Below are 70,043 nucleotides of genomic sequence, written 5' to 3'. Positions count from 1 at the left end.
AAGAACTAATTTTCCTTTACCATCGCGCTCTCAGAGCTTTCCCTGGAACCAGGTACTCGCTCTTGAGGGCCTAACCCTTTCCAGCTACTGAGCCTTCTAAAGACCTTATGTGAGATATGTTATCCGGTTCTGGCTATGAACACAATATACCTGTCTACTCACTATATGGTTTCTCTACAGCTCAGCTACCCTGGGATTGTGGTTCCAGTACCTGAGGGACTTCAGCCCTGCCGGGTGTAGCAACTCACTACTGCCACCTCTGGTGGTTCTACTACCTATCTAATAAAAGAATTCTGTGTCTGTCTCCATACTCAAGCCTAGCCGGTGGTCCCTCTCAGGATATCCTCCTGGGGGCGCAGTCATCTGCCATTGGCCCAAGGATTCACCTAACTACATTCCTCTACAGCTTAGTGTCCTCTCCAAGCACTCCACTGGTAACTGATGGCTATTCCTTTCCTACCAGGGGTCTTCAGCAACAGATTCATACCAGCATGCTAACTCCACCTCCTTCTGGAGCTAGTACATACAGATTGCTACTCCTAGCTCTATCAGAGCTTTCCTATCAAGATTGCTAACTCCTCTCTTCTTGAGGAGTAGATCACAACAGATTGCCAACTCCTCCCTTCTTGAGGAGTTGAGCATAACACTGGGTTCTATGGTATCAACATTGGAATTAATGCATTGGGCGTTCGTGCATATGCGGCCTCTGCAGGGGTTTTCTCCTGCTGGAATCTGTTATTGGAAGAGTTTCATCTTCCTCTTCCTTAGAGGGGAAGCCAGAAACAGTCCCGAGCATGGTGTGGAATTGGAGGCTCCAAATTGGATAATAGTCACCACTGATGCAAGTCTTTCCGGATGGAGGACGGTGTGGCAAGATTAGTTGGCACATTGCCAGTCGTCAAAACTGGAGGCCTCATGGTTTATTAATTGGTTAGAGATGAGAGAGATGCATTTTGCGTTGCTTGCCTGTCTGCCAAGGTTACGCGGCCATCTAGTATGGATCCTATCAGACAATGCAACGATGGTTGCCTACATCAACCATCAAGGCAGAACTGAGAATCGGGCAGTGGCTCAAGAAGCCTGGGAGTTCGTTCTCTGGGCAGAGCAACACCTGGAGAGGCTGGGAGCATCTCACATCAAAAAACCCGAACAACGTTCAGGTGGATTTTCTCAGTTGGAGAACGTTAGACCCCCAGGGAATGGAAGCTGTTGGAGGCAGCGATGTGTCTCATTCACAGAAGATGGGGGTGTCCCAACCAAAGAACACAGAGGTGTTGTGGTTTTACAGCTGCTGAACAGAGCACAGTATGGCGGGAATCGGAGCTCTGCTGCTGCCATGGACTCGGGGGATTCTTCTTTGTCTTCCCTCCGTGGCTTCTGGACAAAGGATTATGGTGGATAGAGAAAGATCCAAGCAAAGTGATCCTGGTACCTCCAGAGTGGCCACATCACCTATGCTTCTCAGATTTGATCAACATGGCCATAGATGGGCCCCTTAGTTTCAGACATCAGTCTACTTTTTTCCACCAGGGCCCAATATTTTCGGGTCAGGTGGCTCACTTCTGTTTTGTGGCTTTGCTTCTGAGAGGAGACAACTGACATGGAGGGGATATTCCAAAGTGGTTATTTTCACCTTATTGCAGGCTAGGTGACCACCTACATCCTTGACATATGTGCGAATTTGGAGGATCTTAGAATCCTGGTCTGCTGTTGACGGGAGTTCACCTTCAGCCAGTTCAGGCTGTGGTGTCGCATATTTTGGCTTTTCTACAGAGAGGTTCTGGTCAAGGAACTAACCTTTAACTCTCTGAGAGTCCAGGTAGCAACATTGGGCTGTCTCTGGGGTAAGGTACAAGGGTATCCTTTGTCCACACATCCGGATGTTATACAGTTACTTCAGGAAGATAAAAACTGGCGTCTTCAGGTGCGGAACATTTGTCAGTCTTGGAATCTGAATCTAGTCCTTAGAGGATTGGTGAGGTGGGCTCGGTTTGAACCACTAAAGAGAGCTACAGTTAAGGACTTGACTATTAAAGTAGTTTTCTTGGTGCCTATTTGTTCAGCCAGGAGAATTTTGAAGCTCCAGGCGCTGTCGTGTTGAGATCCCTTCCTACAGATGTCTGATTCGGGGATATATTTATGCATGGTGGCTTCTTTTCTGATGAGGTAGTCTCGGCGTTCCATCTTAGTTAGACAGTGGAGCTTCCAACTTTTCAGGATTTGGATTCCTCTCCGTCTCATGTGGGGGAGCTTAGGCTCTTAGATGGGAGGCATGTATTACTGAGGTAACTAAAGGTCACATGATTCTGTAGATCAGATCACCTCTTTGTACTGTGAAGTGGTCCAAAGAAGGGAAGTAAGGCGTCTAAAGCTTCAACTGTGTGGTGGCTGAAGGAAGCGATCAAGTCGACTTACATTTTTAAAGGGCGTCTGGTGCTGGGTGTTTTAGGGATGCACTTGATGCCTTCTCAGGCGACTTCCTTGGCTGAATCACAACAGGTGTCTCCACATGAAATTTGCAGGGCAGATACTGTAAAGACATTGCCCACTTTTGCTAGATATTATTGTTTGGATGTCGGGGCTCCGGCAAGTTAAGGGGAGCTTAGGTACATCCCAGGAGTCTGGACTGATCTGGTATGTACAGGGAAAGGAAAATTGGTTCTTACCTGATAATTTTCATTCCCTTAGTACTACAGATCAGTCCAGGGACCCGCCCATTTACTGGGGGGGGCAGAGTCCGCTTCAGCCTGTTACTTTGTATATAGTGCAGAGTGTTGGAGGTTTTCAGTGCTGATCGCTTATGTTAAATTTAGGTAACGTTTCCCATTGTTTTTGGGCAACTTCACCTTCTTCTGGCTCATTGGAGGGGAGGGAGTTTGCTTAGAAATATATGGTTGTTGCTGTCATCTTGTCTTGTGTACAAGTCAATACTGAGGGTCTGCAGGTGGCACACTGGGTTTTATACAGTGTCAGTGAAACTTTCTCTGTCTCCATCTGCTGGTGGGGAGGCAAAACCCAGGAGTCTGAACTGCTCTGTGGTACTACAGGAATGAAAATTAGCAGGTAAGAGCCAGTTTTCCTATAGTCTGTTGGAGGATGCTTTTATCCCCTGTAGGGTTTTGGCAATCTCGGAGATCCTTAAAAGTCCAGGAGAAACTTCCCATCCCTGCAGAATCTGACAGCTTCTTGTGGGGGGTGGGATATTTTTCCAGGTACAGCAGGAGCCTCCTGCATCCCTGCAAGGTCTCTGACGGTTTTGTGGGTGGATAACTTTTCCAGCAAATCTCCAGTATACCTGCAGGATCTTGGACAGTCTCTAAGGGGAATCCTTTTTCAGGGTGCAGCTGGAACCTATCCTCTCTGTAGGATCTCTGAGAGTCTCTTGGGGGAATCCTTTCAGGGTGCAGCAGGAGAAGATTGAGAAAGAGAAGAAGGAGCTGGAGGAGAAAACTGCGCTGGTGATGCGCCATGCCGATGAGCTGCGCCAGCAGGTGCGTGAGAACGAGCAGCGTCAACTCTTGGCCCAGATCGCCTTGTTTGAGGAGGGCAAGCGACTGCAGGAGGAGGCGCGCCAACGGCGAGCACGTTTGGATGAGCTGAAGAAGAAGAAACTGGAGGAGCTGCGGTGAGTGTGGTTACCCTTCTCAAGCCTGGCATTTAGCTGGCCACACAGGTCTGCCTTTAAAGGGGAAAGAGGGCATCATTAGCCCACCAAAAATATAATTGGTTGAAAGAAAACCAACCAAATAGTAGTACTAGCAAATAAATAAATAAATAGTTATATTATAGTATAGTATATTATATATTCTTAATCTGTTTTGCAATGTTAGCTGGCTATGAGAAGTGGCTTACTGCCTGAGAATGAAAGCTTGCTAGTCCCAAAACAGATTAAGAACTTCCATCATATTCAAGGATTTTATTTAATTAATATATTTTTTTTAACATTTTATAAGAGTTGGGCCGGCCTAATGTCTCAACGGCACACAGCCATGTGGGAGGTCTCTAGTGCGTTCCCAGAGTTGGGTCCTTCACTCTCTCTGGGGTTGTTGCGGAGGTAACATTCCCAGTGCCTGGGAGAAGTTGTAGCCATTATGCATTGACAGTAACCTGCAGTTACTGGCCCTGGATTCAGGGCCAGTAACTGCAGGTTGGGAACGAGTCCCAGTGCATGGCCCCCAGCTCTGCAGGAGCATCGCTGCGATCATCAGATTAGGTACATTGGGGACAGGGGGTGTATGCAGAAAATAGGGAGAGAAAAACTCTCTGGGTCGTTGTGACTGAAGGCTGATGGCTCCAGGACCCCAGAGCTGGTTCCTGATTTGAGCTGGAGACCCAGAGGAACATAAGCAAACTGTATGGTTAAAAAAGAAACATTTAATAGTCTAAAAAGTCCATGGATTGAAATTTGGAAGGGGGCCTGTTCATTTTGAGAGTCCAGAAGAAGGAGGTTAATAATCAAAGGGGTTGTCAAGTCATCCAGGAAAAAAACAGAGATTTGAATGTTTTCCTCCTGCTCCCTGGCTAAAATTGAATCCGGGTAACATGTTACCAGCAAGAAATGTACCTGATAAGAAGAGCCAGTGCTGATGATGTCCCCAGGGTGTGCTGGCACTTAGATTGGGTGGCACTGATATGCATTGCTATCCTGGCAAAGTTAGTTCAGTAAGTCTGATCAGAAAAATATCCAGGTAAGTCAGCAGAACACTCTGGGGGTGTTCCGCTGAATATCTGGATAACTCTTGCTCACCGGATTACTCAGGATTGATCTCAGAAGGAGATTTTGGAAGTTAACTCCCTTGTCCTCTGACTTTTGAAAATTCTGTGCTTGCAGGAAATTAAATTCTTCCAGATGAAAGGTCACTGCAGCAGCTGACTGAGAGGTGTCCTCATGGCTCGGCCAATCTGTAAACTTAAAATCTGGGCCTGCTGGTTTGATCCTCCTCTTTTGGGCTTCCAGCTCAATCAGAGCCGATCTTCCTCCTTCCCTGCTGGCACCAGATCCCTCTCCTTGACGGCCCCCTACATCAACCCCATAGAATCCCTCAAAGTTACCATAACTGAAACGGGCAGGAGGATTCACTCTTCTCTCCTGCCAGCTTGGCATCCCTGTTAGCTCTGACAACAATGCTAGCAACTCACAGCCCTAGACACTTTTCAAAGGAGCCAATTTAGGTGCTTAACTCCTAAATTTTCAAAGGAGCCAATTTAGGTGCTTAACTCCTCCAGGCCTTCCCCTAACTTTCTAAGCCATTAATTGTCAACCGGACAGGACTCTGCTTTACCGGCTAACGCCCCGCTATGTTTAGACATTATAATTAAGCCGCCGTTTCTTTTGTTTCATTGCCTTTTCTAGTTCTCTTCAGTTACACTGTCCTATACCTCGACTAGCCTAGCCTCCAAGTTAACTACCCTTGTTATATGTAACTTCCGCTTCTAGTGAATTGTTCTTGTTTAAGTTATACCCTTTGTTACATGTAAACCGATCTGATATGAAATTTTTTCATGAAGATCGGTATAGAAAAGTGTTAAATAAATAAAGTTAGACACCCAAATCTTTTGAAAATACATATATTTCATTATGTACCTCCAGGATCTTCTAGATTAAACTTGCTATCTCCCCATTGGCGAGCAAAAAAGACAACATGCAAGAAAGACTTTGATAGTTCAGCCCCTACAACCTTCCCTTCCCTCCCCCAACCTCTGCTTCCCTCCATCCAAAATATATGCATTCGTATATTCAGTTTTTAAAAGGCATCTTAGACCAATAGAGCTACCTCGGATATAAGTGGGTGGACAATAAGCGTAAAGATACTACATTGTCTGATCACCAGCAATCTACTTAGTTACACTGAATGGAAAGAAAAATTCCTAAATGGGAGTCAAATCTGTTGAACACTTGTCTTGCTGTTCCTTCTTATAGTAACATAGTAAATGACAGCAAAGAGCAATCTGTCCATCCAGTCTGCCCAGTTATTCTGTTCACACTGCTATAGATACATCTCAGCTGCCAGCCACAGAGTGTGACCACTTGCAAGATTTCTCCGTATTCCTCCTTTGTACTCTATCATCTTCGGTAGATGAGCATACAAGATCCCTGTTTAGTTCCCTGTAGCACCCACCTGTCCCCTGTGATGATCTAAATAGCCAGCAATACCAGTATGGCTGTTGCCTGAACATCTGGCCTCCTAGCTCTCCTGTGTAACCTGTCAGACAGACATGGCTACCTGAGTGCTTGCATGTCATCTAGGCCTTCTAGTTATGTGATCTTACATATTTGCAATTCCTGCAGTACTGAACATACTCTTATATGCAATTCCTTTTTACATCACACATTTTTAAACCCCTTTGCTCCAGATTCTCAAATGAAGCCCTGAACGCTTAACAAGCTCAATATAAAATCAATAGACTATCTGACTGTTTCTATCATATCTCTCCTTCTTTTCCCTAGTGAGTGCATTTTGAGTGTCTGAAGCCAGTCCTCCCCTCAGCCAGTCAGGTTTTCAGGATATCCACAATGAAAATGCATGCGATTTTATATCTGCATACACTGGAGACAGTGCATACAAATATCTCATGTTTCCCTGTACGTACCCGGATCAGTCCAGACAGTGGGTTAAGCCTCCTGTCCAGCAGAGGGAGACAGAGAAAAACTGAAAGGGTATCCTATATCAGTATTTCTCTGTCTCCCAGCAAAGGCAGGCAGTTGAACCTGTGGTTCCCTAGCTTTCTCTGTTTTCCACACTCACTGTGGTGATTTCTTTCTTTCTTCCTTCTGGTTGTTTCCAGGATCAAGCAAGTATTGATTGTTTTCTATTAAAAAAAAACAAAAAACAAAAAACAAAAACAGATAAGAATTTCAGAGGAAATCAAATTTTTGTCTAAGTGAGACAGTTCTGTCTCATTGCTCTTACGGGGTCCCGGGGGGATTTTCCCCTTGAGTACTCAGCCTGGGACCCTCCTTCTCGGTGACCACTTGCCTGGCTAAAGGGGTGATACTGGTGGTTCAGTCACCCCCTTTTCGTGCCTGCCTCAGGTCCTTTAGTAGAGAGGTTGTCGTTCCTCTGCTCATTTCTTTGTAGCCGCACTTGCAGGGGGAAGGAGCATAGCAGGGATTCTTCCGCTCTACCGCTCGTTTTCAGCCAGGCACAGCTGAGTCGGCTCCATTTTCCTAACGACAGCATGGTTTTCACCCCCCTCTCTACTGACGCTGCGGTCAGTGGCTTGTTTGGTCTGCGGGGAGCCGGCTTTGCGGCTCTCCTGCAATGGGCTGTGCGCTGTTTGTCTGCCCGGCGGGGAGGGTCCCTCCGCGGCAGCTGCGAAATCGACGACCCGAGGTCGGGCCGCTAAGCAGGTGGCAAAGCCGTCTCTCTCACGAAAAACCATGGGAACGGCGGCCATCTTGACCTCTGGTCTCGCTGCGGAGCCGGGCCCTGAGGGAGAGGGAGAGCCGGTTTTTAACCCTTCGCCGCCTGATTTGAGTCCTGCGAACTCCCCGGATGCAGCCCCGGACGTCTCCCACAATGCCCCTTTGCCTGGGAAAGTTCGACACCATTTTTCACCGAAATTTGTTCTTTTGTTACACAAATCTTTTCTGGCTAGTTTGCAGGAGCAGGATGATCCCTCCCTGGCCCCTCCCCGGCTAAGATTTCTCGGGTCACCACTGACCAGGGCCCTAGAGCCCCGGATTTACCTGGTTCCACTAGGGTCAGGACCGTGCCGGGCGCACCGGATCCCCCGGACCCTCCGCAGCCTCTCTCTGCCGGATCTGGACACCGATTTGTTGCTGTCAAACCCGCCAGTCGATGGGGATGACCCACGTGTCCTAAGACTGTTCCAACAGGAAGAGTTGGACCCCTCATTCCATTTGTCTTGGATGAACTAGGTGTAGCGGTCCTCCGGCCGGAGGAACCCACCAGCACCTCTACCTCACTCACTGTGGACCCGGTCCTGGCGGGGCTGAGGGCTCCACCATGTACTTTCCATTCCACCCCATGCTAATGCTGCTTCTGCTTTGGGAGTGGGAGTCCCCCGAATCTGGTCTTCGAGTAGGAAGGGCAATGCATAAGCTTTACCCTCTGCCAGACCAATGTCTCGAGATGCTCAAAGTTCCTAAGGTAGATGCCGCAGTGCCTTGCGTCACCAAACACACACTATTCCCGTGGTGGGGGCGACCGCATTAAAGGATCTTCAGGATCGGAAGTTGGAGCTCCATCTCAACGGATCTTTGAGGTTCTGGCCCTCTGAGTTCGGGCAACAGTCTGTAGCAGTCTCATGCAGCGGGCAAGCCTCAGGTGGGTTCAACAATTACTCAGCACTCAGGACCTCCCGTCTGCAGAGGCGGAACAGGCAGAAAGGCTGAAAGGCGCGATTGCGTATGGGGGGCTGATGCCCTGTATGATCTCCTCAGGGTGCAAGCCAGAGCTATGGTCTCAGTGGTGTCAGCCAGGCATCTCCTCTGGTTGAGGAATTGGGTTGCAGACTCCTCTTCTAAATCGCAGTTGGGCACTCTATCCTTCAGAGGTAAGTTGCTTTTTGGCGAGTACTGAGACCAGCTTATCAAATCCTTTGGTGACAACAAGGTTCATAAGCTGCCGGAGGACCGCCCCAAGCAGTCCAGATCTTTTTTTCCGTCTCGCTCTCGTTTCTGGGGGCAGCACAGGTACAATAAGCCGCTGGGAGCTTTTCAACAAAACACCTCCACTAGGTCTCCAGCATGGTCTCACTCCTTTCGTGGCAGACGGCCCTTCCTAGACAGTGCCCATCAAGTCACCGCTGCAAAGTCCACACAATGAGATACGGCCGGCCCATTCCTCCGTTCCAGACTTAGGTGGTCGGCTGTCCCTATTTCTCGAGGAATGGGCCAAAATTACTTCGGATCAGTGGGTCCTCGAAGTCATCGAAAGAGGCTACGCGTTAGTTTGCTCGGGATCTCCCAGACCTCTACTTGATCTCTCCCTGTGGAACTCGGAAGCGCCCAGCAGCGTGCCAGACTCTCGACAGGCTTCAAGCGCTTGGCGCCATAGACCCGGTCCCCCTCCAGGAACAGGGATCTGGCCAGTATTCCATCTACTTCGTCGTCCCCAAAAAGGACGGCTCCTTTCGACCGATCCTGGACCTCGAGAGTCAACAAGGCCCTCAAGGTGCCCCATTTCGGATGGAGACCTTGAGGGCGGTCATAGCAGCAGTTCGTACAGGGGGGGGAGTTCCTTGCCTCTCTCAACCTGACGGAGGCCTACCTTCACATCCCGATCCTCCAGGAAAACCAGAGATTTCTTTGATTCAACATCCTGGGATGGCATTTTCAGTTTTGAGCACTCCCATTCGGTCTCGCCACCGCGCCATGCACATTTTCCAAGATCATGGTGGTAGTGGCAGCCTTCCTCCGGCGGGAGGGAGTCTTAGTCCACCCATACCTGGACGACTGGCTCATTTGGGCAAAGTCGGAGGACCTGTGCGTGATAGCAGTCAACCAGGTCTTGTCAGTACTCACCTCCCTCGGTTGGATAGTCAGTTGCTCAAAGAGCAACCTCAAGCCCTCTCAGGTCCTCGAATTCTTAGGAGCACGCTTCGACACTCGTGTGGGCAAAGTTCTGTTACCCGAGGCCCGTGCATTCAAGCTCATGGGTCAAGTCCCACATCTATTATCCCTCATGGTCCCCACGGCCTGGAATTATCTCCAGGTTCTGTGCACTATGGCTTCAACTATAGATTTGGTGCCCTGGGCTTTTGCGTGTATGCGTCGTTTGCGGAAAGCTTTGCTGTCCCGCTGGAGCTGGTCTCTGAGGAGTTTCAAACACCCTTACCACTTTCCAATGTTACCATCGACAGCATGCAGTGGTGGCTCTCTCTCACCACCTGTTGAAAGGGATGCTCTTGCAGACACCTCAGTGGATAGTGGTTATGACGGATGCCAGCCTCTCCGGCTGGGGAGCAGTGTGTCAGAGTAAGTCTACCCAGGGATGATGGACCCCAAACCAATCCCAGTGGCACATCAATCGCCTGGAGACCCGAGCGGTCCGCCTGGCTCTCAAGATTTTTCTGCCTTTGATCCGTAGCAAAATTGTGCGCGTCCTCTCCGACAACTCCGCTACTGTGGCGTACATCAATCGCCAGGGGGACACCAGGAGTCGTCCGGTGGCCCTGGAAGCCAGCAAGCTGCTATCCTGGGTGGAGCGCCATCTGGAAGGCTGGTGGCCTCCCACATTGCGGGGAAGGAGAATACTCAAGCCAACTTCCTGAGTCGGCAGCGTCTAGACCCTGGAGAGTGGGAGTTGTCTGGAGGGCCGATGGATCTGATCGTGCACAAGTAGGGGGTCCCTCACTTAGACCTGATGACTACTCTGAGCAATGCAAAGGCCTCCAGATTCTTCAGCCGCAGAAGAGAGCATTGCTTGGAAGGAGTGGATGCTCTGGTCCTACCCTGGCCTCGCGATGTTCTCCTCTACATGTTCCCACCTTGGCCCCTGGTGGGAAAGGTACTCCGAAGAATAGAACTCCACAGGGGGCCGGTCATCCTCATAGCACCGGAGTGGCCTCTGGGATCGTGGTTCGCGGATCTGGTGAATCTCGCAACGGATGGTCCTCTTCGCCTCGGCCATCTGCCAAACCTGCTTCGACAGGGTCCAGTATTTTTCGATCAGGCGGATCGCTTTTGTCTTGCGGCCTGACTTTTAAGCGGCGGTGTCTAAGGAAGAAGGGTTATAAGATGGAGGTTATCTCCATCCTGCTGCGGGTCTGTAAGACATCTACCTCTCTAGCTTACATTCGAGTATGGAGAATGTTTGAGACTATGTATGCAGAGTCCGGAGTTCCGGCGCGTAAGGCTCCGGTGTCCCAGGTCCTCTCCTTCCTGCAGAATGGTCTTTCCAAAGGTTTGTCTTTCAATTCCTTGCGGGTACAGGTTTCGGCGCTCGGTTCTCTCCTTGGGCGGTTGATGGTTACACGTTGGTGACCCATCTGGATGTCATTCGGTTCCTCAAAGGGGCTAAACATTTGAACCCGCCTGTCCGGGCTACTTGTTAGTCATGGAACCTTAACTTGGTTTTTCGCATCCTTTGCGAGGCACCCTTCGAACTCCTTCAGCAGGCCACACTTAAGGATCTGACCCTTAAAACTGTTTTCTGGTCTCTATTTGCTCAGCCAGGAGAGTGTCCGAGCTCCAAGCCCTGTCTTGTAGGGAGCCATTCCTTCGCTTTTCTGATTCAGGTGTTTCCCTCCAAACAGTCCCAATCTCCCTGCCAAAGGTTGTGTCCTCCTTTCATGTAAATCAGTCAGTGGAGCTCCCTGCTTTTTCCCTAGAGAACATTGCAAACTCGCCTGTCGTGGATCTGCGGCCCCTTGATGTGAAGAGAGTCCTACTGCAATATTTGCAGGTTACGAACGATTTTCGAGTCTCTGATCATCTCTTTGTCTTATGGAGCGAGCCGAGTAAGGGAAATAAGGCTTCTGAAGCTACTATTGCTCGTTGGTTAAAGGAGGCGATTGCGTCGGCGTATCTTTGTCGGGGCCAATCTGTTCCGGAGGGCTTAAAGGCTCACTCCTTACGTTCTCAGGCTACTTCTTGAACGGAGAGTCAATCAGTCTTTCCGCAAGAAATCTGCAGAGCAGCTACTTGGAAATCCCTACACCTTTGCGCGTCATTATCGTCGATGTACAGGCGCCAGTTTTTGGCTTTTTCAGCAGACAAGTACTTCGAGCGGGACTGTCGCGGTCCCACCCTGTTTAGGGAAGCTTTGGTACATCCCACTGTCTGGACTGATCCGGGTACGTACAGGGAAAGGAAAATTGGTTCTTACCTGCTAATTTTCATTCCTGTAGTCCTCAGATCAGTTCAGACTCCCACCCTGACTACATCTACATTGCCACGTCCTCTCGAAGTCTCTCATTCACAGTTTTCTTTTTGGAAGTCTCTACTTACTATCTGAACTATAAGGCATTGGAAGTATATCTGAATTATAAGGCACCGGAGGTATCTGCTTTTTGATAGCTGTGCAAGGGCATTTTCATACTTTTGAATTTCCTGTTTCAATTTAAAAGTTAAGGTTGTTTACTTGCTTGATCTTATTCTGGTTCTCTATTCAATACTATTTTGGCTGCTTTGATATCGATTATACTGAAGGGACGCAGGGTGAGCACTTTCCTGATATAGGATACCCTTTCAGTTTTTCTCTGTCTCCCTCTGCTGGACAGGAGGCTCAACCCACTGTCTGGACTGATCCTTGGTAGCACAGGAACGAAAATTAGCAGGTAAGAACCAATGTTCCTATATTTATTAGGGATATCTTGAAAACCTGACCAGCCTGGGGGAGTGGGTGAAGATCAGTGTGAGTACCTTTGTTTTAAGCCTCTCTTTGTAGAGTTTGTGCTGCAGGCCTTGTATGCTTATAGTGGCTCTTTCCTGAACTGCCTCCATCCTCTCGGAATCCTTACGAAGGCGCGGCCTTCAGAACCGAACACGGATACTCATGGTGGCAACATCGCCTCTTTCTTCCTGCTGGTGAGCCCTCTGCTTGTAGCTTTCCCAGTTGCTTTATCACACGGCCTGGCTGCCCTGAGCTCATCTGAGATGATTACTCCTACAACTCTTTCTTCTCTGACAGTTCCCAGTTCTTGCCTTCCAGTTGCTTTGTAGCCAATGCATTTTTGCATCCCAAATCCACGATTTTACACTCATCACTGAAGCTCATTTTCCAAACCTTTTGACCATTCTTGCAAATTCTTCAAATTTTCTTTCATTTTTTTTCACCTCTTCACCTGCAGACAAATAGGATATTTCCCCAATGTTTCCCAGCAGTGTCGCTAATAAAGATATTGAAAAGAATCAGTCCAAGGGCCGAGCCCTCAAGAACCCCACTGGTCACTTTACTTTCACCACAGTGGGCACCATGCACCTCCGCTTTCTGTGTCAGCTGCTTCAGCCAGTTACACACCCTGTTTATGACTTTCTGGCCTACCCATGCTGTGCAGAGCAGTGGGAAAGCCTTACTGAAGTCCAGATAGACAACAACTACCACATCTCCCCGATCCACCACTTTTATCAGCTCTTCAAAGAATTTAATCATGTTTATCTGACAGGATCTTCCCTTTGTGAATTCATGGTGTTGCATTTATCTAATTTATATATCTCATGTTGTATTGAATGAGAGTGGTGGCATTTTGTTTTTGTTGTTTGTCTTAAAATACCATCCCACTAAATAATACATTTCTCGCTTTGAACTACTGATAACTGTGGAATATAAAAATAAATTGAAGTTGAACATAACTACTATAAAACAGAATCTGGTCACTGTTGTCACAGCAGTAATGCTGCGTAATGCCCCAGCAGGAATGCCGCTCCTGATGGAGCGCTGGAAGGCTCCCCCGGCAGGAATGCCGCTCCCAATGGGGCACTGCAAGGCTCCCCCAGCAGGAATGCCGCTCCCGATGGGGCGCTACACGACTCCCCCAGCAGGAACGCCACTCCCCATGGGGCGCTGCTCCCAATGGGGCACTGCAAGGCTCTCCCGGCAGGAATGCTGCTCCTGATTTGATGCTATAGGGCTGTCCCGGCAGGAACTGCAACAATGCAGTGACATTAGAAGCCCTGTTTCCATGATCACAGTGCCATATTAAAAGACAGAAAGCTGGACTGAGATAGTATTTCCAAAATCCCAGCCTCCTCCAGTGAGTGAGTACAGTAATGACCTTTAAAACAATATCTACGCTAGTTCCAATGTTATAGTGTATTTTGCATCTGTGTGTTTATAAGCATGTTATAGAAATAAATGAACTGTAAGCCATCCATGAATAGATTATAGCACCTGAGCGTAATTGATCTAACCAATGCCCCGATTATAATATATGCTCGGTATACAGATATAGTAGAAGAACCTGTACATCACTCACATGTCTTTTCTCTTTTGCTTTGCAGAGGTGCGGGCCTGCCAGACAAGTATTGCTCGATGGTGGAGCGGAAGGCGAACGTCACTCAAACTATGGTGCACTGAGCGAGGCAGCAGCCACAAGCCTGGTGTGCCTTTCCGGCCCAGCCCGTGCAGCCCTCCAAAATAATTAAAAGAGCCTTCTAAAAAAAAAACTCTATTTTACAAATATAGAATTTATTCTCAGACAGTGTCAGGTTTTTCAAAACTTCTTGTTTTGTGTGTATTGTTTCCTTCCTGTCAGGGACTGCACTTGCCTGTACACCGTCCACACTGTTAGCACCCTTTCCATATGCATCTCTCGGTTCCTGTTATAGAAAGAACTGGGCTGCCAATAGCAAGATCCTAAAGTAGAGGAGAAGCAGTAGGAAAAAGAAACCAGGTTAAAACATTTGGTTAACAGATCCCTGTTTTTACGTTCTGAATTGTATTTTTTTCGTAAGAAGACATTTAATGTTTCCTCTACTCAGCCACCCTTTCATAAATTGAGGGCGCTGCTGTGTTGTTGTCATCACACTGATACATGTAAAGCTTGAATATAGGACAGATAGCTGAAGAGTGGATTTTCATCAGAGCCCCCTGGAGGTGTCATTCTGATGCATATAAAGTACGAATACAACACCAATAGCTGAAGAGCAGATTTCCAGTAGAGCATCATTTAGGCATCACATCAGTACACTTAAAGCCTGATTCCTTATCATCCCACTAGACCAGTCCAGACCGATGGATTTTGTTCTCCTACTAGCAGATGGGGGTAGGGAAATATAAACTGTTTTGATGATATCATCCCTCAGGGGCATGTGCCACCACAGCTCCCTCGTATTTCTCTGTCTTCGGCAGATGATAGAGGTGCATTCTGCAACTGAAGTTTTCCTGGCTAAGTTGCTCCCAGGAGATTTAGAAGTTTGTCCTTCCTGCTCTGGTTGAGTAGGGATGAGCATGGCAGGGGTCGGTGGCCCTTTACTGGCTTGGTCCTGGGGATGAGGGGAGACTGATAGCCAGTGGCACTGGTTCCCTCTTTCTCCCTCTAGATGTCCTTTCTCCCTGCAGCACTCTTTGCTTAGGCTGAGGTATGGTGAATGTACCCTGAAGATTCAGGAGTTGGAAGCAAGATTTCCCTTCTATTCCCTTTTTTCATCTGTAGCTTGAAAAAAAAAAAAAAGAGCTTGCAGCTTGAGGGTTGTTTGGTAGCAGGATTCACTGCTGACTTTGTCTTGGTCCTTTTAGCAGAGTATGTTTGGCAGTATGAAAGGAAGTGAGATCTTTGCCTTTTGGTTTGAGCATGGACTTTTCCCGACTCAGTATGGCCGCTCCTGCAGAGTGAGGGACGCGCTGCCTCGTCTGTGGGGAAAATGCCGCAGGCCTCTTTCAGCGGTGAACCTGTGCTGGAGCTGTACCATGGGGATGGGGAGAGATAGAAATTCTCTCCCCAAAGATGGCAGTAGTGTAGAGGGATCCATGATTATTCCAGAAGCCCTCTTCGATCTCAAGCCTGAAGGAAGAGAACTAGTAAAGAAGGGCTCTGTGGCCATTTTAGGTCCCAGCATAATTTGCTCTAAGAAAGGAGACATGTTCCTGGATCCTCCAGGACTGTGTTCCATGGGAGAGGTCTTAGTCCCTCGCAGGAGACTAGCCATTCTGGATCAATTTCGGTGGGAGGGACTCAATTGTCCACAACGTCTTTCTCTCCTGAGTTTGTGGTGCTGATGCACTAAGCCTTTTTGATTGATTGATTGATTTATTTAATTTATATTCTTTTTTTCATCAACTTTCAAAGTGGACTACATTCAGGTACTGTAGGTATTTCCCTGTACCTAGAAGGCTCACAATCTAGGTTCGTACCTGAGGGAATGGAGAATGAAGTGACTTGCCCAAGGTCACAAGGCGTGGCAGTAGGATTTGAACCTTGGCTACCCTGCTTCACAGTGTACTCTTTTAACCACTAGGGGGCCATTCCTTCGGAATTCAGTTCTGGTCTTTTGGGGTCCTCTTCTCTTCCCAGAGTGCCTTCCCAGACTAAGCCTAAGGATAGAGGTGAATTTGGATGTCAAAGTAACTTCTGTTGCTTCGGGGACAGAATACCTTTGGGACCTAAAGTCTGCTGGAGGAGGGTGAAATCCCCAGCATGGAAGGTGATGATGCCAGAATGGTCAAACTGTTTGTTTGAGGGAAGAGTTGCCAACTCTGATAAATCAGGCCTTGGTGGAATTGGGGATAGCAGAGACACAGACTTTCCCCATCCCAGAAGACAAAGAGCCTATTTTGGAAGAGCTCAAAGGTCTTGCCAAGACTCTTCCCTTCCACAGGATTGGTATATTCCTAGTGTTGGCAGAGTGGGAGACTCTGAATGCAGGGCTTCAGGTGGGGAGAGTAATGGATACCCTCTCCCTGAAGAGAGAACGGAGTAGTAGTTAAAATTCCTTATGGTGAACATGATGGTCTCTGTTATCACAAAGAGAATTATGATCCCAGTAAAGGGGAGTATTGCTCTAAAGAATGCCCAGGATAGAAAGATGGAGACTCATCTCAACCAGTCCTTTGAGATGGCAGCCCTGGCCTTGCATGCAGCTATTTGTAGTAGTTTTATGGCGAGGGCATGTTTATGCTGGGCTCATCAGATCGCAATGGAAGTGAGGGCCTGACAGCGAGGGAGGTGGAGAGACTAGACGCTGGACTTGCTTTCATAGCTGATGTTCTCTATGGTTTGATTAGAACCTCAGCCAGGGGGATGGTGGCCTCAGGTTTGGCTTTGATTGCAAAATTGGTCTGAGAACATACCCTCTAAGCCCATGCAGACTAAACTGCCCTTCCAGGGAAAACTTCTTTTTGGAGAGTATTTAGAGTGAGAAGACACATAAGTTACCAGAAGGCAAGTCTAAAGGCTCCTATAGTGGTCTCCCCAGAAGATCCAAGTTCAGGGAGATGAGGCATTATAGGCCAGGAAAAAAAAATCCTTTACACAAGGGTAGGGTTGGTAGTAAGTCTCAGTCGTTTTGTACCAGCAGGAGGAACCTGAAAGATGGCAGCAAGTGAGGCTTGGCAGCCTCCAAGGGTGTGCAATGAGATCCAAAGGGTTCACTCCCTGGTTCAAAGAATCAACGGCTGGTTGTCCCGCCTTTACAGAGAGTAGACCCACAATACATCGGATCAGTGGATCTTTTCAATTGTAAGAGATAGCTCTGCGTTAAAATTGCAAGAAAGAAGGATGCTTTTATGGTTTTCCTTTGTCATTCCACAGTGAAGAAGGAGGCAGCAAAAGTAACACTGGAACAATTTCAAGCCTTTGAGGCTGTGGTCCTGGTTCCAAGACAAGAATGGGGCCAAGGCAGGTATTCCATTTGGTTTGTAGTCCCAAAGAAAGAGGGTACATTCCAGCCAATTCTTGATCTGAAACATATCAACAAAGCCTTAAAAGTTCCACAAAATTCTCCAGTCAGATGATCATGGCGATCAGAAAATGAGTTTCTTTTATTGCTAGATCTCTGAGACATATCTGCATATTCTCATCTGTAAGGACCTTCAGAGTTTCCCCAAGTTTGCAGTTCGGGGTCATTTTCAGTCCATGGTGCTTCCTTTCAGGTTGGCTACAGCACCAAGGACATTCGCCAACATAATCGTAGTGGTAGAGGCTGCTCTTCGCCAGCAGGGAGTGCTGATTCATCTCTACCTGCATGATTGGTTGATCCAAGCTAAGATGAAAGAGGAGTCTCAACTGGCAACATCAAGAGCCTTGGATTGTTCCCAAGATCTAGGGATTTAGAGTATCTGGAGGCCTGGTTCAATACTTAGAAGGGCAAGAGTTTATCCAAGCTACAAGAGCAAGTGTGCCGGTTGTTGATCGAGATGGCACCCAGAGGGTGAGACTATTTTGAGGTCCAGGACTCAATGGCAATGACTTTGGATTTGGTATATGGGTCACAGTATGCGTGTGGCCACTTCAGAATGCCCTTCGATCTCGCTGGAACTTTCTTTTGCAACATGACGAGAAGACACTGGTGCTTCCGAAATTGGTGGCTCTTAGATCAGTACCTCAGCAGGGGGATGGACTTAGGGTCATCAGATTGGATTATTGTGATGTCCGATGCCAGCCTCTCTAGTTAGGGAGTGCATTTTCTGGGGCAGATAGCTCAGGGCTTCTGGAAAGTTGTGAAAACAAGCAGTCTATTAATAAAAACATTTTAACAACATCACCATTTTATATTAAAAACACAAAAGTAAACACAGACATTCAAAAACATCTTCTCCCTCCATTTTCTTATTGCCACCTAACCTATGCCGTACAAAACTCTTCCCTCCCACTGTTTTAACCAAACTTTATTTTTCAAATGCCTCCCTAAAAGGCCAAGTTTTTAATGCTTTTTTAAACAATTTCTGATCCCTCAGTAATCGCAGTTCATCTGACAATAAATTCCAGAGTAATGGTCCTGCTACTCTTACAGCCCTCTTCCATACCATATTTAAATGAATCTGCCTAGTAGAAGGTATTACCAAAAAACCTTTATTCATTGTTCATAACTCCCTTTGGGGTATATATACTTGTAATTTGGTTCCCAACCGATCATTATCTAGATTGTTAATAATCTTATGAACTATTGTCAGAATCTTATAACAAACTCTATATTCTGCTGGTAACCAATGAAGATGGAATAAAGCCGGCGTAATATGTTCCTACCTTCCTACCCGCAGCACACCCTAGCAGCTGAATTCTGGAGCAGCTGTAAAGGGGAGGCCCACAAGAAGTGCATTGCAATAATCCATATTACTAAAAAATCAATGTCTGTAAAACTAACCGAAAATCATCCTGATGATTACAAGCATAAGTTTGACGTGGCTGTATTCTAGCAGCAGGCAATAATCCAAAAATTCTGTTTGTAATTGCCTGCAATTTAACATCATGCCTTGAAGTTGGTGCCTTTAAGTATTTTTCAGTGCCAGGAGCTGCGAGGAAGTTTGGATTATTTAGAATCCAATAATTTCTTTACTTTCCAATCTTCCACCTTGGTTTGACGGTACTCCTGGAGACCAAGAGATGAAATGGTCAGGGTATGAGTTAGTTTCCAGTCTTGAAATCACTAATATCATCTCTGTAATGAATACTTCATTCTGTCCATTGAACCCCTGTAAGATAGTACTCCTAAAGCAATTAACAAGTCAGTTACTCCGTTTTTAGTTCAATAAGTTAACATGTCTCTGAGTGAAGGTTCTGTTTCCACACAGCTAAAGCGGCCTACAGTTCAACCTTTGCTTAAAAAGACTATTTGCTTTATATTCTGCTTTTCAATACTTGAAAGCAGATTACTTTCAGGTACTGTAGGTATTTCCCGACACTGACTGCTGCCATGAGCATCCGGGAACACTGGCACAATGCTCTCAGGCTGGCTTCCCCTTGGCGTGCGCACACCCAATCGGCCTCTTTAAGGGCCAACGGTGGGAAAAGCCCCGCAGTGCCCTCTGATGACATCACTGGCTCTCCCTATTTAAGTGGGCCCAGAACGGCCCTACGATGCTTCAGCAACAGGTCTCCTACTCTTGTAGTAGTGCGTGTCGCTCCTGTGTATTGGTTCCTAATTCCTGTCTGCATTCCTGGTTCTTGTTTCATCCAACCTTGCCTTGTCCAGCTTTGCCCTCCAGCCTTGCTTTCAAGCCTCGCCTCATCCAGCCTTGCCTTGTCCTATTTGTCTTGTCCAGTGTTTTCTGATTGTCTTCAACCATCCAAAGCAGCATGGATGCCGAGAGCCTCCCTTCCTCCACAGTGCTGGCACTGCTCCATATGTGTGTATAATGCTCTGAGCCTTATTCAGCAGTTGCTACTTACCTCCTGTTTATCTGGCTAAATAACGCTGAACGTGCTTTGATATCAGGCCCTGCATTTCGCCATTTGAAGGAGAAAGAGTCAGGAACTGAAGGACTGGATGCGCTGACACAGAGGTGACCAATGAGAGTCCTGCTTGTACGTGTTCCCCACCATGGACAATGATTGGACAAATCATCAGAAGATAGAGAGACATTGAGGACCTGTGGTCCTAATGGCAGCAGATTTACTGATGCAGTCCTGCTGTGCAGCGCTCATGAGGCTCAGTGTGTGAGGAATTGATGAGGTTTGACCTCATTCTAGATCTGTTGCATCATGATGGAAGATTTGGCCTCATTTTATCTCCTAGCCTGACTGTGGAGAGGAAAAGGCTGAGAGGTAGAGGATATTAAGAGGAGGTTGTAAGTACTCTGCTGTAGATGTGGAAGAAATCCATTTCCTTTGGTCTATATTTATTTATTTAAATCTTTTTTTATACCGACATTCAGGAAGCATATCATATCGGTTCACATAGAATCTATAGTAGAGTCTTGGCTGTGTAAGACACTTCCAGTGATCCTTTCCTTCATGCAGAAGGATTTGGAGAAGGATCTGGCACTGAGTTCCCTTAAGGTCCAGGTAACTGGTCTCTCATGTGTTAGAGGTAGGGTAGAGAGCGTTTCCGTTTCAGCTCACCCCAGATGTTTCAAGGTTTTTGAAAGGTTTGAAACACCTGAGCCTGCCAATCCAGAAATTGTCCCTGCCTTGAGGTATTAATCTGGTCCTGTTAGTCCTGTGTAGACTCCCCTTCAAACCTTTTAGGGGTTATATGGTGGAAGGATTGGACTTTGAAGATGGTGGTTTTGGTGGCAGTTAGCTCAGTGAGACGAATTTCTTTTTTTAAAGATATCTGAGATCAGGGTCTCTTCTCACAGTGCCATCTTTTTGCCTAACCGTGGTTTTGCCTTTTCATTTGGCGCTGTCTGTAGAGCTACCTTCCTTCTTAGGAGACCTGGTTCTAGAAATCCTCATTGTTTGGATGTCTGCCAAGTTTTTCTCAGATATCTGAAGATGACCAATTATTTCAGGAGGGTCAATCATCTACGGTATTCTGTTTTTTGGGTCAGAAGAAGGGAGAACCACAAAGTCCACATTAGTCAAATGGATCAAGGAGACTATTGCTTCGGCTTATCTCTTAAGGGGTCCTGGTAGTCCCAGAGGGAATTAAAGCACATTTGATTAGAGCATAAGTGGTGTTGTGGGCAGATCTTCACTTGATCTCCCCAGAGGGCATTTGTAAGACAGCGACCTGATCTTCTTTATATACTTTTCCAAGCACTAGAAATTGGATGTTTGTGCTGGGAATCTGCCTCCTTTGGGGTGGGTGTTCTAAGGGCAGACTTGGCAGGCTCCCTCTTAGTGTAAGAGTGGCTTGAGTACATGTCTCTGGTTTGGTGGGACGATAAGGAAAAATGTAGTTCTTACCTGCTAATTTTCTTTAATTGTGTCCTACCAGACCAGTCCACTCTCTTGGCTTTAGACTATAGCCTGCAGTGGGATTTGAAGTTTGTTTGTTTACTTTCTTTCAGCTTATTCTTGGTTATGTGATTGATATCCGGCCTCACTTGGTGGTCATATTTGGGGTGTGACCTCCCTGCTCGTCTTGGGGGAAGTTTCATATGTTGTCTGCTTTGATATAGAAATACTGAGGAGCAGCAAGTGGCACACTCACTTAAGAGAGATCACATCTTCAAAACAGTTTCTATTTCTCTGCCTCCATCTGCTGGTAGGGGAGCAAAACTCTCACTGGCCTAGTAGAAGACTCAAGGAAAGAAAATGAGTGGGTAAGAAGTTAGTAAATAGCACATTCAAAACTAATTATTTTTCACGGAATGCACACTGAAGCTCTGGAATTCATTACTGGAGGATGTGGTTTTAAAGCAGTTAGCACAGCTGGGGTTAAAAAAAGGTTTGGACAAGTTCCTGGAGGAGAAGTGATTTACCAAGTAGGCTTAGGAAATAGCCATTACGTATCACTGCACGATAACAGCATGGGATCTATTTTCTGTTGAGATCTTGCCTGGCGCACGTGGCCTGGATTGGAAATTCTTATGTAAGAACTCAATTTTTCCATACAGCATGAACAGCTGACGAGGGAACATAGAGAAGAGAATTGTAAAACCAGGAGTGTGACCATTATAAAAGGTGCAAGCCCATTTTCAAAGAAGCATTCCCCATGGAGTTTCCCTTTGCAGATTTGGGCAGCCGCAGGAAAGCAGGCACTTTGTGACCCCTGTATTTTTGCCCCTGCGGGAATGTCCGTGTGGGGCATTCAAAATGAACACCCCCACACACGTTTGCTCTCCCTCCCTCCACCTAATCCCGCCCCTTTTAATGCTGCAGGTAGAAATACCCTTGCTCTGCCCAGTGTGGGTACTTTTTACTTGCATGGGGCGGGGGAATTTTTAAACCTGACCGTTTTCATGGATTAAACACGGCTTGACCTGCAGCAATGGTTTTAAAAAATGCTTTTCCCCTTTGTCTGAGCACTGAAGATGGTCCAGGTCCTTTACCCCTGAGGTGGCTGCACCTGCACCGCTGAAGTGTTTTGACTGCTCAGCGCTTCGAGACATCGATCAGGTGAATGCCGTGGTGAGCATCAATGCTTTAGATAGGATTGGTGCCACGTGACACGCTCTGAGGAGTATGAGCGGCTTAACATGCATTCTCAGAGTGAGAGAGAGGCGCAGCGCGACTCCGTGTGCCGGGAATCCCGGAGAGCGCGGCGAGTGAGCACCTGCTCAGGGGGCCTAGGTACTGGGCTTTACATGTGTAAGGGGGTTTTTTTTCTCAAGCTCGTGGCATTATTTTGTATAAATGTATCTGCAAATGGAAAGGTTTTGCACAATTAAGTATTTTCCTGGTCTGTATTAAATTGTAATATGTCTGCACGTGTTAAATTATCACATGTTGTGGCTGAATTGTTCTCAGTGGGAACGGTAAAGACAGCCGAGCTTTTTGGCAGCCGGCATGCCTCTTCCAAAGATTATTTGTTTAAAGAAATATTTGATGTCTGTCTGTGCTAGCAGTGTCCCAGAAAACATGTGCGGGCCAATTAGTGTCGTCATTGCAGCAGCGCAATTCCTTTTTACTAAAGCATTTCACAGAATCAAACCTCCTCACTCAGGAAAATGCTGCATAAAGTTGTCCCTGGGTAAAACTGGTTTAGGAATAGAAATACTAATTTTGTTCAGTCTGACCGGACTTGTTTATGGTCAGAGAGCATACAAGTCTAATTGCCCCGTCAATGGTAGCTTCCCCTTGCCCTCTTCCACTCCATCAGTGGTCTCTTCCCTTCTCGCCTCCTCAGTAGTACCTTCCCCCCCTCCTCTCACCCTACCAGTGGTACCTTCCCCCTCACCTTTTCAATGTGACTTTATTTCCCCCTTGCCTCTTCCTGCTCCCCTTGTCAATGGTATCTTTCCTTCTATCCCCCCTTTTATTTTCCCAGGGGCACCTCCCTCCCTCTATCATTGGTACATTCCTCCCTCCCTCTATCATTGGTACATTCCACCCCCTTTACTCGCCATGCCTCCTCAGTGCTGCTGTCTCCCTTGTTAGTGGTACCTTCACCCTATCAGTGGCTTACATCACTGGTGTTATAATATGGCAGTGCTCAGCAATCATTAATAAACATTCATAATAAAGCAGAGGAGCAAAGATTTATGTGGCAATCTGTAGATCTGGAATGAGTAGGAAATTTTAAAATAAATAAAAGCTGAAAAACATCACTGAGCATCCGTATTCAGTCTGTGTGCTATATGAAGGGTATATCCAGGGCACTGGGTCTGCTGTAGAAAGGTTACCTATAGTAACGGATCAGTGTCTCCTATGGAAAGCCTGTGTCCATTAATGAACAATGCTTTTTCATCCAGCCAGACCAGTTAAGATGCATGGGCTTCTGCTTCCTAACCAGCAGACGGAGACGTAACAGGTTTGCTGACATTAACCCTTATAGACTCGCGTGCTAACCTCAGCCTGCCAGTATTCTATGTCTCCAGCAGATGGCCAGCAAGCATCCCGCGCTGTGAGCTGAGGCCTGTTTGACCTGGTGAAGAAGAAATGGGTAGCTCTTGAAGTGAAAGTCTTGTACTCCCTCCTTTTAGTTGAATATCCAGTGGACCAGGGGGCTTCCAGTTGTTGGAATAGGGTTTCTCCCGGCTGCGGTCACTGGAATCACCTCTCTTCCTCATGCTTTTCTCTCCTCTTCTGTGGTCTCTCCTCCCATTAAATAAAATCTAAAGGCTCCCCTTACTACTATTATTTCCTCCCTTCTGAGCCCTGTGACTGTGCCTGAATCCTGCTTGTTAAAACTGTAAAAAAAAAAAAAAAAAAAAGGTTTGCTCTCCAAGGAATTGTGGGCTGAGGCAGGAGAGGTAAACAATGGCATCTCTTCAGGAAAATGGAAAGGGCACAGTAGTTTCAGAGTATGTGGATTGCACTCTCAGGCACTTGGAGGGGGAGAGGGCAGCATGCAGAGTCCTCTGCCTTGGGAGGGCTGTATTGGCAGAGTCATCTACAGACCATGCCCGTCGGTGTGCTTGCTGCCGCAGCAGGAACAGTGACCATACTGAAACCACAAGCAGGGACTAGCTCAAAGCAGGGGCCTCCTATGCTGGTTCCGGTGGTCTAACATGTTGCGGTTGTCTGGTCTGCGGTCCCTCTGGGTGGAGTTTCAAGAGGAGCAGACCCCATTTCTTTAGGTGGAGAATATTCCTTTCTCTTCCTGGGCCTGTATTCCCACGTAGATTTTGAAGTGTTTGCATCAGGCCCTTTTCTATAGGGCAGAGTGCAGCTCGGGGTTTCTCTTCTGCAGGACCCCTTCCCCAGGAACTCCTGGGAATCCAGAGCAAAAGAATGAGAAACGTAGAGGAAGATTGGGAGAGGAGAAAATCCTGCATTTTCGGATCTGTCACTTGAGGACCTTAAAATTTTACGGAAAAGTGGCATTTCAGTTTTTTCAAATGTGCAGTCCTGGAAGAACATTTTCAGTTTCAAGATCTTTCATTTGGTGTAGCCACCGCTCCAAGGATATTTTCCAGGGTTATGGGGGTGGTGACAGCCACTCTATGCAAAAGGGGGTGTCCTGGTTCATTCTTATTTGGATAATTGGCTGTTTTGAGTTAAATCGGCAGTGCAGTGACAGTGGTTGATGTACAGAGCAGTCTAGTTCCTGCAAGGTCTAGGGTGGGCGTTCAATTTTGCCAACAGCATATTGGTCCTGACTTAGGTCTTGGAACATCTAGTAGCATGTTTGGTTATGCAGAAGGGGAGAGTATCTGTTGGATGTCAAAAAGGATTGTTGAAATCATATTTCAAGTTCTTTATCTATGTTGGCAACCCTAGATCTCGTTCTGTGGGCGTGCATTTGCTCTTTGTAGAACTCGCTTTGTTCTTGGTGGAAGGTACACTCCTGGGTTTTCAAGATGTACTTGGCCTCTGCCATTGGTAATTAAGAACAGTCTATCTAACTGGCTTTCCAGCAGTGTATATTGAAGGGGTTGAATCTGGAAACACCAGAGTGATTTGTAGTGATAACAGATGTTGGCCTGAGTGGATGGGAATCCTATTTTTCAACATCGATCAGCCCAAGGACATTGAAACTCAACAAGAGCATCTGGGTTTATTTTCTGCTTAGATACAGGAGTCATCTGAAAAGCTTTGCAGTTTTCATTTCATGGTCGTCGGGAGAACCATGAGTGTGTTCTTCAATAGTGACATAATCCTGGCATGTGCGAATTATCAGGAGAGCACTAGTTGTCTTGCAGTCTATCTGAAATTGAGTCCTTTGCTCAGGTTTACAGGTATCGGTAGGCTTTTTCAGTGACTCACTTTGATTGGATGGAAACATGAGATGGATTTTTAAACTCACTACACAGTTTGGTTCATAGGTGTAGGAGCTAGTAGATATGGTGTTTTGGTTGATTCTGTCCAGGTAGTGAGTTCAAGGATGGATCTCAGGAATGCATAGAGGAAGTCAAGGAGGTCAGGTTTTTTTTAGTCAGCGAAAAAGATCAAGGATCCACGGGGCTCGTTGCATCATCGCAACTGTGGCCACTGTTGAGTCTTCTGTTGGTGTTTCCACTGTGGCCTGCATTTGGAAACTGATTTGGGGAAAAGAAAAGCATTAGGGATGTCTGGTACTACTAGCTCCTGAGTGACTTGGACATTCATCTTATACAGTCTTCATGGGACTCAAGTTGGAAGGTCCCTTCAGATTTGGTCATTCAGCAACTCCAAAGATAGGTACAACATGCTGTTTCTTTTTATCTGGCAACTTGATATTGAAAAAAAGAAGGCTAAAGAGTATACCTAACCAGCCAAGATGTCCTTGACTTATGTTAGGGTCTGGAAGGCTGTTGCGAGATGATGTGAAAACGTGGGTAATTCCCTTTTAAAGCTCCAATGCTGTTATTTCAAGCTTTTTGCTGGGATTGCAGAAGGGCCTGGCATTACATCCCCTCAAGGGGCAAGTTGCAGCTATCAGCTGATATAGGGAAGATATTTCAGGTGGTGTTTTCTAGTAGCTCATCTAGATGTCTTGGACTTTTTAAGGGGAATATGTCATCTTGGATCTCCCTGTCATAAGTCTTTCCTTCCAGAGATCTCATCTTAGTTTTTAGGGTCTTTGTGAGCCTCTCTTTGATCTTATTAGGGAGACATTACACAAGGTTCTGCCATTTAAGACTATTTATTACTGGCAATCCGTTAGCTAGATGCATTTCAGAACACCAGATGTTCTCTGGTAAGGATCCGTCCCACTCGATTTTGGGGAAAGGAGTGACCATTTGTACAGTTCCTTCCTTTTTTCCCTAAGGTGGTCTTCTCATTGCAAGTAGATTGGTCAGTAGAGTTATCTTCTAAGAAGTATGACTCTGGAGAAAGATGTAAAAGCTACATTTACTGTTTTTTCGGACCATCAAAGTTGAGGTGATTCCTAAAGACTCTGTTGCTAGATGATTAGAAGAGACTCGCCTTGGCCTGTAGGTGTTAGAGTACACTCTACTATGGCATAGGTAGTCTCTCGGGCAGGGATTCACTCTGTTATGGTGGACGTTTGCAAGACAGCTACTTTCTCTTTTTCATACTTTCTCTAACCTTTACAGGTTAGATGTTTATCCGTTGGAGGCTTTCCCTTTTGGTGAGAATGTCTTGAAAGCAGAGTTATCAGGTTCCCTCTCAGATTAGGGATGGCTTTGGTATATCTCATGTGTTTGGACTGATCTGGTAGGGTGATAAGGAAGGAAAAATTTGGTTCTTACCTGCTAATTTTCTTTCCTTGAATCCTACCAGACCAGTCCAGGTACCCATCCATATTACCCTAAAACCTGTCTTCCTGTGTAGTACCTTTTTTGGTCATATATTTCCTTTGTTTGAATTTCAATTTATATTGTTATATTCAATCCCAGAGATGCTAAAGTGGATTGGAGTTGGTTGGATCCACTTGAACGCCCCCCCCCCCCCTGCTCATTTTGAGTGGGACAGTTTAAATGTTGATTGCTTTGTTTCAGAGATACTGAAGAGCTGCAGGTGCCACAGTACCCTATAGGATGACATCAGCAAAATAGTTGTTCTCCTCCTCCATCTGCTGGTAGGGGGAGGAAAGCCCATGCATCTGGTGGGATTCAAGGAAATAAAATTAGCTGGTAAGAACCAAATATTTCCTTTTATGTGCTGTGGATAGTGTGTGTATAGTATTGGGTGTGTGAGCTATAGAAGGTATAGATGCAGTTTTGGGTGTGTCTGAGCTATAGAAGGTATAGATGCAGTTTTGGGTGTGTCTGAGCTATAGAAGGTTTATATACAATTTTGGGTGTGTCTGGGTTGCATGTACTGATGTTGATGTTTAGTGTGTTGGAAGATAACCAGACTATTAGAAAAAAAAATTTTTTTAAAGTCTGTCTCAGTGATATTTATAGGAATAATACATTTAAGGGTACATCTTTAGTAGGGCACCTAAAGTGCAATGTACGTGCATACCTTTCGGTTCGCACGAACCCAGGCGATGTTCAAACACAAGGTGCTACACCTATATTGTGTTTGAAAATCAGCTTGTGTGGCTAAAACTACACGCATATACTTCAGAATGTTAAACCATGGCGTAAAAAAAGGTTATAGCTGCACTGAAGAAAGTGCAGAGAAGGGCAACCAAAATGATAAAGGGGATGGAACAGCTCCCCTATGAGGAAAGACTGAAGAGGTTAGGGCTGTTCAGCTTGGAGAAGAGACGGCTGAGGGGGGGGGGGGGTATGATAGAAGTCTACAAAAATCATGAAAGGACTTGAACAAGTTAATGTAAATCAGTTATTTACTCTCTCAGATAATAGAAGGACCAGGGGGCACTCCATGAAGTTAGCAAGTAGCTCATTTAAAACAAATCAAAGAAAATTATTTTTCACTCAGCACATAGTTAAACTCTGGAATTCATTGCCAGAGGATGTGGTTACAGCAGTTAGTGTAACTGGGTTTAAAGGTTTGGATGAGTTCCTAGAACATAAGTCCATAAACTGCTATGACTGTAATTAATAAGCAATAGTAGCTTGTGATCTCTCTAATGTTTGGGTACTTGGGAGGTACTTGTGACTTGGATTGGCCACTGTTGGAAACAGGATATTGGGCTTGATGGACCTTTGGTCTGACCCAGTATGGCATGTCTTATGTTCTAAAGTACACCCCTTAGTTGCATGCCAACTTTGCATATCCCATTTTCAAAATTGTAATGTATAACGTTCGTTTCCAGTCATGGCTCTGAAGTGCCTTACTCATCAGGATGCCTTTGCTAAAATGCAACCAAAACTATGTGCATTGTGAAAGTGGGAGCATCTTTTCTGGCAGCTATACATCCACGAACACAGATAACGGCTGACTTAGAGAGGAGGACTCTCTTTACCCATATAAGACACTCAAGCCTTTGAAAATTTGACCTTTTAAATTGGTAACTGAAATATGTTCTGTAGTGCTGAGCTTTAGTAGCTGTATTGATACTGAAGAAAATGTAATTCTCTGCAGGCTGAGACATTTTATTGGGCCCACAGAAGAATTATCCAAAGATGATGTTCCTGAGGTTTCAGTGCCATGCAGCTCCCTTCTTCAGATATGAAGGGGTTTGTATGGCTTTCGGTGGTTACATTGCATTTACAATGTATGTCGCCCTCTGTCACCATGGATTTGGGGCAGCTCACATCAACAATGCATCCAAATAGAAAAGGCAATAATCTATCCCCTCCTTTCCTCCTCACAAGGGGCAGAGACAACTAATCCCAATATCATTCCCACCCTACCAGGACCCAAATAATTCTGTCCCTCCATGTTGCCCATCAAGAGTGACCAGCTATCGCATAGGGATGACTCATACAGTTGGCCCACAATGGCATTAGCGAAGGGACGGGACTAATCAAAACAGGGGCAGGGATGACCCAAATAGTTGATGCCTCCAGAAAAACCCCTGCAGGAGGGAAGGAAGGGAAAAGAGCTCTGATGATGGCAAAAGTCTCCTCATCCCTTAACAGCCACACTCCATGTCTTGCCGGAATGGAATTGCCACAAGTCCGCACATACAACCTCGTCTTCGGATAATTCTTATGTCGGGCTAATAATAGATATCAAACCCTGCAAAGACTTCAGTTAGATAAATAACTGGCTTCCTTCCTGATTCAGAAGGTCAATACTTAGAGTCTTGATGTTGACCACTTCCTAGGTGGAGTTCCTTGATATTATTGGCACAAGTTAGACATGCCACTGCTTCGTTTCATAGATGTTTTAGTGACTCAACTGGTGCTAGCTGTGGTTTGACCAGAGGCGTGGAAAGCAGAGTTGGATAAAACAACACAAGATGTTGAATGGAGTGATACCTGCTGAAAGGTTTCTAGGTCTGAATTGATCTCACTCTGAAATCATCTATCGAAGGTGCAAATACGTGCTTTTCACCCAGCGTTCAAAGTCCATTTTAACATTATAGCAGAAGGCAGCTGGGTTATGGTAAGGATATTAACATTAATATTCACTCTTTCTCGGAGTCTACATAATATACACTTGGTTAAAATATCCCTTCCGTAAAGAGCTTACAAGTCAAGTTTGAGGATAGGAAAATTTATTGACTTGCTGATGGTCACACAGTGAGAGGTTGATGTGGCATCGGGGTTTCTTGAAGCAATGTGAGCCAGTCTTAGTTTTGCCCCATTGCATTTTGGGACTTGCAGTTCCAATTTCTAGATGAAAAGATGGAGCTACAAGCTCATAGATAACAGTGGGTACTTGAAGCCAGGACTGGCTCGGTCAACTCTGCGTAGCCTGAAACTGGCATGCTTCACAACGTACAAAAGAAACTTGGACCAACTGTGGAAATAGTGCCATTAACTGTCTTGATTAGTCCATGCCACCTGCTCAAAGTCACCAGTACAGGGCACTGGCCCAGGCGACACACTTTTAGTATGCACCTGTCTTTGTGATATCTACTTGAGGCATTTTTATAGAAATAAGGCCTCACATATGAGGTGGTGGAATCACCTCTCTGGTTGCCCCCCTTCCTTGCATGATAGAAAATAAAAGTAGTTTGACATTTTGGATGCATTTCCTTCACCCTTTGCCTGATCAGAGCTCAGCGGGAGGAACGCCGTGCTGTCATTCACTCCTGTGCTCGTGATCATCGGAGCTACAACCTAAAGTGTGAGGCGATAATGACTGACTTTTTCATTTTACTTTTATTAATAGTAAAGGACCTGATATTCAGCACCTCTTAGCTGGATAAATAGCGACTTATCCAGCTGCGTGGCGGCCACTGAAGTGGTAGATCGGGGTTGCACTAAGTATCCAGCCACATAACTATGCGGCTGAATATACTATATGTTAGCCAGATAAGTCTTGTCTGGCTTAACTTACATAGAGTTCTAGTTTGAATATCTACCTTCTAATGTTTTGTATATTTATTTTTTGTGTTTCAGCCCTCGTATGTATTGCTTTGTCTATGCTTGTACACACTGTCATGCCAATGCGCTTACCTGAATCTGAATGACTCATGCATGCTTCGGAAAGCAGCTGGGCCAATGACAGGGCAGGAGAATCTCGGTGCAGATGACAGCTCGCTTCCTGAGGCCTGCGGGGGTGGGAGAGGAAACGCCCACACGGACGTAAACAGTTTAAGCAGAAATGCTTCCCCATGTTTCAGACTTGAGCGCTGTGTGACGAGCTGTTCAGTCAGTCATTCTGGTTAATTGACAGATGACAGGCTCGATGGAGCCTTTCGGCCCCAGTGCAATCTTCCCCTAGTCTTGTTGGGTTTTCTTAAAAGGCTATGTCATTCTACCAGCAGTACCTGAATGTAATCTGCTTTGACATGCTTGAAAAAGCAGAATATAAATCTGATCTGAAATGCTTCCTGTTCCACGCGCAGGTCCCCAGAGGCAGGCAGAGCTCCGGAGTCTCAATGCGTGGATGAGACGATGGTGCAAGGAAGAGGGATTCAGTTTTGTTAGGAACTGGGGAACCTTTTGGGGAAGGGGGAGTCTCTTCCGAAGGGATGGGCTCCACCTTAACCAGGGTGGAACCAGACTCCTGGCGCTAACCTTTAAAAAGGAGATAGAGCAGCTTTTAAACTAGAACAAAGGGGAAAGCCGACAGTCGCTCAGCAGCGCACGGTTCGGAGAGAGGTATCTTTAAAGGATACTAATGATGCATTAGAATTAGGGCATCCCGACAGTGAGGTTCCAATAATTAGAAAAGTAGTTCAAGTGCCTGTAACTAAAAACTCACCTGAGCTAAAAAAATTCTAACTTATCCCTATCAATTAAAAAGCAGAATGAAAATACAAACAAAAAACAAACTTTGAAATGTTTGTATGCTAATGCCAGAAGTCTAAGAAGTAAGATGGGAGATTAGAATGTATAGCAGTAAATGATGACATAGACTTAATTGGCATCTCAGAGACATGGTGGAAAGAGGATAACCAATGGGACAGTGCTATACCGGGGTACAAATTATATCGCAATGACAGAGAGGAGCACCCGGGAGGCAGTGTGGCACTTTATGTCTGGGATGGCATAGAGTCCAACAGGATAAACATCCTGCATGGGACTAAATACAAAATTGAATCTTTATGGGGAGAAATCCCTTGTGTGTCAGGGAAGACTATAGTGATAGGGGTATACTACCGTGCACCTGGTCAAGATGGTGAGATGGACAGTGAAATGCTAAGAGAAATTAGGGAAGCTAACCAAATTGGTAGTGCGGTAATAATGGGAGACTTCAATTACTCCAATATTGACCGGGTAAATGTATCATCAGGACACGCAAGAGAGATAACATTCTTGGATGGAATAAATGATAGTTTTATGGAGCAATTGGTTCAGGAACAGACGAGAGAGGGAGCAATTTTAGATCTAATTCTCAGTGGAGCACAGGACTTGGTGAGAGAGGTAACGGTGGTGGGGCCGCTTGGCAATAGTGATCATAATATGATCAAATTTGATTTAATGACTGGAAGAGGAACAGTGTGCAAATCCATGGCTCCCGTGCTAAACTTTCAAAAGGGAAACTGATAAAATGAGAAAAATTGTTAGAAAAAAAACTGAAAGGAGCAGCTACAAAAGTAAAAAATGTCCAAGAGGCGTAGTCATTGTTAAAAAATACCATTCTAGAAGCACAGTCCAGATGTATTCCACACATTACGAAAGGTGGAAAGAAGGCAAAACGATTACCGGCATGGTTAAAAGGGGAGGTGAAAGAAGCTATTTTAGCCAAAAGATCTTCATTCAAAAATTGAAAGAAGGATCCAACAGAAGAAAATTGGATAATGCATAAACGTTGGCAATTTAAATGTAAGACATTGATAAGACAGGCTAAGAGAGAATTTGAAAAGAAGTTGGCCATAGAGGTAAAAACACAGTAAAAACCTTTTTAAATATATCCGAAGCAGAAAGCCTGCGAGGGAGTCAGTTGGACGATTAGATGATCGAGGGGTTAAAGGGGCACTTAGAGAAGATAAGGCCATCGCAGAAAGATTAAATGATTTCTTTGCTTCGGTGTTTACTGAAGAGGATGCTGGGGAGATACCCGTTCCGGAGAAGGTTTTCACGGGTAATGATTCAGAGGGACTGAACCAAATCACGGTAAACCTAGATGTGGATGACCTAATTGACAAACTAGAGTAGTAAATCATCTGGACTGGATGGTATACACCACAGGGTTCTGAAGGAACTAAAAAATGAAATTTCAGACCTGTTTCAATTAATTTGCAACCTGTCATTAAAATCATCCATTGTACTGAAGATTTGAAGATGGACAATGTAACCCTGATATTTAAAAAGGCATCCAGGGGTGATCCGGGAAACTATAGACCAGTGAGCCTGACTTCAGTGCCGGGTAAAACTGGGGAAACTGTTATAAATAAAATCACAAAACATTTAGATAGACACGGTTTGATGCGACACAGCCAGCATGGATTTACCCAAGGGAAGTCTTGCCTCACAAATCTTCATTTTTTGAAGGGTTGAATAAACAGGTGGACAGAGGTGAACTGGTAGATGTGGTGTTTTTGGATTTTCAGAAGGCACCTCAACAAAGTCCTGCATGAGAGGCTTCTAAGAAAACTAAAAAAATCATGGGAGAGGAGGCGATGTCCTTTTGTAGATTGCAAGCTGATTAGAAGACAGGAAACAGAGTAGGATTAAATGATCTGTTTTCACAGTGGAAAAGGGGCAGTGGAGTGCCTCAGGGATCTGTACTTGGACCGGTGCTTTTCAATATATATATACTAGATAATGAAGCTTGACCGACGTGCCCACAAATGCGCAGTAGAGAGCAGCTCTACTGCGCATGTGCGGGCGAGCACGTCAGTCTTAGGCAGCGTCAAAAAAAAACCAAAAAACATGGCGGCAGCGGTGGTAGCAGCGGCAGCGGGCAGCGGTAGCGGGCGGCAGCGGCGGCGGTAGCGGCAGCGGGCGGCGGCGGTAGCGGCAGCGGGGGCGGGCGGCGGCGGCGGTAGCGGGCGGCAGCGGTGGCGGTAGCGGCGGGCCGGCAGTGGCGGCGGTAGCGGGGCGGCGGTGGCGGGCGCGGCGGTAGCGGCAGCGGGCGGGCGGCAGCGGTAGCGGCAGCGGCCAGTAGGCGAGGGAAGGGAGGAGAGAGAGAGGGGGGAGGGAGGGGACGGACTAAGTGGGAGGGGACGAAGAGAGAGAGTGGGAGGGAGTGATTGAGTGAGGGGGAGGGACTGAGTGAGGGGGAGTGAGTGGGACTGAGGGAGAGGGAGGGAGGGAGTGGGACTGAGGGAGAGGGAGGGAGGGAGGGGGACTGAGGGAGAGTGAGTGGGACTTGAGGGAGGGAGGGAGTGGGACTGAGGGAGAGTGAGTGGGACTGAGTGTGAGGGAGAGAGGGGGAGGGGGAGTGAGTGAGACTGAGTGGGAGGGAGGGACTGAGTGAGAGGAGAGGGGAGGCCTGGGGGAGAGTGGGTGAGTGGGTGGGAGGGAGGTAGGGGAGAGAGAATGAGGGAGGTAGGGGAGAGAGAATGAGGGGGAGGTGAGAGACAGAGGGATGTAGCCCGTTTTAACGGGCTTAACGGCTTGTATATATATAAATGGTCTGGAAAGGAATAGGACGAGTGAAGTTATCAAATTTGCGGATGATACAAAATTATTCAGAATAGTTAAATCACAAGCGGACTGTGATACATTACAGGAGGACCTTGTGAGACTGGAAGATTGGGCATCCAAATGGCAGATGAAATTTAACGTGGATAAGTACAAAGTGATGCATATAGGGAAAAATAGCCCTTGCTGTAGTTACACGATGTTAGGTTCCATATCAGGAGCTACCACTCAGGAAAGAGATCTAGGCATCATAGCGGATAATACTTTGAATTGTCGGCTCAGTGTGCTGCAGCAGTCAAAAAAGGAAACAGAATGTTAGGAATTATTAGGAAGGGAATGGTTAATAAAACGGAAAATGTCATAATGCCTCTGTATCGCTCCATGGTGAGACCACACCTTGAATACTGTGTACAGTTCTGGTCACCACATCTCAAAAAAGATATAGTTGCGATGGAGAAGGTACAGAGAAGGGCAACCAAAATGATAAGGGGAATGGAACAGCTCCCCTATGAGGAAAGACTAAAGAGGTTAGGACTGTTCAGCTTGGAGAAGAGACGGCTGAGGGGAGATATGATAGAAGTTTACAAAATCATAAAAGGACTTGAACGATTTACATTTACTTGTTTATTTACTCTCTCAGATAATAGACGGACCAGGGGATAAGTTCCTAAAGGAAAAAGCCATAAACTGCTATTAATTAATAAACAATAGTAGTTTGTGATATATTTGTTTGGGTACTTGTGACTTGGAGTGGCCTCTGTTGGAAACAGGATGCTGGGCTTGATGGACCCTTGGTCTGACCCAGTATGGCATGTTCTTATGTGTAAACCATTTTCACCAGCATGGCCTATGAGTTAGAGCAATATGCTGAAACCCAGGGAAGCCAGCATTTGACTCCTACTTCCTCCACTGACGTTTTTTGCCTAAGTCACTCTATCCCCTGTTGCTTCAGGGACCCACTTAGATTGTAAGCTCTGTGAGGCAGGGTCTCGAATTGTAAAACAAAAAAAAAAGGCTGTCAACTGCTTTGAACATTATTTGGAAAGGCTGCTTAAAAATCCCCAATTTATTTATTTATTTATTTATTTACTTATATGTTACATGTATGCATTGAAGGTTTGACCACTCAATAAAACATATTGAAAACAAAATCTTTTCTATACCGTCGCTAAGTTAAATACCATCGCAACGGTTTACATGTATGCACATATTTAATGTAGGTAAAAGTATCTAGAACAGGTAGATGTGAATCGGTTATTTACTCTTTCGGATAGTAGAAAGACTAGGGGGCACTCCATGAAGTTAGCATGTGGCACATTTAAAACTAATCGGAGAAAGTTCTTTTTTACTCAACGCACAATTAAACTCTGGAATTTGTTGCCAGAGGATGTGGTTAGTGCAGTTAGTATAGCTGTGTTTAAAAAAGGATTGGATAAGTTCTTGGAGGAGAAGTCCATTACCTGCTATTAAGTTCACTTAGAGAATAGCCACTGCCATTAGCAATGGTTACATGGAATAGACTTAGTTTTTGGGTACTTGCCAGGTTCTTATGGCCTGGATTGGCCTCTGTTGGAAACAGGATGCTGGGCTTGATGGACCCTTGGTCTGACCCAGTATGGCAGGTTCTTATGTTCTTATAGTACATTCTAACAGGTGCCGTCAAAGGTTCGGTTACAATATATCATTAGACATAGTCATTTAGCGAAGTAGTTCATGACCAATTGTACCAAGGTACTTACACGGGTAGTTTTATCACACCTAGTATTATAGTTATGCTTATTGTGGTGTAAAGTTCATAGATTAATCTACTGTACAGTCCTAAGTACTGTGTGTCGGTGCTCCCCTGCCTTTTCCTGAATCATTTCTAGTCTCCCGTCTCTTTGTAAAATGCTTGTCCAAAAAGCCATGTTTTTACACTTTTCTTAAATGCCTTGAGATCACTTTGTAGTCTGATCTCTGGACCAAGAAAACAAACCGGTAGCCGATCCAAGATGGCTGATAGCAACAAACACAAGGAGTTGAATCGGTGAAAAAAAGGACTTTATTGAATCTTGCTCTCCCGCAGCCTTTACTGTATTGGCCTGTTAGTAAGGAAAGTCAGTGCAAACTCGTAGGCTCTGCAGTGGTCCCCGTCCCTTGTCAGCCAGGGCTTCCTATTATCATAGGAACCCATGCAAGGGCAGTGCCACCGCAGCGGCTGCGAGTGTGTGCTGGCTCACAGGCCCTACACTGACTTCTGCTTACTAATGCTGCTGGTGCCTAAAGAGTGATGCCATTTCAGGAGCTTGTGACCCCATTTGGGATCCCGAGCCACAGTTTTTTGGAAGCCCTGGCAGAGTCGTAGCTCAGCATCAGCCGTGGCTGTACCCCTAGATCTTTTAGGGCCTAGCACCTCCCTTGCCCCTGTTGATGTGGACTGTTCCCTGCTTGGAGCCTTGTCAGGCTGCTAGCCCTCGGATATGAAACACAGATCGCTTTTCATTCAGTGCAGGATTTATTCATAACAGAAAAGGTAACAGGTTCTCGTCACATTTATTATCTTGAGATAACCCTGTAAGAGCAGGTTCCCAGTACTCAGTCAGTCCTGTCTGGGTCAATTGCAAATACTACCAGCAGATTCTCAGGGTTTCCGATCGCCCTCATCCCAGGGTCCAAAGCACCGTTTACAGCCCCCGTGTTCCTTATAATCTGTCAAGGACCAAGCTGGAGTCTTCCAGGGCAGGGTTACAGCGCTGTTGGCTGGAAGAGGGTATGGAAGCCTTCTCAGCTTACTTGGGTGCAAATAACAAACTCATTTTGTGGCTGAAGGGCAGAGCACATGCCCTCCAACAGAGCCGACCCTCTCGTTAAAGCCAGGTCTGTCTTGTATTTTTTAACCTTAGAAGCCTAAAGCAGGTAAAATGAGACTCATCCCATGTGCCCAGAGTTAACAGCAGCCCCTGGCCCGCTCCTGTGCTTTTAAGGGAGCGGGTGCTGAGCCGGATTTGTTAGAAAGCACCTCAGGAGAGGGGAGGATGCACCCCCTTGTAGCACAGTGCAAGTTCAGAGAAAGGCGCCCCCTCCAGTATTCTGGGAGGTCCCCTCCATGCCTGCCCCTAGGACGCGGGTGGAAGGTAAATCTGGCCCTGCATGAGAAACTTGCTTTGGGGGATATGAGAGAAGCCAAGCGCGTAGGATCAGTGCCTTGCAGACAGATGAAGGCGGAGAGCAGCTGGCTGGGTGTGTCCAAGAGATGCCGAAGCGTTTTGTAGCGCAAGGTGTGGGGTTTCTGCTGAGCAAATCGTCTGTCCAAAATGACCTGGGGGACTAACCGTGCAAAATAAGTCCCTCCAGGAGCGGGGGCAGTAACAGGCGCTACTCCTGTCAGGTATCACAAAGGTATGGAGGTGCTCACTGCACAAAGAGCAGAACATCCACCGGGAGCACTGAACAGCAGGGGGGTGGGAGGGGACAGAGCTGGAGCCCCAGAAACCGGAGATGGATGAGGGAAGCCAGCGTCCCCTCTGTCCAAAGCAGGGGCTTGGTCATCTGTAGTGCACTTCAGGTGACTTGTGGGGCAGGCAGGCTGAAGGTGGACTGAGTCACCGACAGGAAGAGGTTAATGAGGGAGACACTGTCACTAGAAATGCCTGATGTCAGCCTCACTCACTTCATTTCAGTTGCCTCTGAAACTGGCACTGCCAGCCTGGCGCAGTCTGGGCAGGGAGCTCATCCCCATTGCTAGAGCTCTTTACGCGCACACCGGGCACATTCACGGCTGTGCTCACAAACCCTTAACACGGTCGTCGTCCGTGAAATGCTGAGCCCGGGTCCTTCCTCCTCTCGCCTCCGGCCACCGCCCTGAACCCTCCCCGCCGCTTTCCAGCCGGCAGGAGGAAGAAGGGGGACCTTCAAGCCCCTTCATCTCAGCTCCCCCTGGCACCTGCTGCAGGGCCGGAGAACAGCGCGGTAAAGGCAGCAGTGGGCAGGATGGAGAGCACCATGATGCCGGCTATCCTGGCCCCCCCCCCCCCTGTAATGTGCCAGCACCCTAGGGAGGTATATACTGGGGAAGAGGGGGTAGACTGAGGGGGTAGCCTGGGGAAATTTATTTGTCTCGCAGCAAGAGCGGAGGCTGGAGAGAGGGTAGGTGGTGGAGGGCATGGGACGAGCACGGCAGATCCTTCCCTATGAGAGAGAGGGGAGAGTAGGCCCCGTGGCATTGAAACTGGAAAGGGGAATACAAGATGCGCCCCAGGGGAATTATGCAACCGTGTTCCCACGCAGGTTTGCACATAACTGCTCAGGTTGCGCATAATCAGGCCAATTTGTATCATTTTCCAGCGGGAAGTCGGCCCAGGAGGCCTGAAAGAGGAAGTGACTTTGGCAGGCTGGGGCATGGGAGAGGGAGGAAGGAGCTGGAAAGTGAGGATGGCAGCGGGGGAGGGGTGGAAGGGGGCCTGTGGTGGTGGGTGGGGGGTGGAAGGGGGCCTGTGGTGGTGGTGGGGGGGTGGAAGGGGGGCCTGTGGTGGGTGGGGGGGGTGGAAGGGGGCCTGTGTGGTGGGTGGGGGGGGTGGAAGGGGGCCTGTGGTGGTGGTGGCATTTTCTTGTCTTGTATAATGTGTTAAGTGCCTGCACTGCACTGTTCTATTTAGTGCATTGAATCAAAGCAATTCATTTTGCATACTTTTGATTTTCTTTTTTTCTTCAGTGCATAATTCTCTGAGGCGTAAGGGCCTTGAGGTCTTTAGCTGCCGTCAGGGCCGGATTTAATATTCTGTAGCCCATGGGCAGGGTGCCGTGGCAGTGCCCCTTTGAAGTGGTGCCAGCGCATGGCTCTTATAGCAAGCAGAAGCAGGCTCCTCTTGGGCCTGGATATTTGGCTCCTTCAAAACGGGGTGCCCAAGATCAGTTGCCAGGTCCAGGTGGCTATGTTTGAGGACCGGCGCTCTGGCAGGGCTGGGGGGAGGGGTCAGCCGGTCCAGTTGATGTGGCGCCTGCCCTTGCCGACCCGTCCTGGCCCGGACCGAGGTGCGTTGGCAGGGACGCGTTCAAAGCGCCGGTCTTCCCTGCTCTGGAGATTTAACGAAGCGTGTTCTTTCTCTCAGTGCACAGAAAAAATCAGGAGGGATGCCTGCTGCGCTGGAAAGCAGACGCGCACTGTCGTTATCTGTCTCCTCTGGCAATGGCCCAGGCAGAAAGCCATGAACTTCCCTTCGCAGGTCACCTGCTCCTGAACCGTCTGCTTTTTTAGCAGCGCAGGAGAACCTGGGAGGTACCTCCTCGACAGGGTAATTATTGCATTCTATAAATTCATCGCACAGGCATGGCCGTGTGAGGGCTGGGGGGTGTGTCCAGGTGGAGAGCAAGAAGCTACCAGGCAGGTAAAACCTCCCTGCCCCGATCTGTCTCCCTGCTTGGGAAGTCAGACGGCAGTGTGTGTGTGTGTGTGTGTGTTTGTGACACGGTTCCTGCACCCAGCCGTCCAGCTCCGCTCCCTCCTGCGTTTCACAGAGCGGGTGTCGAGGAAGAGCCGAATGGGATCTACCATGGCTGGGCCCTGGCTGCTGCCCCTGCTCCTCCTGACCCTGCGTGCAGGTAAGCTCTTCAGGCTTGCTCCCCCCCCCCCCTCCCCGGTCACGGTGTCTCCTAAGGGCTGGGCAGGTCTGTAGTGCGGGAAGTGGGTGATCCCGTCGTATCCAGACTTTGATGGAACCTTCCTTCCGATCCATTTGACTTGACCGGGGATGCCTTTTGAGATCCTACGAGATCCAATAAGTCTTGTGGGGAAAGGTCCAGAGGCCTTTTAAAAAAAGAAAAAAAAGGCTTTCTGAGAAGCCAAGGGTTTGTTGCATACTTGTGAGCAGTTCCTAAAGGCAGCTGGGAAACAAGATCTTTCATTATTATTATTATTATTAGATTTGATTGATCGCCATTCGGTTTATTAACTATCACAGCGGTCAGTCAGTGAGACAGTAAGGATATTATTATTATTATTATTATTATTATTATTTCCATTTATATAGCACTACAAGGCACAAAGAGCGTTGAGCTAACACGTATGACCATAGGCCACAGACGTCCCTCATCCTGGGAGCTCCAAGGCTGAAAGTGGCAGAATCCAGCCGGGGGGGGGGGGGGGGGGCTCCGGCACTGCCGCTCTGCTCGTCGGGCCACGATGTTACTGGCGAATGTCACTGGGTTACAGGGAGATGAGAGCAGGGGGATGAGAGGTGAGAGAGGCTGACCCCAGGGGGCAGGGTGGAACGAGACGGGCACTGACCAGGGGAAAGCGGGAGGGGGGAGAGCAAGGCCTGACCAGGAGATGGGGAGGGATGTGGGTGAGAGAGAGGGGACTGATTTTTCCCGTTGCTTCTGGGTCCTGTTTTGGGTCTGGTTATTGCTGAATTTTCCCAGGGATGAGTGGAGTATTTATGAGGTCCAAACCACTCGTATCTCACCGAGTCCAGGGAGGTGGAGGAAGGGGAAATGGATCCGTCTGACCCTGAACGATGGATGCTGTGAGTAATTAACAGACAGACACCAGCAGTAGTGAGGAGTGAATATTATAATGAGAAAAAAAAATGAAGAGGCATATTCAAAACCACTTCAAGAACAGAATGAATAAACAAGTAAATGAGACATGAAAATAGAATAATTTATTATAAAGAGCCGCAAACAATCGACCATCAACAGGAACGGTTCCAAAGACCTGGAGACAGACAGAAGTGGAAGCTTCTTCATAAAAGTGGAAGTCAGAAGGAGGCTGGGAACCACAGGCCAGCTAGTCTGAAGGTGCGAGCGGGTAAATTAGTGGACTTGCTACCGAAACAGAGGCTAGAGCTGGACTCCAATGAGTACATGATCCGAGGCAGCATGGTTTTATCAGAGGTGGCTTTTCTCAACCGAATCTAATCAGTTTCGTTGACTGGGTGACAGAGAGCTAGACCAGGGGATTTCAGTGAGGCCTTTGGCACGGTTCCGCTAAGCGCTCTTGGTTTGGACCCTAGACTGGTTGACTTGAGTTAGAACCTGGTTGAGAGGGAGGCAACAAGGGGTAAAATGGGTAAACTGAGTTCCCCCCGAGAGAAGAAGATTGTCACTGCTGTGCTGCAGGGATCAGTCCTCAGTCTAGCTCTGTTTAAAGTGGTTGAAAGAAATATTGCGGAAGGGCTATTGGGAAAGGTTTGTCTTTTTGTGGATTATACCAAAACCTGCAACAGGGGAGACACGCGGGACCTTAGCAAAGCAATGCCCTTAGATTTTCCAAATCTTAGCTCTTCCTTTCATGGCCAGGTGATACGTATTTTTCCTGATTTCTCAAGGGCTTCCCAGGAGCGGTGAAGAGGTTTTCTTCTCTCAAGGCAGAAGGTGTTGGATATTGGTGCTGTCCCTGCAAATGCTGCGTTAGATATCGTTCTACCAGTTACGGCTTCTTTTCTCCTGAGCAGCACTTGCTAGGACCGGTGCTTTTCAATATATTTATAAATGATCTGGAAAGGGATACAATGAGTGAGGTGATCAGATTTGCAGATGATCCAAAATTATTTAGAGTAGATAATCACAAGCAGATTGTGATAAATTGCAGGAAGACCTTGTGAGACTGGAAGATTGGGCATCCATATGGCAGATGAAATTTAATGTGGATAAGTGCAAGGTGATGCACATAGGGAAAAATAACCCATGCTATAATTACACAATGTTGGGTTCCATATTAGATGCTACCACCCAAGAAAGAGATCTAGGTGTCATAGTGGATAATACTTTAAAATCATTGGCTCAGTGTGCTGCGGCAGTCAAAAAAGCAAACAGAATGTTGGAAATTATTAGAAAGGGAATGGTGAATAAAACGGAAAATGTCATAATGCCTCTATATCACTCCATGGTGAGACCGCACCTTGAATACTGTGTACAATTCTGGTCGCCGCGTCTCAAAAAAGATAAAATTGTGATGGAGAAGGTACAGAGAAGAGCGACCAAAAAGATAAAGGGAATGGAACAGCTCCCCTATGAGGAAAGGCTGAATAGGTTAGGACTTTTCAGCTTGAAGAAGAGACGGCTGAGGGGGGATATGATAGAGGTCTTTAAGATCATGAGAGGTCTTGAACGAGTAGATGTGAATCGGTTATTTACACTTTCGGATAATAGGAAGACTAAGGGGCATTCCATGAAGTTAGCACATAGCACATTTAAGACTAATTGGAGAAAATTATTTTTCACTCAACGCACAATAAAGCTCTGGAATTTGTTGCCAGAGGATGTGGTTAGTGCAGTTAGTGTAGCTGGGTTCAAAAAAGGTTTGGATGAGTTCTTGGAGGAGAAGTCCATTACCTGCTATTAATCAAGTTTACTTAGGGAATAGCCACTGCTATTAATTGCATCAGTAGCATGGGATCTTCTTGGTGTTTGGGTAATTGCCAGGTTCTTGTGGCCTGGTTTGGCCTCTGTTGGAAACAGGATGCTGGGCTTGATGGACCCTTGGTCTGACCCAGGATGGCAATTTCTTATGTTCTTAAAGTTTTGACACCTCCTTCAGCGGTCCAGTAAAGCTTGCACGTAGTTATTGAAGGAGCTCATTTATTCATTGCTATGGCTTTTCCTTATTTTTTTACTTTGTTTCTCTTCTAATTTCCTTACAGGAATGGTTAAACAATATAATTGCCTATGTAATATTTCTTCTTTTATTTTCTCATTGTAGTTTCCATGCGATTGTTACATGGAGCATTATGTAAGGGCTTTCATTAAAACGTAATAAATAATTAAAAAGACAAAACAAAACCGGGGAGCCACCCTGGAAGGTGTGGGAAACATGAGCTCCAGGAATGGGCTAGGAGTCTGCCGGCTAAGATTTAATGGCAGAAAATGCAAGGCCCTGCATCTGAGCTGCAAAAACCCAAGGAAAGCAGCATCGCACCGGGGGAGGGGGGGGTATGAGTTTCTGTATGCACAGCAGAGCGGGATCGGGGGGGGGGGGGGGGGTGCTCAGACAGGTGGACAAAGTGATGGTAACAGCCAGAAGGATGCTTGGCTGCACAGGGAGAGGAATGGTCAGCAGATAAAGGGAGGTGATACTGCCCCTGTATGGGTCCCTGGTGAGACCTCACTGGGAATACTGTGCACAATTCTGGAGACCGCACCTTCAAAGGGATATAAACAGGATGGAGTCGGGCCAGAGGGAGGCTACTAAAATGGTCAGTGGTCTTCATCGTAAAGAGCTAAACCATTATACCCTGCTGGATAGAAGGGAAAGATGCGGGGAACGGCCTCCCCGTGGAGGTGAGGGAGACGAGGACAGTGCCTAAGAAAGCATGGGGCAAGCACCGGGGGTCTCTGAGGGATTGTAGAGGTAGGCAGCCTGGATAAGGCCGTATGGTCTTTTCTGCCATCCATGTTCTAGGTTTCTTTGGGGTAACAGTAATAAAAACCCGACATGGCCACGTTTTGTCTCGTGCCGCAGCATGGCCACGTTGGGGTTTTAGTATTGTTATTGCTGATGGTCCATTGTTTGTTTGTGGTTCTTTATAGTAAATTATTTTATTTTAGACTCAGCTATTTCTCATTAACTTGCTTGTTGATTCAGTTTATAAAGTGTTTGTGAATATCTGTTGGGTTTTTTTTTCTCGGTTTAATATTCACCCCCACCTCTGCGGATGTAGGCGGGTCTTCTGCTGCTGGTGCTCCACCTCTCTTGTCTTCTCCTCTGTTGTCCTTAACAGGCAGGTCTGGGGCCGGCAGGAGGCCTTTTCTGCCGGGATCACGTCCCCTTCTCCTACAAGTGTAAAACTTCTGAAAAGTGATATTTGCTCACAAAAATGCAGCAAGGAAAAAAAAACAAACAAACTCCAGAATCCCGCTCAATACGTGGTATCGGGAAAAGAGCAAAGTGACCTGCATATTCAGGACGGGATGGGGGTGGCTGACAGGAGATTGCTTCCCCTAAGGCAGGGGTGGGCAGTTCCGGTCCTCGAGGGCCACATACCAGTCTGGTTTTCAGGATATCCCTAATGAATATGCATGAGAGAGATTTGCAGGCACTCTGCCTCAGTTGTATGCAAATCTATGTCATGCATATTCATTAGGATATCCTAAAACCTCGACAGGTTTGTGGCCCTCGAGGACTGGAATTGCCCACCCCTGCCCTAAGGTCTTTCCTTCGTGGCAAACGTCTGTGGAAAGGAAAGGATTATTTCAGCGTGGCTGGATGACTCCTGCTGTTCAGCACAGTTTTATACAGGGGCTTTGGCTGAGATGCGCACTGCCCCAGCCTGGGTGTCTGGTAGGGCCTGTAGTAAGTGTCTGAGACGGGGCTGGATTCTGATAATCTCTGAGGCCTTAGGGCAAGGTCAAGCATGATAAGCCCTATGCCATATAATACATCAGAACATGTGTTATTTTCACAGAAAGGACGTTGGGTGCATCATCACAAAAGCTTTGCGTTTGCACACATACAAAAGGGGAGCTTGTCAAACTAGAAGAATAATCCAGCTCACGGTTACACCGGGGTCTCTGCGGTCATTGAGCTCCTCATTACCAGCACAGATGGTGAGGTTGAGAAGAGTTTCTGGCCACAGCAGTAACCACAAGCAGTCGCCGGAGGGTGCACGGGCCTTCCCCCATTGCATTTTGCACCATTAGCTTTCGCTGAATGAGAGAGCCCCTTTGAACGATGTGCAATTATTATTATTTCTTTAAATAACTGCCTCCGTTTCTCAAATAACCCTTTCCGGTTCGGAGACTCTGCGGGGCCTTTCTTGCATCCTGTATGGAGCGTCATCTTCAGTCAGGCCAACATCCTCAGGCTTCACGTTAGCTATTCTAGTTCAACTGCCATTTCAGGCTCTTAGGCCCTAGCAATCGCATTCCCGTCTGTAATATCCAACCCAGTGGAAAGGTAAACATTGCAGAGGCTGGTGTCGCCCCTGTGGACTTAACAGGTTTACGGAGGCAGGAGCTTTCGAAGACAAGAGCGCACTTCTTCCGAAGCGACCACACACACACACACACCAGGCCTTGGTGCCTCTGACAACGTGGACTCCAGTGCTTGAAAGCCTAAGTCTCAGTGAATCTGGAAGCCTGCAAGGTGCCTCCGGTCTGTGTGGGGTTGGTTGTTTTGGGTTTTTTTTTTCGTCACTACAGACTCGCGCAGCTGCCCCTTTGGAAGTGCGAACGCCCGAGCCGAAGCGGCAGGCTCTTGTGGTTGCTCTGGCCGACTCTTCTGAGTACGAAGTCCCTCTCCTATTATTACTGCGAAAACGGTCATTGTCTCAGTCCCTTCTTCACACTGCTGCTACCGCTGCTTCCTTTCCTGCATCTGACAGCCACGTTCAAACTTCAGCTTTCAGCAGCCCTCTCTATAAAGAGGACATCCTGAGACTCTTGGAGCCCGAAATTTGGCCATGCAGGACTAAGCTTGTGACGTGCGATTTACAACTCTGCATAAAAATGTTTGCATAGCATATTACCTCTAATAAAATAGAGAGAGAGGGAGGGAGAACCTAGACCACATTCAAACAAATAACATGGAAGGCTTTAACAGCCTATGAATTGCACAACCGTCATCCGCGAGCTCGGTCGTGCGAAGCACGGATAACGCATGAAGCAGAAAGCGAGGTTGCGCAGTCCGTTCCCCTCCCCGGGCCAACAAGACGCTGCGTTAGAAGACAGATAGCAAATACCGATTTGACAAGAGAAATTATTGTCTGTTCTCTGCCCTGACCTCCCACCTATAAATACTGGACAATTAATGAAGGTTAAGAGAGGAGGGTAAATGTATTTGTGTAGCCAAATGTGTACATTTTTTGTCATATTTGAGCTGAAACATCTGGATTCAGCGAGAATCTTTTTTCCTGCATCTCCATTACTTATTGACCGATTTTGATAACATTCCAAACGGAGTCCATTTCTTCTTTCTTAGCGGCTCCTCGTGCTGCGAGGCCCTAAGTTGTCCCTTAATTTGGCACCGGTCTGACGTGTGGTTTCCAGACTTTGCACCATGGAGTTGGGTGACGCTGGGAAGCTTTCTGTCTGAGGAATCCCTTGCAAGCTGCAGGTACCATGGACAAAGCAACCGAGATGATGAGCATTTTTCCAGACTGAAATTAGAGGCAATTAAGTAGTAGTCTGAGTGCTTCCCCTTTCATTCCTTCTGCCCTTTTCACTCCTGTAGAGCATGGATAGGTCTCACCGCAGGCACTGACTAACGACTGCTTGTCCTAGTGCGTGGCTACTGGGCTTGGCCCTTGACAGCATCCTTGATGTCTACAGAAGTGGCTCCCTTTTTGAGTACATTTTTGAAGAGGTTTCATGTGTAAAATAGCAGATACATGCATACGTAGCAGGTATTAGCGCACATGCAACGCGCGAATGCATTTTTTTGTTTCACGCGCACTGGTGGAAAAAAAGAGTAGCCTAGGGCATTCTGGGACGGAGTCAAGAAGTATGCACCATTTACGCGTACACATTATCTGACTTCATACTCTTTTGAACCTGCTAATTCACTAGCACAGGTGAACCTGGTCTTGTCTATTGGCTGCAGTTTTTGGGTGGGAGGTCAGTGGATCTGGGGGAATTTGGAGTGAAGTGCTAGAAGGTCTTGCTGAACTGGAGGCAGATCGGGTGAATTAATGGAGGTATCGGCAAACTGGTGATTTCAAGCACATGCATATACTTTAACATAGACCTGCCTCCGTGTATACGTCAGGGTTTTTATGTGTGTATGTTATCAGTTTTTTTGCATGCACAGTATACGCACGTGTGTTTACAAAATAGGTAGAGTACATGCTTTCATTGCATTGCAGATATTCACGTGTACTGAGACATACGGTAGATGTGTACTTTGAGAGCAGAACCTCGTTGCGTTTTATGTTCAAATAGTTTGATTAAGCAAAATAACAAAAAACCGCTGCACAGTTTAGAAAGCAGTAGGATAAATCTTCTTGCGAACACTTGCGCGTGCAAATCCAGTGCCGCAAATAGGCGTGAAAGTTAGGGTGCCCGAGTTTGGGCCAAGGATAGGATTCAGGCAGCACTTGGGCCTCTGCCTGTAGAGACCTGAGATGCTACATGGATACAGTGTGGGACTGAAGGCCCTGATGGTGTCCTCCACCAAATAATCAGAAGGAGGAGGAGGCTGAGAGTGCAGGACAGTTTTAGGATAAGTAACAGCCCCGGCATCTCTCTATTTTTCATCATTTATGTAATGTGGCATGGTACAAACCTGTCAATTAGGCGTGGAGAGACGGGGAGGGAGGGAGCGAGAGGGTTAGCCCTATGGCAGGGGACAGGGTAGGAGAGGGGGCGTGAGCGGGCACAGGTGAGGGACAGTCCCAGCAGAGGGAGGCACAAATCATTCTCTGCATTCCTCAGGTGTTAATTTTGTTGCTGTCCGACCAGTTTTTCAGTTTCATGGTTCCCTCCCGCAGGAGAAGAGAAAGTTAGAAGGAATGTGTGGTGTGGAGGAGGCAGTGGTGCCGGAGGCATGTGAGCTCTTTCCGTGGGCGCTCCTATAGCGTGGTTGAAGGCTTCTTAGAGGGACATGGCTACCCTTCCCTGCCTGGCCACAGATCGCTTCTGAAAAGTGGCACCTGGCTACGTGGCGGAGACTCCTGAATGAGCCACGCAAGCTTGAACAGGGACCTGTGACCTGGTGCAGCGGATGAGCAGAATCTGAAGCCCATCTCTCACAGGCTATCGAGAGCTATTACTTGGGAGAAAGATCCCTTTATCATGAAGGAAATCGCTTTAAAAAAAAATGGCATTTTTTGAGATTATAACTGAAGAAAAAAATATAAAAATATTCTTTCCTTGCCTCTATTATGAGAACCTTTTCCTGTTAGGGCTGTCAAGAAGTTGCACCAGTGAGTGTTAGGGGAGATATGGTCAGTGGTAAACCCCGGGAGCAGGCAGTGGGTATAATGGAGGGATGAACAACTGATAAATCCCTGGAGCAGGCAGTAAGAATTGGGGAGGGATGATCACTGGTAAATCCCAGGAGTGGGTGGCAGGTATTGCGGAGATGTGATCCGTAGTAAATCCCGGGAGTAGACAGTGGGTAGTGGGGGAGGCTGTGATCTGTAGTAAATCCCAGGAGTAGACAGTGGGTACTGGGGAGGGCATGATCTGTAGTAAATCCCAGGAGTAGACAGTGGGTACTGGGGGAGGGCGTGATCCGTAGTAAATCCCAGGAGTAGACAGTGGGTACTGGGGGAGGGCGTGATCCGTAGTAAATCCCAGGAGTAGACAGTGGGTACTGGGGGAGGGCGTGATCCGTAGTAAATCCCAGGAGTAGACAGTGGGTACTGGGGGAGGGCGTGATCCGTAGTAAATCCCAGGAGTAGACAGTGGGTACTGGGGGAGGGCGTGATCCGTAGTAAATCCCAGGAGTAGACAGTGGGTACTGGGGGAGGGCGTGATCCGTAGTAAATCCCAGGAGTAGACAGTGGGTACTGGGGAGGGCGTGATCTGTAGTAAATCCCAGGAGTAGACAGTGGGTACTGGGGAGGGCGTGATCTGTAGTAAATCCCAGGAGTAGACAGTGGGTACTGGGGGAGGGCGTGATCCGTAGTAAATCCCAGGAGCAGACAGTGGGTACTGGGGGAGGGCGTGATCCGTAGTAAATCCCAGGAGTAGACGGTGGGTACTGGGGGAGGGCGTGATCCGTAGTAAATCCCAGGAGCAGACGGTGGGTACTGGGGGAGGGCGTGATCCGTAGTAAATCCCGGGAGTAGACGGTGGGTACTGGGGGAGGGCGTGATCCGTAGTAAATCCCGGGAGTAGACGGTGGGTACTGGGGGAGGGCGTGATCCGTAGTAAATCCCGGGAGTAGACGGTGGGTACTGGGGGAGGGCGTGATCCGTAGTAAATCCCGGGAGTAGACGGTGGGTACTGGGGGAGGGCGTGATCCGTAGTAAATCCCAGGAGTAGACTGTGGATACTGGGGGAGGCTGTGATCCCTGGTAGATTCCAAGAGTGTCAGTTGGTATTAGGGACAGATTGTTGCTTAGGAAAGGCTGTTCTTGTAAATGAATCTTCTTGAGGTTTTTACTGGCAGCATTATAATGTGAACCTAGGAGATGCAGCACTACAGTGACTCTGTAGCAACATGACAGGGCTTGGGGCTGTGTATTTTCCGGTAGTGTGCATTGCGTTGCATGCCGGTTCTGGTTGCAGCAAAAGTGTTGAAGGCTGTTGCCGGATCCCAGTCAACCAAACAGGGTAGGGCAGTCCTGTTGTGTGCAGAGATTTGTAGTTCTGATTTTCTTTGGGAAATCAGTGGTGCCCATCAGATCCTACCTCTCCATGCATGGCGCGGGGAGGGGCCGGGGGGGAACAGGACTGTATCAGCCTCTTTGGATGAGCTTGAAGGGAGGCATCAGCCCAAGGTTGAATTTGGGCAACCTAGAGTGGTCAACATTAACCCTGCAGCTTCTAAGCTCTCTGCATAGCCTGACTGTCCAGACACAGACTGCACTGGTATTTGCGTACCCTCGTGGTTTCCTCTTCGATCCAGGTGTGTGCCTGGGATATGATTTTATGGCTGTGCTTCTGGGCTTACAGCCCTGGGCATGCGCGTGGCTTGGGAAGGCAGACGGCTGCTTACATGGTTTATAAGAATAACTTTTCAAGCACCTAATCTGGTCTACCCTCTGACCGGAGCATTCTGCTTTCAAGGCCACCTGTATTTTTACCCTAAGGATGTACATAACATTTTCATGGAAGGGGACTGATGAAGTGAGGAGGACCCAGTAGGCTGCATTTAAATCGTAGATCCTGGCTCTTCCTGATCATAACCTGGTTCCTCTAATAAATACACTTCCTGAAGCCTCTGAGGGTTTTGCCTGTGTGTCCTGAGTAGGCTGTGAGCTCCCCAGGGAAGGAACAGTTTCTTGCACGTATCTGCCTAGTGGTGCTGTAGACGTGTGAGGCAAGCCTTAGGGGCGTGAGGGAGCTGCTATAGCAGGGTCCGAGGCTGGCAACGGGAGGCGTCAGGAAGAGGCGGTCACGGGGTCCAAGGCCAGCGAGGGGAGGCATGAGGGAGACTGTATCGCAGTGCGCAAGAGCAGTGATTGAGGATAAGATGATGGAATGAGGCCAGTGTGGACGCTGACGCAATTCCTGCAGCTCCTCTTGGTCTTCAGAGCCGGTCATGATCCTCGCAGTGGAGAAAGAGAGAGAAATTTGAGCAGTGTGGAAAATTCATAGATGGTTCAGGGCTGGATTTAAGATTATGGCACCCACAGGCGGAGCTGCGCCAGCAGGGACTCTTGGAATCTGTACTGGCACACGGCCCTGGAGGAAGCGGAAGTAGGTTCCTCTTTGGCCTGGATATTTGATGCCTTCAAAATTTGGTACCCTGGGCATTTGGCTATGTTGCCTGTGCAAATCTGGGCCTGCCTTCCCTCCTGTTCTGCCCTCCCTCCCACCTTGTCCCTCCTGCTCTCTCTTGCGCCCTCGTTAATGTGCTTTGCGCGGTCCCGATTTCCATTTCGAGGCTTGCGTTCCGCTCCTCTGTCAAAGATCTCAGTTCTTAGTTCCTAGCTACCTCCGATGGCCTTTTCTGGTCTGTGTGACTGTAATTTTTTAACTTGTTTCGCTAATTTTGTTAAACAGCTCTTTCTTGTAAACTTTCAGTTAGTACAGAGTAAAACCACACTGGGCCTGACTCGCGGCGGGACCGGAGCAGGAGTTGCGTGTGGGCACTAGGCCCAGCCTGTCCCTCCTCTCACACCTTCTGTGCCACCACAGTGACCTCCTCCCACTGTGCTGAGCTGTGGGGCTCTCTGCTGAGGAGGGCTGGGTATCCATGCACCTCTCTAACCACAGAAAACTTCAGGAGCTTTCCTTCAAATGACGGGGTGAGGGGTGAGGTTGACTCCTTCCAGACATCCATGTGCTCTCAGAGGATTCAGCAAGTTCTAATGCGAGAGGAGAATTCAGGGTGGGCGGCTGAGGGCCTGGCTGGACTGATTCTGTTTACCCCCGTTGCTAATGATGTCAGAGTGGGAGAGGGGCAGGGCAAATGCAGTCTATTTGTGCATTTGCCCCACCCCTAAGTTACGTTCCTGGCTGGCTGGTGTCCCCAGCTGAGAGAATAACTTTTCAAGGAGCGTGGAGGACGGGGTGTAGCAGATACCAGAGGTCAGGCAGAACGCCTTTGCTCACAGACGGGTTCAGCCAGTTTCCTCTGTTTACTCAACAGAGACATGACAGTTCACCATGGCAAAATGTGCAGCACCACTAATCCCACAGAGATAGAGACCTGCCTATAGGAACCCCATGTCGGGCCCATAGATCTATAGCCCTACGGAGACATAGGGACCTATCTATAGAGTCAAAACTATGGTATATATAGATCCAAATAGAGACCTTCCTATAGATCTATAGCCCTGCGGAGATATAGGGACCAGTCTATAGTGTCAGGCCTATGGTATATATAGATCCAAATAGAGACCTTCCTACAGATCTATAGCCCTGCGGAGATATAGGGAACTGTCTATAGTGTAACACCTATGATATATATAGATCCAAATACATAGAGACCTGTCTATAGGAACTCCCTGTCAGGCCCATAGATCTATAGCCCTGCGGAGATATAGGGACCTGTCTATAGTGTCAGACCTATGGTATATATAGATCCAAATAGAGACCTTCCTATAGATCTATAGCCCTGCTATAAGGAACTGTCTATAGTGTAACACCTATGATATATATAGATCCAAATACATAGAGACCTGCCTATAGGAACATAGATCTATAGCCCTGCAGAGATATAGGGACCTATCTATAGAGTCAGACCTATGATATATATAGATCCAAATAGAGACCTTCCTATAGATCTATAGCCCTGCGGAGATATAGGGACCTGTCTATAGTGTAACACCTATGATATATATAGATCCAAATACATAGAGACCTGCCTATAGGAACATAGATCTATAGCCCTGCAGAGACATAGATGTGACGGGGCTATGCCAGTCACTAACATTATCCCTATGTCATTTTTCTATTTAGGGGCAGTAGAAGGGGTTTTGATCTTTTTGGGGGATAGGTGTTTTGGGGGATACTAATTGAAGAGACTTGTATTTTTCATAGTTGAATTACAGTTAACGAGCTTGACCTTTTTGAACCCAGTTGGGATATTTTTGCTTGCTCCCAGATTCTCAGCAGCAACTCGTTAAAGATCTCGTGCACCGGGACCACCACAGTCTCATTAGGAGCCTCCACGAATTGGTAGGATTTCCAGCATCTTGTGTCTGGCGTCCTCCTCTGTTATTAACTGAAAACGGATGGCCTCAGCCATCACCCATACAAAATCTGCGAAGGAGACCTCCTTCACTGATCTAGAGGAGACGGTTCTAAGGGGAGACCCTCCGAGTCCTCAGAGGAGGATTCTCCAGTGCTGTACCCCCAGGGGTCATATGGGGCCTCATCACTGTAGTCTACAGGGGATGGGGCCCTAGGCCCTTGTCCAGAGGCAGAAGCATTGATGCTCACCCTGGCAGCGGTGGATGGGAGCTGCAGGCCATGGTGTCCATGTGGGCCTCGATGGAGCTTCATTCTTGGAGGAATTGGCAACGAGTACCATATAGGTCGGGGGAAGCATGGGTGCCCCACCAGGCATCGATGGCCTCCCGGGAACCGGCGCCAACTAGGTTGGTAAAAATTCTGATGAGCGCACTGAGCCACTCCAGCAGGGTGAGGCCAGGCACCGACACCATCGCTGCTGCCAGTTTGGCGCCCTGCAATGCCCGCTCTACCGCCAGCTGAATTCTGCGGTCCAACTCCTCCTCAAAAGTTGCCGATGCCAAAACTTACTGAGAGGCAGGAGGGGTGGCCAGATCTTCCTCGGATCCCCGAGGTGGATCGGTGACTGGCACCGTGGAGACTGTCGTGGACCCCCCCCCGGCATCGATGAAGGATGGGGGCTTCTCGCCGCGGGGTCACTACGGGGGCATCACAGCAGGAGCCGGCACTTTCCCGTGCCTGGCACCGTGCATTGAAGGTGACCTGTGCCAATGCTTCCTCGGCTTACCTCAATGCTTGGCCCGGTCTTTTCCCAGTGCTAAGGTGAATGATGATTAACCTTACGTCCTCCACCTGGAAGAGACCGACGAGGGGCTGTCTCCGGCACCCCTATCCATCGACGACATCAATGCAGCTGACAGCCCTGCCGACATCAATGGCGCAGTGTCCTCCAGTGCGGTTCAAAGGTCCATCAGTACCGATGCCGATGGCTCGGACCTCCTCGACCCGAAGAGCTTCTCCGTCTTGTCGAGTGTGACGTCCTTTGGGGGTCATTTGGGCGCACATGCGGCACCCCCCCCCCCCAAATATCGTGTGATGCCCCCAGGGAGAGGAGACCCTCACCTCATGGGGGTCTGTAATCCTCGGACACGGGTGGCATTGACAGAAAACGGACAAGGCCATGATCGAATGAAATGAAAGAAAAGAACGAGGACGTTGGCAGCAGGCCATCGACACCGGCGGGCCCCGAGGCACCAGCGCCATGGAGGGGGAACGAACCACCGAAAAACCTGACTGAAGAGTAAGGGGGACCCAAGAGGGACCTGGCATCGGTGAATATGTGAAAAAAAAACCACAAAAAGACGGAGGAAAAAGTTTTCAGGGCAATTTCTGAAAGAAAAGCCACGAGCTCACTTAAACCGCGAGGCAAGGGTTTCGCGGGAAAAAAGCAACTGAAGAGGGACCCCGCGTGGAATAGGGCATTCTGGGCATGCTCAGTCCAAGTGCTAGAAACCTTGACCTAAGTTTTCCGATGATGTCAGACATGTGTGAGGTCTACCATCCTGCTGTCCTCGGAGAAAATAAATTGTACAGACACAAGGTCGTTTACATTCTAAAAATAGTTTTTTTTTTTAATCTAAAAGGTCAAAATGTTTATCCGTTTATTTCAGAATTTTCAAATTTTGCCACAGACTCTATCCTCGAGCTGCCCCAGGAACCTGGGGGGCTGAGCCTTAGACCTTCTGCATCCGGTTATTAAACCTCCGGGGAGAGGGGTGTTGGGGTGCCCAATCGGTGGCAAAATCGTAAGGCCACCACCGGTCATCATTCAGTCAAGAACAGCTTCTTTCCAACTGAACAGGGCTGCTGCTAGCTGCTTTACTGCCCCTCCCTCCCCCCCTATTCATTCAGTCTTTGTTCCAGGGTCATCAAATAAAGTCCAGTTCTGTCCTGCAATCTATATTTAAAAAAACTGACACCCCCCGCCCAGAACCCATGGATAGGGAAGGGTAGACAAACCTTACAGCCTTGCACACGTCACCCCCACACACACACACACTCCCACACCCTTTACAGACACACACAATGAAATTATGCATTTATAACACATTTTACATGAGAAACAACATTCAAGAGTACAGTCTGCTAAGGCAAAAATATCACTTGCAACATGCAGATTATATTTACATGCACTGCTGCGGTGCCAAGCAGAAAAGTCTGCAAAAAAAGACGCTTGTAACTTCTATGAAATTAGACTTTTTCTAATACGTGTTGGATGTGAGCTTGGCCCTCAGAAAGCCATGAACAAACAGAATTACCATTACAATATAGTAAACCTCCCATACCAAAAGAACCCTAACAACCTTATCTATGAAAAGGCAACACTGCACATATTACACCAGGCCCTAGAACACCAATAAAACCTTTATTAGGAAACCAGGCTGCTATAGATCCCTACACAGAAATTACATGCCAGCCAAATACCTCATCTCAGTCACATATGCAGAACATAGAGAGACTCTCACCAAATACAGAATAAAGAGATCAGAAAGTATAAACAGAAAGGTGCTGAGAAGAACTGAACTGGAACCCACAACAAGCAGAGCAACAATGGAAAAACATAAACAGTACCATTCTTCATAAAAACATTAAATAATAAAATCAAGAAATATAAAACATTAATCAGAATAGTAAAGTCATTTTCATAAAAAGAATAAATATTTCAAACCAGTTAATGAATAAGAGTATCCAAAATCTCCCAAACCCTAATAAAATTTCAAAACATCCAATGAATAAAAAATCCAATAATTAAAAAATGTTCTATTCCTCCCCTCCCAAAAAAAAGGTTAAATATTTCAAAAGAACAGAATCATCAAATTACACCCAATTATTAAAACTACTAAGGATTTAAAAATCTCCTGCTCTCCGTACCTGGATCTTTTGATTTCCAATCACCCTGAGATCATTGTGGATTGGGGGAGGTAGAGCTGCACAAATCTTTATTCTGTCTCTCACACAGATACATTATGGGGCTGCTGCAATCCAACGCGCTCAGCCAAGGGAACTGTTTACCCCGCGGCTGGACGCACGTCCACAACCCCTTATGAGATAAGGGGATTAGTGCGTCCAACCCCCACACTCCCCCGCGAAACTAATAGCGCTCACCACGTGCGAACGCACAGTGTGCACTCCCGGTCGTGCCAGGCCTGCAACGGAAGCAGCAGGAAAGCTCATCTGACGTCTCCTGACGGAGAGCCACATCCTGGAGATCTACGGGAAGGAAGAGGGAAAGGCAATGCAAAGCAGGAGAAAGAGACAAAAATGGTTTTGTAGCCAAGTGCGAAGGATTATCCTACAGTTGGCTCCAGGCTTTTCTGACCATCTCATTCTCATACCTGGGAGCTTTTGAGTTGTGGTCACCCTGAGATTGCTGTTGATTAGCAGCAGGGGGTGTGTAATGCTTATCATAGGCTGTTTCCCTGATGCTGTCTTGACTGTCCATCCACACATCTCCCTTTCACTCCCTCCGAGATCCCCCGTGCTTATCCTAAAATTCGGATTCTGCCCTTCTCTCCTTCACCTGCATGAGGAGGCTGTTCCATGCGTCCACCACCCTCTCTGTAAAGAAATATATTCTTGGCTTACTCTTGAGTTTACCCCATTTCATCCTCCTCTAATCAACTTTCTCTGTTCCACCCCCTGCCTGCTAATTCACACTGTCTGTCTCCCACACCACCCCCACCCCCTATAAGTCACAGCTCACAAACGTGTGTCCCCCCCTCTACCCTCAGCTGAGCCCCAGGTCCTGGACTCACGGCCGCAGTGTGTGTGCTCCAGGCTTGCTTCTCCCCTACCTGCAGGCTTACTGAAGGGGAGGGAGTGCCTGGAGCAGTAATAGGGAGAGGCCCTGAGCATTTAGGCATTTCCCTGGAAACTGTAAATCAATGCACATTTCCCGAGACTTCCCAGGTATATTCATTCTGTGTAGAAATGTCTTCTTCTGCTCTGGGTCTTGCTCTGACGAACCCAAATCTGATGCTTTTTCCTCGCGCGCCGCCGACGCCATCATGAAAGCACGCTTGCTGCAGACTCGCCACTGCTCGTGTGTGCCCCAGCAGGAGATGGGCGAGAGACTCCTCCATTGGTCCAGGAGTAACTGGACTGTCTGCGAGTGACGCTTTGCACTTCCCAATGTGAACACGGCGGGATGTGACTCCATATTTAATCCTGCAGCCGCCCTCCCTGTGTGGAGGTTTTCATGTTCACCAGCAGAATGAGCCACGCTGCTCCCTTTGTCTCCTCTCGCAGAGGCGGGATGGGTTTCCCCAGCCGGGCCGCCCTCGTGGCTCTCCTCCCTCTGAGGCTCATGATTTGGGTTCCCCCAGCCACGCTGCTCCCTTTGTCTCCTCTCGCAGAGGCGGGATGGGTTTCCCCAGCCGGGCCGCCCTCGTGGCTCTCCTCCCTCTGAGGCTCATGATTTGGGCTCCTCCAGCCGCGCTGCCCCTGTGGCTCTTCCTTTCAGAGGTTCATAGGATGGGCTCCTTCAGCCACATTGTTCCCATGAGTCTCCTCTCTCTGAGGCTCATGGGATGCTTTCTCCCTCCTGTGCTTTGAATATTCACGTATAATTTGACTCTAACAGTGTGCATTGTAACTTATTCTGGGTTCTTTTCTTGCTTTTAGCTCCTGGATGTGCCGTGACGATCAAGGAGCTCAGTACCGAGACCATTTACAAGGCCCAAGGGGAGACTGTGCAAATGATGTGCTCCTATGCCCTGGACCCTTCCGAGACTGGGAATCTGGACATCGAGTGGGCTTTAATGAACACTGACCCTACCGCTCTGGACACCGTGGTAAGCCTTCCGACCCCGGGCGGGGCCCCAGCCATCTGCGGAAAGGGCCTGGCAGGCTGCAGGGGAGCCATGGCTCATGCTCTAGGGTGGGCCGGGCCCCTCTCCCCCCTTTCACTGTGGCACTAAAGCGCTGAGAGCGGGAGTGGTACGGCGGCAGCCACAGGTCCTGGGTTCTGTATCACAGGTGATGAGGCAATCTGCCCCCCCCTCCCCCGTTTGCTGCTCTTCACAATTAGCTCCAAGGATACTGTCACTTCATTTCCTCCTTTCTAGCAAGAATGCTGGGGGGGGGGGGGGGGGGCGCATGCTGTCGAGGAGGAAAAATGTTTACAATACAGAACAGCCGGAACAAGGTTATACATACAGGGTACCCAGAGAACATCAAAGTGCATGAAATCTAGATTACCGAATGGAAAAGTAAACTAGAATCTTTTTCCCCCCCCCCCCCATAATATCTTTATTCATTTAAGAAGAAGTAACCCAAATACAAATACATGCCATGTCCTGAGCAAACACCGAGCAAATTAAACCTTAAAAGAAGAGCAGCGGCCATTATTATACAGTCAGATCACAGCCATATCGAAAACGCACGACCCTCCAATCCCTCCCCACTCCCCACCCCCCATGGTGTGACCTAAGCAGAGCCCTATAACCAAACTATCGGGAGCTGCTCCCCTCAGTTAGGAGCTGGATGGACCATCCACCTCACTATTGGGATGTGTCAGAGGAAATGTAACCTTTAAAGCGGGAGGCAGACTATCAATGACCACCCCCCCCCCATACGCTGGGGAAGCTTCTACTGCTCTTCCCTCCAAAACCCATGCGCCATGTACGAAAATCCATCGACGGCAGTGCTGTCGTGTCTGCACGCCACGTGGCCAATGTGGGAGCCTCTCCCACCACCCATCTGCACAGTCTCCAGCAATGCACAAAACTCTTTGTCAAGAACGCCATCTCCGAACATATCTCCAAAGTACACAATGTTGCTTGCGCCGGGATTTAGAGAGCAGGCATTAAGAAACACAGTGAAGCAGGGGTTCCCAAATCTGTCCCGGAGGACCTCCAGCCAGGCAGCTTTTCAGGATGTGCACAATGAATATCCACGAGATAAGTTTGCATGCAATGGAGTCAGCATGTGCAATCTTATCTCCTGCATGCTCATTGTGGATAACCTGAAAAGCCGACTGCCTTCCCCTGGGGCAGGTTTGGGAAACACTGCCTTAAAAGTAATTCGGTTCTACTTTTGATGGATTTCAAATGTAAGGCGCAATACTGACTTTCACCACTAGAGGTCTCCACAGTGAGTAAAAGATGGAAACGCTAGAAGTGACCACGTGAAGGTCAATGGTCAGTGGTGTGGCCAGTGGGAAGTTAGCCAGGTGAAGTTAACTTTGGTTGGGATATTCGGGGAAACTGAACCGGCTAAGTACCCCAGCTGAAGATACTCAGCTAAAGTTATCCATGTAACTTTTTTCACTCACCGGGCTTTTAAATATTGAAAAAAAACCAACAACCCACCCCTAGAATGCCGAGCAGGCGCCGACCTGTGTGTTTCTCGCCAGATCATGACGTACATGGACAAGCAGGTCATCTCGAAGGCACCCCCGGGGCTGCAGCAGCGGCTCCACTTCTCGGCGCAAGATCCGAGCCAGGGAGACGCCTCCATCATCATCACCTACCTGGAGGTGAAGGACACTGGCACGTACGAGTGCAAAGTGAAGAAGAACCCGGGGCTGGCCAGCAGGAAGGTCACAGTCAATGTGCTAGGTACGATTTAGGGGCCTCGGCCCTCAGTACGGCGTACGGGCCAGGTACGATCCTCTCCCCCCCCCATTACCCCTACCAGCGCTGGGGGAGGGACGGGCACCCTTTCCTTCTCTCCTGTATATCAGCGCTGGGGGAGGGACGGGCACCCTTTCCTCCTCTCCTGTATTTCAGCGCTGGGGGAGGGACGGGCACCCTTTCCTTCTCTCCTGTATTTCAGCGCTGGGGGAGGGACGGGCAACCCTTTCCTTCTCTCCTGTATCTCAGCGCTGGGGGAGGGACGGGCACCCTTTCCTTCTCTCCTGTATTTCAGCGCTGGGGGAGGGACGGGCACCCTTTCCTTCTCTCCTGTATCTCAGCGCTGGGGGAGGGACGGGCACCCTTTTCCTTCTCTCCTGTATCTCAGCGCTGGGGGAGGGACGGGCACCCTTTCCTTCTCTCCTGTAATCTCAGCGCTGGGGGAGGGACGGGCACCCTTTCCTTCTCTCCTGTATTTCAGCGCTGGGGGAGGGACGGGCACCCTTTCCTCCTCTCCTGTATATCAGCGCTGGGGGAGGGACGGGCACCCTTTCCTCCTCTCCTGTATTTCAGCGCTGGGGGAGGGACGGGCACCCTTTCCTTCTCTCCTGTATTTCAGCGCTGGGGAGGGACGGGCACCCTTTCCTTCTCTCCTGTATCAGCGCTGGGGGAGGGACGGGCGCCCTTTCCTTCTCTCCTGTATCTCAGCGCTGGGGGAGGGACGGGCACCCTTTCCTTCTCTTCTGTATATCAGTGCTGGGGGAGGGACGGGCACCCTTTCCTTCTCTCCTGTATCTCAGCGCTGGGGGAGGGACGGGCGCCCTTTCCTTCTCTCCTGTATTTCAGCGCTGGGGGAGGGACGGGCGCCCTTTCCTTCTCTCCTGTATCTCAGCGCTGGGGGAGGGACGGGCGCCCTTTCCTTCTCTCCTGTATCTCAGCGCTGGGGGAGGGACGGGCGCCCTTTCCTTCTCTCGTGTATCTCAGCGCTGGGGGAGGGACGGGCGCCCTTTCCTTCTCTCCTGTATCTCAGCGCTGGGGGAGGGACGGGCACCCTTTCCTTCTCTCCTGTATATCAGCGCTGGGGGAGGGACGGGCGCCCTTTCCTTCTCTCCTGTATTTCAGCGCTGGGGGAGGGTCGGGCGCCCTTTCCTTCTCTCCTGTATCTCAGCGCTGGGGGAGGGTCGGGCGCCCTTTCCTTCTCTCCTGTATCTCAGCGCTGGGGGAGGGACGGGCACCCTTTCCTTCTCTGGGAGGGACGGGCACCCTTTCCTTCTCTCCTGTATCTCAGCGCTGGGGGAGGGACGGGCACCCTTTCCTCCTCTCCTGTATCTCAGCGCTGGGGGAGGGACGGGCACCCTTTCCTCCTCTCCTGTATCTCAGCGCTGGGGGAGGGACGGGCACCCTTTCCTTCTCTCCTGTATCTCAGCGCTGGGGGAGGGGCGGGCACCCTTTCCTCCTCTCCTGTATCTCAGCGCTGGGGGAGGGACGGGCACCCTTTCCGCTGGGGGAGGGACGGGCACCCTTTCCTTCTCTCCTGTATTTCAGCGCTGGGGGAGGGACGGGCACCCTTTCCTTCTCTCCTGTATTTCAGCGCTGGGGGAGGGACGGGCACCCTTTCCTTCTCTCCTGTATTTCAGCGCTGGGGGAGGGACGGGCACCCTTTCCTTCTCTCCTGTATTTCAGCGCTGGGGGAGGGACGGGCACCCTTTCCTTCTCTCCTGTATCTCAGCGCTGGGGGAGGGGCGGGGCACCCTTTCCTTCTCTCCTGTATTTTCAGCGCTGGGGGAGGGACGGGCGCCCTTTCCTTCTCTCCTGTATATCAGCGCTGGGGGAGGGACGGGCACCCTTTCCTTCTCTCCTGTATCTCAGCGCTGGGGGAGGGACGGGCACCCTTTCCTTCTCTCCTGTATTTCAGCGCTGGGGGAGGGACGGGCACCCTTTCCTTCTCTCCTGTATCTCAGCGCTGGGGGAGGGGCGGGCACCCTTTCCTTCTCTCCTGTATTTCAGCGCTGGGGGAGGGACGGGCACCCTTTCCTTCTCTCCTGTATTTCAGCGCTGGGGGAGGGACGGGCACCCTTTCCTTCTCTCCTGTATTTCAGCGCTGGGGGAGGGACGGGCACCCTTTCCTTCTCTCCTGTATTTCAGCGCTGGGGGAGGGACGGGCACCCTTCCTTCTCTCCTGTATTTCAGCGCTGGGGGAGGGACGGGCACCCTTTCCTTCTCTCCTGTATTTCAGCGCTGGGGGAGGGACGGGCACCCTTTCCTTCTCTCCTGTATCTCAGCGCTGGGGGAGGGGCGGGCGCCCTTTCCTTCTCTCCTGTATCTCAGCGCTGGGGGAGGGACGGGCACCCTTTCCTTCTCTCCTGTATTTCAGCGCTGGGGGAGGGGCGGGCGCCCTTTCCTTCTCTCCTGTATTTCAGCGCTGGGGGAGGGACGGGCACCCTTTCCTTCTCTCCTGTATATCAGCGCTGGGTGGCGAGTGGCCGCCCCGGCTTACCCTCTGCGTTTTATTCTCTCCAGTGAAGCCATCCAAACCCCAGTGCTGGGTGGACGGAGAGCAGGCGGAAGGCAAGGACGTGACCCTGAAGTGCAAGTCGGACCAGGGGTCCCCACCCCTCACCTACAAGTGGGAGAAAATATCTGGGGACAGCACCACCGTGCCGCCCTCTATGAACGCAGGTATGGGGACGGGGTGGGGGTGGGGAGGGCTTTCTGCATAGGAATAGCTGTGGGAATTGCCCCTATGAAGGCAACGGGGCGTTTTCGAAGGTGGCACTTGTGAGATTTTATTTCAGATTCAGAGGACGTCTGACTGGATGCGTTTCTGCTGCGGCTCTCCACGTCTGACTGACGCAGGAGCTTCTGAAAATGCAAGGCCTTAAGCCTCCTGAACATCTGCTTTTATTGCTGTTTCCAGTTCCTCGGCCTGCGTTGGTCTCGGCTCCTCTTCAACAACTTCCGCCGGGGTTGTGGGGCATCGCGCCCTTGGCGGTAGAGTCTCCAGCTCGCCCCAGGCTGATCAAAGGCAGCCCCTGCCACGGGCGTTCACCTCAGCATCTGCTCGGTCAGACAGCGCCTTAAGCATTCACGTGGCAGAGAGTCGCCAAGCCAGAACCCCCGTCACCCACGGGGAACCACCGGGCCCCGCGACCCCTGGGGGTGACCGCTAAAAAGAGTAATAGCGGGCAGAAGCTCTCAGGTTTCATCAAGCTCGCAGAGAAACGGATCGACTTTTGGATAACACCGGCTAACTGCCACTCCCCTTGCGCCAGTCAAAGACTGCAAAAAAAAAAAAAACCCAACAACAATCCTCCCTCTCAGGATGAGGCCCACGCAGGAAAAAAGACCGTGAGACGAAGACACTCCAGTACTCTTCTGCCCTCACCTAAACTGAGACGGCAGGGGGAGACCAAAGTGCCCAGAAGTGAGGTAACATCGCAGAGGTACACGTGGACGAGCGGCCCGCGCGGTTCTGGGCCCTGCTGCACTGCCTAGACTGGCCTGGGTATCTTTAACCTCGTCCGGGAGGAGCGAGGGTCCTGGCCCCGCAGAGCATGAAGCAGGGGCGAACCCCAGGGTGTCCTGCGCCCGACTCCAGGCATATTCCTGCGTCCAGGCAGGCAAGGAGGAGGTCCAGCTCTTTGCCCCAGAGCATCCTCTGCTCTCCTCCCGTCTCCTGCGCTTAGGAGCGGTGGGGAGAGGGTCCGGCATAGGAGCAGCAGGTACGAAGGCTGCTCCCCATCTCAGGGGTCTTATTCCTTCTCCCCCCCCCCCCCCCCCCCCCCCCCAATACCCTTAACCCAGCTCCACCAACGGGATGTGCAATCTGGTGTGAGGGGGAGGAGGGGATTCACAGATTGGGGAAGGTAAGCGGCGACAGCTGAGCGACCTCTGGGGAGCGCGATGACTTCTGGTCCCCTGACACCCCCCCCCCCCCCCCCCCACACACATACACACACACACGCTACCCCTCCTTCACTGCTTCATTCACGCTCCTTGGGCCTGCAGGGGAATCGCCTCCGGCTACTCTGCCCCTCTTCCTTCAGGGGTCTTCCAGGCGCTCCTGAGGCGTTTATTCCCTCTGCCCGCCCTCGCCTCCTGGGTGGTCACTCTCTCCCTTCCTTTCTGACCCTTCAGCTTCAGGCAGCCCCTTACATCATCAGGGGGCGCCCTCCCGATGGATAGAGCAGGTGCAGGCAGCCCCTTTCATCATCAGAGGGCACCCTCCCGATGGAGAGAGCAGGTGCAGGCAGCCCCTTACATCATCAGAGGGCGCCCTCCCGATGGAGAGAGCAGGTGCAGGCAGCCCCTTACATCATCAGAGGGCGCCCTCCCGATGGAGAGAGCAGGTGCAGGCAGCCCCTTACATCATCAGGGGGCGCCCTCCCGATGGAGAGAGCAGGTGCAGGCAGCCCCTTACATCATCAGAGGGCGCCCTCCCGATGGAGAGAGCAGGTGCAGGCAGCCCCTTACATCATCAGAGGGCGCCCTCCCGATGGAGAGAGCAGGTGCAGGCAGCCCCTTACATCATCAGGGGGCGCCCTCCCGATGGAGAGAGCAGGTGCAGGCAGCCCCTTACATCATCAGGGGGCGCCCTCCCGATGGAGAGAGCAGGTGCAGGCAGCCCCTTACATCATCAGGGGGCGCCCTCCCGATGGAGAGAGCAGGTGCAGGCAGCCCCTTACATCATCAGGGGGCGCCCCTCCCGATGGAGAGAGCAGGTGCAGGCAGCCCCTTACATCATCAGGGGGCGCCCTCCCGATGGAGAGAGCAGGTGCAGGCAGCCCCTTACATCAGAGGGCGACCTCCCGATGGAGAGAGCAGCTGCAGGCAGCCCCTTACATCATCAGGGGGCGCCCTCCCGATGGAGAGAGCAGCTGCAGGCAGCCCCTTACATCATCAGAGGGAGCCCTCCCGATGGAGAGAGCAGGTGCAGGCAGCCCTTACATCATCAGAGGGAGCCCTCCCGATGGAGAGAGCAGGTGCAGGCAGCCCCTTACATCATCAGAGGGAGCCCTCCCGATGGAGAGAGCAGGTGCAGGCAGCCCCTTACATCATCAGAGGGCGCCCTCCCGATGGAGAGAGCAGGTGCAGGCAGCCCCTTACATCATCAGGGGGCGCCCTCCCGATGGAGAGAGCAGGTGCCAGCTGGTCCCAAGCGGCAGACACTGCAGCAGCAGTGGTTTCCTGGAGCTGATCCTTTGGGGTCCTCCTCCATGTTTTGGGGAGATTGAGAGCAAGGTATTCTCCTCCTGGGGGGGGGGTTGGGGGCTACTTTCCCTACCTCTCGTTCAGGGGCCACAAAACCCTGATCATCCCTGGGGGTTGTCACCTGCCGGCAGCCCCTCATCGCTTTCTAGTGGGGAGGGGAAAGGGGACGCCAGGAAGTCCGTCCCTCCCCCCGATTCTCAGCCTGTAAGGCAGTTTCACTGATTAGTGGGGGACCTGAGGGCACCGTGTGACTGCTGCCTGGGGCTTCCTGGCCGCCTTCTGACCCCGCTCCTCTCCCCTGGCTCCCTTCTTGGCATAATAAAAAAAAAAAGAAACTTGGGGTCTGAAAAGAAGGAGAAGAGAAAAACGAAACTACAAAAACCAGAAAATAACCTCTTCCCTTCTGAAAAGGGGAGCGGAGCGAGCTGGGGCTACCGTTAGTTCCCAAGACAACTGGAAAACCACCAAATACGCAAACTAGCAAAAAAAAAAAAAAAAAGGAAGCAGTGAGCAACAGCATCAGCAGAACTCTCCTCCATGGCTGGAGACCTAATCCCCCCACAGAATCCTCCTCCCTCCACCCGAGGAATCGACGGCTGCAGCCCAGGCCTCAGTAGAGGCCAAGAGAGGCCTGGGAGCAGCAGCAGCAGAGGACGACCCAACAAGTTGATCCAGTCCTGATTCTGCATGGACTTGCGGTTCTGATTATCTGAAGGGCATGAATGAGACAATCGGAACTACATCTCCCTGCATGCAACAGGGCAAAACCAAGACTGGGTCAATCTGGGGTGGAGCTGGCAACCCTACTCCGGGAAAGCATTTCGTCCTGGTCACCTTCTTGAGGTGGCCGGCTCACACGTCCCCCGTCGCCCCCCGTACAAGGCTCTGGCAAGCCTTGCTGCAGCAGGGACCCAGGCTTAGAGCTTAGGGTAATGATGGCTGAGCCAGTCCTGTTTATACCCCATGGCACTTAGGACAATGCGGATCCCTGCATGCCATTGGGTAAAACAAGGACTGGATCAACCTATCCGGGGCTATGATCCCCATCATTTTGTCTGGCATTGCTCATGGATCTCTCTCTGGGTCATGTTTCTTATCCAGATCAATAGCAAACAGCAAAAGTATCTTGACTCTTAAACCCCCCATCTAATATCTGGTTCTTTCCCATCGGGCAGTGGTTTTTGGATTGCAATGTCATAACCCCAGCCCACCCAAGAGGGTTTTAGTGCGCGCACAGGCCCTTTGCCGGCAGGAGTGCAGATCCCTGTACCGACCCAACGCCTCTTAACATCACCATAACCACCCCCCAGATCTCACCCTTGTTGTACCACTGGCCGTGCCTGTTCAGTCTCCCGTTCTGTGCAGCCCGGAGACCCCAGCCTCTGAAGCACAGGCCGTCGCTTCTCCTCTCCTCCTCCATAGGAGCTTTGCTAACAGCCCAGGGACAGCACAGTTCAGGCCGCAGAAGTCACCGCGTGCCAAGGTTTCTTCGTAGTAGGGGGAAGGAGCTGCCTTACTCTGGGGGGGGGGGGGTGTTATCTCAACATGGCCCTCGCACTTGGGCAGTCTGATCTGGGGTCAAGTTAAAACTGCAAACTCAGGCCTTGCTTTCCTCACCATTTTGTTTCTGATGCCTGCAGGAATCTTAAACGGAGACCTTTTAATTCGAAATAACAGCAAGGCGTACGCGGGGACTTACCGGTGCTCGGCGGTGAACAACGTGGGACACGACGAATGCACCGTCATCCTCTCTGCCTCAGGTGAGCGCCTGAGGCACATGCAGAGGCCTGGGTGCCAGGGCAGACGCAGGCCTCGGCCCGCCATGTACACGGGCGGAGAACGGGGCGCCCCATAGTGTCGCGTGCACGCTCGCAAATCCAGGGGTGCCACGCGACCAGGTGCACGCCCACACCCAGACCAATCGGGGGGGAGGGGGGAGGCGCGTGTATAAACGCACGCACGTGCCAGAATCTGAGCTTGCCGCGCTCGTGCATGGGGGGGGGGGGGGGCGCGCGCAAATCCTCACCTGGTCCCTAATTAGTTTAGTTCAAGGTTCCTGGATAGAAACCCAGTGGGGAGCCAAGGCCCGCGTCAGTGAGAAGCGCCTGAGCACAGTGTGGAAGGGGAGAGGTACACCCCAGCGCCGAACCCAGGACTTTGCTCCTCCGTATTCTGTCCTGGGGGAGCTGCCACCACAGATCGTTACACGCTTAGCCGGGACCACCCCACGCTCCTTGGCAGGCGAGAGAATGTCATCCACCTCTGTGCTCTGCGACGACCCCTCGGGCTGTGCAGGAGATAAGAGAGTAATGTGGCGTCTTATCGATTTCTTTTTCCTCCTCTGGGCCTATAGGTGGGAATCGCGTGGGGATCATCGTCGGTGCTGTCTTGGGCGCCCTGCTGCTCCTCCTCCTCCTCCTGCTCCTTATCTGGTGTCTGATCTGCTGCTGCAACAAGAAGCGATATGAGAAGGAGATAGCAAACGACATCAGGTAAGCGCGGTCCCGGTAGACGAGGGAGGAGGGATGCGAATAGGGGGGGGGGGTCACCGCTTACTGTGCACTTCTGCCGCAGCGACAGACTTGCAGCCCCTGGCCCACACCCATCGGCCCCGCTGCCACGTCCACGCTCTCGTGCAACGTGGTAGCCATGGCCCGCAGCTGGGGAAGCTCTCCAGCCGCAATGCTGAACGCTCGTGGCTGTATAAAAAGTTGGCTTCATACTGCAGATTCATTAGCAAAGTGCAAGCAGCAGGCAGGCCTCCCTCCCCGGACCGATGGGACATGACTGCACAGCTTTCAGCGGCGGGACAGAAGGGGCCCCGGCAGCAGGGGCTGAGAGACTGAGATCGTGCCCAACGTCCCCTGGCTTCTGTCACGGCACGGGTGCAACGATCTCATTGGGAGGCACCAATGCAGCCAAAAAAATCCCTCCGTGCTCACCTGACAGCCTGGAGATGCGTTCCTTGTTCCCTGGAAGCCAGCTGGCCTCGTGCCTTGAAGCCCAGCCGTGCTTTGCTATACCAAGGAAGGAAGGCCCCGGCAGTGAACAAGACCTGCCTTCTGCTCCGGATGTGATCACAACGAGGCTTCGACTCCTCCGCCTGTGAGGCACAGAGGCAGGGAGGCCATGGCAGTAACTGAAGCGAATGCGGTGTCTTTGTAACGAAAGGATTCGCCTCCGCCTGCGAAGCACAGAGGCAGGGAGGCCATGGCAGTGACTGAAGCGAATGCGGTGTCTTTGTAACGAAAGGATTCGCCTCCGCCTGTGAGGCACAGAGGCAGGGAGGCCATGGCAGTGACTGAAGCGAATGCGGTGTCTTTGTAACGAAAGGATTCGCCTCCGCCTGTGAGGCACAGAGGCAGGGAGGCCATGGCAGTGACTGAAGCGAATGCGGTGTCTTTGTAACGAAAGGATTCGCCTCCGCCTGTGAGGCACAGAGGCAGGGAGGCCATGGCAGTGACTGAAGCGAATGCGGTGTCTTTGTAACGAAAGGATTCGCCTCCGCCTGTGAGGCACAGAGGCAGGGAGGCCATGGCAGTGACTGAAGCGAATGCGGTGTCTTTGTAACGAAAGGATTCGCCTCCGCCTGTGAGGCACAGAGGCAGGGAGGCCATAGCAGTAACTGAAGCGAATGCGGTGTCTTTGTAAGGAATAATGAGGAAGGAACTGGGGGAGGCTCAGGTCAGTAGAATGTTAACGGGGAGGAGGGTGGGTTTTATGGTGCGAGGCCAAGCTGGGCTGAAGGCAGACTGATCGCCAGCACGCCGAATCCACCTCCCCCCTCTCTGATAGCACAATGGCGGTGAGCCAGGGGATGGTAAACCACTAAGCAGGAATCCTCTGGGGACAAAAAAAAACACAAGGAAAGTTTACAGCTGCTGGCTGTATGCAATGTTTACACCTGAGGGAATGTTAACAGTGAATGACTCAAGGGAATGTTTGTTTACGGCTACCAATTATAGGAAAAGTTTACGGTGGTTGGCCTCGGGGGGGGATGTGAGTTTACAGCCATAATTTTAGGGAATGTTTGCAGCCGCTGACTTTTGTTTCCTTCTCCTAGGGAGGATGTGGCGGCTCCGCCCAGCAACCCCAGCAGCCGTTTCAGCAGCATCCGCACGGCCATGGCCTACCGCCCCCACCACATCAGCTACTCCCTGCGCAAGAAGTACAACGCGGCCTCCACCGAGGACCAGAGCCATCCCAACCAGGCGGGGCGGGCGTCCAGCCGCGGAAGCAGTGCCAGCAATGCCGCCTCTGCCCGGCCCGCGAGGGTGCCCAGCCAGAGGAGCGACGCCAGCAACGCCACTCCCACCCGGCCCACCACCGCCCTCGGCCCCACGAGCGACGCTGCCCGCGCCGCCGCCCCCCCCCGTGCGCACCCCGGCGCCCGGCTACAGCAACCTTCCCAGCATCCACGTCAGGTCCCCCAGCTACACCCCGGACTCCGAGGGAGAGGCGAGCCCTGCCGGCGCCCTGCCCGGAGCCAGCCAGCTCACCCCCTACAACGTCACGCGGGTCGGCGGCGTGCCCGTCATGATACCCGCCCAGGCCAGGGAGGGGTTCCTGGTGTGAGGGAGAGAGCAGGAGCACAGGCTGCATGGACTCGTTTTTTTTTTAGGGCAGGAAGAGAAGACCCTCAGACAACCTTTCCCATCTCATTTCTTGTACTCCAATCCCCCTCCCTCCCCCCCCCCCCCCAAATTGTCCTGGGGCCTCCGCAGACCCCTCCCTTCCTGAATCAGCCGTGACGTTCTTTGGTGTCAGCCCTGCTTTTCCACTGTGCTCTGAAAATCTCGGGGGAAACCTCTTGGCTGTGCTCCCATTTTTGGGAAGGTCCACGGGGCTGGAATCCCTCGTTTTAATGGAATGAGACAGTGGGGACGGCCAGGGTGTGGGACGTGGGTCTGAGCTGTCCCGAACTAAGGCAGAACACTTTTTACATTTTTTTTTTTTTTTTTTTGGCGGGCTGCGGATACAAAAAATTAAGCCCCCCCCCCCCTCCCCTTCCTCCCTGTCCCTGAGCTGCTGGGACGAGACACCTGCAGAGGCGAAAACGCAGCACAGCTGCCGCCCTGAGCAGGAGGCGGGAAGGTGAAGTGACTACTGCACAGTAACGCAAGGAAGAAGGAAATTCACCTGAAAGACTTGCAGGCCCCTTCCCGGAATAGCCAGTTCTATCGGCCAATCTTAGAATCCCCCCCACCGGCACGATGCAGTTTTGTCCTCACAAGAGCATGGGAGAAATTGCCCCAAACACTCCCTGCCGGTGACCTCGCTTGCAATCAAAGCTCTTAAGCTAAAAAATCTGCCCAATCACATCTTTAAACCCTCACTCCCCCCCCCCCCCCCCAGCCCATAGAAAGGGCTTTCGCAGGTACAGGAGCGGGGATGACGCGGGGTTAATATAAATGCACAGAGACGGAGCCCGCCGCTGCCGTGGGGGAGAAAGCGAGCGAGTGGAGCGACGTCTGGCTTGCGAACCCAAAGGTGACGGCGTGACGACGCGACGCTGCGTCCCCGTGGCCATACCCGAAGGCGGAGCGGCGTGTTTACTCGGCGGGGAGAGGCAGGCTCCACGGTCAGCTCGTCCAAAAAACGTTGCCTAACAAAATCCACGTGAATTCCA

The 70,043-nt window shown here is 49.6% G+C and overlaps 1 protein-coding gene across 3 annotated transcripts; it reads left to right on the top strand.

The window, feature by feature from the left end:
* The first annotated feature begins 39,761 nt into the window (after positions 1-39,761).
* On the top strand, positions 39,762-69,342 carry VSIG8 (V-set and immunoglobulin domain containing 8). Of its 3 annotated transcripts, XM_029581948.1 has the most exons (8): positions 39,762-39,923; positions 57,252-57,421; positions 58,984-59,188; positions 61,724-61,882; positions 66,055-66,174; positions 66,768-66,906; positions 68,478-68,606; positions 68,788-68,989. In XM_029581948.1, the coding sequence occupies exons 1-8, from the start codon at positions 39,863-39,865 to the stop codon at positions 68,987-68,989; spliced, it is 1,185 nt and encodes a 394-aa protein (XP_029437808.1). In that variant the 5' UTR covers positions 39,762-39,862. The 3 variants fall into 3 exon arrangements, with proteins under 3 accessions (XP_029437808.1, XP_029437806.1, XP_029437807.1); XM_029581946.1 differs by having other exon boundaries at positions 68,478-69,342; XM_029581947.1 differs by lacking the exon at positions 39,762-39,923 and adding an exon at positions 56,404-56,537 and having other exon boundaries at positions 68,478-69,342.
* Positions 69,343-70,043: the final 701 nt, after the last annotated feature.

This window comes from Rhinatrema bivittatum, chromosome 16 (assembly GCF_901001135.1).
Source record: "Rhinatrema bivittatum chromosome 16, aRhiBiv1.1, whole genome shotgun sequence".
Lineage (NCBI taxonomy): Eukaryota > Metazoa > Chordata > Amphibia > Gymnophiona > Rhinatrematidae > Rhinatrema > Rhinatrema bivittatum.
This window is presented reverse-complemented; position numbering and strand designations above follow the sequence as displayed.

What these genes read in the sequence shown, in the direction of transcription:
- VSIG8 (XM_029581946.1), top strand. Translation starts at nt 39,863, where the DNA reads ATGGGATCTACCATGGCTGGGCCCTGGCTGCTGCCCCTGCTCCTCCTG. An exon ending in CTACCGCTCTGGACACCGTG is followed by an intron (nt 57,422 to 58,983) that starts GTAAGCCTTCCG and finishes GTTTCTCGCCAG; the next exon opens with ATCATGACGTACATGGACAA. An exon ending in GGTCACAGTCAATGTGCTAG is followed by an intron (nt 59,189 to 61,723) that starts GTACGATTTAGG and finishes TATTCTCTCCAG; the next exon opens with TGAAGCCATCCAAACCCCAG.